The sequence below is a fragment of the Panthera leo genome, chromosome B2 (genome assembly GCF_018350215.1).
Source record: "Panthera leo isolate Ple1 chromosome B2, P.leo_Ple1_pat1.1, whole genome shotgun sequence".
Taxonomy (NCBI): Eukaryota; Metazoa; Chordata; class Mammalia; order Carnivora; family Felidae; genus Panthera; species Panthera leo.
This window is the reverse complement of record NC_056683.1, coordinates 116,583,045-116,655,133: the sequence shown is the minus strand read 5'-3', so window position 1 is coordinate 116,655,133 and position 72,089 is coordinate 116,583,045. Positions and strand designations below refer to the sequence as shown.

Sequence of the window (72,089 nt, the reverse complement as noted above, 5' to 3'; positions counted from 1 at the left end):
TTATAAATGTTACTGCATGACAAATAAGGAACTGCGGACCAGAAAGGTTAAGGGAATTATCCCAAGTCTTTGGTTAGTTAGTAGCAAAGCCGAGACTCCAGGTTTCCTGTCCAGTGTGCCTCTCAAAACTGTGCTGCCTCCCAGTTCTATGATAAATGAAGAAAGCCAGAAAGTAAATTGAGAAGATAATCTGTGGCAAAATGACCACAGAATAATTAAACATGACCAAATTGATTTAATCATTCAATTTACATTGCCAGTGTGAGTGCTTCCGTGCCGTTCCCTCCTCCCCCTCTGGCTTTCTATTCATCAGGGCTTTTAAAAAAGTCTCAGGATATTGACTTTACTAAATTTCTTAGACACACATAATTCTGCCTTAGTTCTGAGTTATGGCCAAGGAGAGGACACAGTTTTAGCTCACTTGTGAATGATGTTATTAGAAGCATGCTATTGTTTGGATCATAGATTAAGAAGGTAGGAACCTTCTGAGCTATTCATCTGACATCTTTTATTAATTTTAAATTAACCTAGAAATTAAACTGAGTCACTTTTATTAGGAAAAAAATTGGTTTGATAATTATCTGAATAGTCACTAGTCTGTGCTTTATTCTTAGGTCACGTCTTGAGTTGCTTGTATAACCTTCAGAAAGTCCATAAATCTCCCCCAGTCTTAAGATAAAAATTATGAAGCTTAATTTTATCCTGCTTTCTGCCACTTAGCACTGCCCAACAGTGCTCCTATGTGTAATGTTTTTCTTCTCATAAGATGATATGAAATAAGCAGAGAAAGCTGACAAAACTTGGTTGAGCCCATGTTTAACTGGGCTTTCTCCTCTTCTCGAAACCTAGGCCCCAGGTACTGTCCCTCCAAGACCTACTAAGGCACACTTGCAAGAACTGGGTCTGAAGGCTTAAAAAGAGTCCCATCTTGCCTATACTGCTGGGTATCAGTTATATAATCTTTCTAGAGAAACACTCAATACTCCACAGAGGCCTGGAAAATATGCAAACCCATAGGCCCAGAAATTCCACTTTTAGTTATCTACCACATACAACAATTTACTCATAATCAGAATCCACATCACAGCATCATTTAAAATAGTCTAAGAGCAAAAATTCCAACCACATCTGTACATGGTAAATCCAGCAGTAAGGGATTTGTTAAGGACAAGGAGACTTCCAGACCATGTGTATTTCATAGCCATCTAGCCATTAGTTCTTGGCTCATGGAAATGTCAATAAGAAGTTTACAGAATTTGGGGTCAGGTATATCTTCTTATAAAATAAATAACTCATGGGGGTGTAATGTACATTCATGATAACTATATGTTAATAGCACTGTATTGCAAATTGGAAAATTTCTAAGAGGGTAGATCTTAAAAGTCTTCATCTCACACAAAAATACTTTTTGTAACTATGTGCGTGATGGACGTTAATAGACTTACTGTATTGTCGTGATCATTTCACAATATATACAAATATTAACTCATGTTGTACACCCAAAACTACTGTTATATGTCACTTATACCTTAATAAAAGAAAGGTTACAAAATATATCTATTTTTAAGACAACAACAAAAACCATTATATTAACATCCTGAAATTTAACCAAGAGTATATCTGAGGCATGAAACTTTTGTGTAGATTTTACATTCTTCTTTGTGAACTTCCATATTCCACATTTCCCTAATTTTCTAAATGAATGGGACACATTTCCTAGTCTTACCTCTTTCTAAGTACTGACTCTGAGTTACCATTACATTTGGTTTCTATCTCATCTGGATTCCCGCCCCAGCCAGCTGCTGCTGCCATTACATCTGTCCTAGGCAATGGTGACCCATCCCTCTCTTTCCTGCTCTCGGTTTGACCTGTTTTGTTTGGGTTTGGCTTTGTTTTCTGTTGTTTCATCAATTTTCTGTTGGTAAAGTCAAGGGGAAGTCCTGACAAAAGTCATTTTCCTTTCCAGGAATCCTGGATCATCTTACTCCTCTCTGTGTGGGGAGTAATTAATAATTTATTCAAATCAAAACTTTGGAGTAACTGAAAAGAGGACATCTCAAATCATTTTTACTAATGCTATGTATGTCAGGGAACATTATGGCAGGGAACATTATGACCAGTCCCGTGAATGAACATAAACAATGACAAAGAGACTGGTGTGTATAATAATAAGACTTTCTCTTTCTTACATGATAAACATGTTCTCCCAAATGAGCAGGCATAAAGAACAAAATATGACCTTGCAATTGAAAGGAGAAGGAACAAAAAGCCTCTTAAGGGGCTAAGCATTTATTTTTAAGTTTTCTGTTTGGTAAGCTGAAATCTCATATGTAGTACTAAGCATTTAATGTCTTAGAGAAGGGCATGGTAGAGTTTTCTTGGAGGAAATTTTGTTTATCTGAATAGCTTCGGTTTTGTGTGGGTTCAGTTTCATGCAATCAGGTTTCACTTCCTGGAATAGATCATTATTTTTTTTTACCCCATGATGAAGTAGCTATGTGAGTTTATAACATAGCAGTTCGTTCGAGCTAGCTTAATGTAATTAGTTTATCAGGTGTTATCTCACCTGAGGTTTTTATGCAAAACTTCGTATTTTCCAGGAATGCCATCAATACCTACAAACATAAATATCCCATGTTGGCACAAAACTTTCTATGTAAATTTGTATATATTCAACTATGCTCCGCTGAGTTGCTGGACTCAAGAGCCATTATGGTCGAATTTCACAAGAACACCAGGCAAGAAATGTAAATACAGAGCTTATGGACTTATTTATGGGACACCTGTCTGCAACATGACAGTCTCAAATGGTGTTTTTGAATGGTTCTTTTCATGAATTTTGAATATGCTCAACTCTGTAATATAGCATCTATCATAAATCCAATGGTGGTTTGGGCTCATTTAATTCTAGGTCGTTTTCAAATGCTTTGGGTTTGGTAAAACTCAAACAAAACCTCCTCTACCTCCCCGCACCTGTTTGGAACTATTCACACTTTAAAGAGCAAATGAATCCTTCCGCGTATGCATGCCAAATTAGCAATCAAGTTGTCGGGGTGTTGTTTTATTTTCACTGTTTAATTTCTCAAGAAATTGCAGAACTGACTTTATGAACCACCGCTGCCGTTTCTCCTCCTCTCCTTCTTGTAAGTTGCTGGACAGACACACTCCTCAGTGAGAGGCAAAGCAAAACCCGAAGAGATTTGGACAACTTGGTTTATTTAAATGTGGATTCCATGAGGTGCTGAGTGGTTCTAAGTTTGGTAAAACCTGTTCTCTCACTCTTACGGTCAGCTCTTTTTTAGAGTCATCTGGACTTGATTTTCAGAAGGGAGAACCTGAAGGTTGAAATTCAGCTGTACAATTTAATGTCAGCCCAATACTTCGTGGGGATGTGCATGTGGGGTACCTGTGTGTGTGCACTTCTAGGTATGTACATGTGAGTATGTGTCTTTAAATAAAAAACAAACTATACATTAAACCTAGGGATTATTCCAATCAAGTTTTAAGGCTCCCACCTCACCTCCCCACACTGACTGTGGGTTTGCACTGGAAGGAATAGTGGAAAACTATTAGGAAATGGATCTAAATGTTCCAAAACTTTTTTTGGAATTATTTTTTTAAGGCAGCAATCTATGCAGAGAATCATTCCTTTCTGTAATTTCTTTGTCAAAACACCAATACCTTTGTTGGCCTAAGTTGCTTTAAAAAAATCATTCTTTCATCACTGCTTTCACGGGACTGTGTGTGTGTGTATATATATATATATATATATATATATATATATATATATATAGCAGTTATTCAATAAATTTTAGTAAAATCAATGTTTGGATAAATGAGTGACTAATGATTTTGTCTACAAAGATGTTTGAAACTTTCCACAATTAGTACAATTTTATATTCTCATATACAATTATGTGGTTTTATTTTAAAAATAAAATTCTTTTTTTTTTTTTTTAGTTTATTTTGAAAGAGAGAAAGCATGAGTTGGTGAGGAGCAGAGAGAGAGGGAAAGACAATCCCGACTCAGGGCTCGAATCCACGAACCATGAGGGCATGACCTGAGCCAAAGTCAGACGCTTAACCGACAGCCACCTAGGTACCCCTAAAAATAAAATTCTATTTAAATTTTTTTATGTTAAAATTTAAAAATATGCAAAATATTTGAAAAATTATATTTCTAAATGCTACAATTCATTGATTTTTCTTAACTTTTGTCATGGAAAAATCCTTTTTTGGTCCTTGGGCATTCTGTAATCATATTATTTACCCCAAATGTTAATATTTCATGATGTGTGCATTGGCTAGCTTCCAAAGCGGCCCTATATCATCCACACCCCTGGTATCTACACCCTTGTGTTGTCCCCTCCCATAGTGAATCCAGGCTGACCCTGTGTGACCAATGGAGTACAGAAGTGTGATAGTCAAGGTTGTGAAAGCCATTGTACCTTCCACCCTGATCTCTTGGATTGCTCATGCTAGAGGAAGCTGGCCACCATACTGTAGGGACACTAAAGCATACCTTGGGAGAGGCCCAAATGGAGAGGAACTGGGGCACCGGTTTGCCACACAAGTGAGGGAATCCCCTTGGAAGTGGATTCTCAATCCCCAGCCAAGCCTTCAATGACTGTCATTCCAACCAAAATCTGACTGTAACTACATGAAAGTCCTAAGCGAGAGCTAACAAACAGTTCCCTTTTTGAATTACTCAGAATTTGTAAGCATAACTTGTTATTTTATGGTATTCATTTTTGGAGTTATTCATTACACATAGTAAGTAAAGTGATACCCAACTGTATATGTATTCAGCAAATTTATAGATTCAACTCTCACTTTGAAGGATATGAAAATCCATAGTGATTCTAAGATCAAGTAGATACTTAGATCCTCCAACAATCTTCTATCAAATTTATCTTCTTAGGAAAGTTTCTCTGTTGAATGTATTCAATTCTGGGCCATTAAGTTCCCTGATGCCTTTGATATTATGTAATACTGAAAGCTGCAAAGCAGCCAGTTCCAAGCCCAATTATTCTACCTTTAAAAAAATTTTTTTTTAATATTTGTTCATTTTTTTTTTTTAGAGAGAGAGAGATAGAGCATGAGTGGGGGAGGAGCAGAGAGAGAGGGAGACACAGAATCTGAAGCAGGCCCCAAGGTCTGAGCTGTCAGCACAGATTCCAGTGTGGGGCTCAAACTCACAAACGGTGAGGTCATGACCTGAGCTGAAGTCAGACACTCAACCGAGCCACCCAGGTGCCTGGCAGTTTTTCTACGTTTTAACTGCTTTGGTGAATTTACTTGTTCTCCCTCTTGAAAAACATGCCCCTTTGCAATCAACATCTGCTGGTGCCCTCTGGGGGTGGTGAACCAGATCCGGTGAGTGAATCAATAAAGGGATTAGTGAATAGTGGTTGGAAAATATATGAACCAAAGAACAACTTTTGGTGCCTAATATGTGTCAGGTACCGTGTGAAATGTTTTCAGATTACGTTCCATGCTTCCATTTCCATTAGCTTGTATGTGTGTGGTGCATTTGGTGGCACTTCATTCACATGCATTTAATCTTCCCAAGAATCCATTGTACTCAGGAAGAAAGGAATCTCATGGACAAAGGGAGTTCGTTAGTATTGAGAATCTTCCTGGCATGATTTTCTTTTTAAAGTGATAATCAGCTTTTGGTTTGTGGAAAGAAAATCTGAGAACTATCCATTAACCAATAGCTTCAACTTCCCCAGAAGACAGAGGCCTCTTGCTCTCAAAGATCTTCATTCTTGAGAGGAAACTGATCATCACCAAAAAAGGAAAAAAAAAAAAAAAAAGAAAAGAAAAGAAAAAAAGAAAGAAAATTACTACAGAGCAGTGGCTTCTACAGAGAGATGCAAAACAAGATCATACGTGAGAGTCGTCAGATGGCTGCTTTAAAGGACAGGTAGCCAGAGATCTGAAAAAAGGGCCAAGATGAAAGGCAACCTGGGCAGAAGGAGCAGAGCACAGAGGCCACGAGGTGGGACAGAGCTTGGTGTATTTAAGAGGAGATGAAGGCCAGTGGGCAGGAAGAGAGTACACAGGGTGGTACAAGATGAGGTCAAGAGAGAGAGACCAGCCCAGTCGGGGAGGCCTTTGTGCAACAGCATAAGAAATCAGAATCTTCTTCTAAAAGCAACGGAGAAGCCAATGAGGATTTTAAACCAGTTATTTGACTTCTATTTCTAAAGGATCCTTCCTGCTGCTCTGTGAAAAATGGGGTACCCTCAGGGGCAAAAGTAAGAGCAGGCAGTTGTTAGGAGATGGGTACCGTGGGAGTGGGAGTGGGAGGGGTGAGGGAGGCCTGGCTGCAGAGGTGGTAACGCAGAGCGAGGGAAGCTGGTTTAGGCAAGGCGTGCTTTGGCTGATGGATGGCAGGCAGAGGTCTGTCACTCTTCTGGCTCGTACAGCACTGTTTCAACAGTCATTTTCATCTTCACCTGCCTATCCCTTATTATTTTAGAAAACAATAAAAACGGAAAAGTGAAAATGTCAGTGTCAATGATAAAAAGCATGGGTCTCTCAACGGTGATATCTGAAGACCAAGATGGCAATGTGAAAGCCACAAGTTTTAGTGTCCGCTGTTTTGTCAATGAAATCTAAAGCGGTTTACAGGGGGAACAGAAGAACATTAAAGACTGTGTGGAATAGGGGCACCTGGGTGGCTCAGTCGGTTAAGCATCTGACTTCGGCTCAGGTCATGATCTCGCGGTCCGTGAGTTCGAGCCCTGCGTCAGGCTCTGTGCTGACAGCTCAGAGCCTGGAGCCTGTTTCGGATTCTGTGTCTCCCTCTCTCTCTGACCCTCCCCCATTCATGCTCTGTCTCTCCCTGTCTCAAAAATAAATAAATATTAAAAAAAAAAAGACTGTGTGGAATAGATTACTGTATTGTTGAGAACTGTTTCTAAAGGAAAAGATACACTGAAAAAACTTTTTTTAACATCTTTAGTCTGGAAACCTTTGCATCATGTTCAGGTCTATTGTTCAACTTTTGCACAGTCTTGATATTCTTCAAGGTTTCATGCTTTCCAATGTATATAGTCCTTTAGCAAATATCACATTTTATTGAAAGACTATATATGTTTGAATGTAAATCAGTATGTATTATGGACTGCTATGTCCTGGGCACTTTTCTACGTGTCTTGGTTACAGACATGAACGAACGAGGTCAGTTACAGCACTTGCCTTTGTAGGGATTACAATCTAATGGGTATAAAAATAAGTACACAGGTAATCACAATGGAAAGACAAGAGCTATCATGGGCAATGGTCAGGGTACCACAGAAACACACAGGTAGAAGTACTAACTAAGAAGGTGGGTCACTTAGGGTAGGAGATAGTACTGCAGGCCCCCTGCAAGAGGTGACCTCCAGGCGGAGGCCCCAGTTTAAGTGGCAGCACTCCGGGGCTCAGTTGTAAGCACTGGCCACCTTGCTAAGGTGTCAGCCAGCCATTCATTCCACAGCCACACCTCAGGGTAGCATCTTTTCTTTCTCTAACATGGCACATGTGGGAAGTTTGGTAAAAAGATAAAAAATCATGTCTGTTTTGGGGCACCTGGGTGGCTCAGGTGGTTAAGTGTCTGACTTTGGCTCAAGTCATGATCTCGCGGTTTGTGAGCTCGAGCTCCGCGTCGGGCTCTGTGCTCACAGCTCAGAGCCTGGAGCCTGCTTTGGATTCTTTGTCTCCCTTGGTCTCTGCCCCTTCCCCACTGTGCGCGCGCTCTCTCTCTCTCTCTCTCTCTCTCTCAAAAATAAATAAACATTAAAAAACATTTTTTTTTTTAAATTGTGTCTGCTTCTTTAAAAAAAAGGACCTGGAAGAAAAAAGTTAATTGTTAAAGGCCAGTGATGGAAATGAAGATGAAGTTAGCTGATAAAAGAAATTAATGACTTTTAGCCAGAAAAACAGACATCTCTGATATATGGAGAAGCGGTATATTGGGGTTCACAATGGCTTTGCTCTGTGAGGCAATGGAAGTTTCCCTGTGGGTTCTATGTGGAAACAAGTCAAAGCAAATTGTAAAAGTAATTCAGAAAGTACCAGAAATAGTAAAAGTATGCTCACTGAGAAAGATAAATCATTATGTGTCTGAAGAAGTACATAGATGTTCACTTGTGTTTTTATTTTGTTTTGTGGGAAAAGCATATATTATGGTGGAATTCACAAATTTGGACACTCACAAAGGGTTCAGGACCCCTCTCTGGAAACATAGAGGTCTCTATCCCCTTTGGATGGATATGAGTTTTTCTCTAAAAGAGACTAATACAAACCCAACACTTGCATCTTGGGTCTTTCTTAACATCTGCTGAATAAATCCACCCATTTCTGCATTGCTGCTGGCCCTTCTCAAAGTTCCCCTTCCCTGCATATGATACTGCCCGAGTTAAGAAGCCAGAAGGATTGACTCTCACCTATTTCAAATATTATTTATATAACCAATTCAGTTTATTCAAGTAATAATGTATACACCCAGTGGGATCTGCTCTATAAATAGCTCCCAGTTCATCTTGGGTTTCACTTAAAAATTGCCCTTATTACTAGCTTATGAGGCAAAAGGTGAAGTGCTTTTGACAGATCTGATGATCATGGGAAACTTCCTTCTAGGGAGCTAGAGCCCATCTGCAAAGTAAGGAAATAGTGAATCCACTCACCTGGGTTCAAGCGTGAAACTGGGGCAAGTCCATGTTTCTGATATCCTCGCTTGTGTCCATAGCAGAAGTCTAAATTTTAGGTCAGTGGATTAAATACTACAAAGATCGTCATACTTTCTTGCCTCCATCTCTGTGAAAGCTCTCACTATGTATTCCATTCCTCTTTACCTCTTTTTTCAACCAAACAGTGAATATTTGGAAAATGTCTTTCTCTGGATAGCCACTTTCTAAGTTATTACATGAAAAGTCATAGAATAGGATCTTATAAGACTCTCCTATTAGTATTAGATCCACCAGAAAAAGGCATTGGGGAAAAAAAAACCTTACACTGACAACTCTTATAAGGCTGAAAAATGTTTAGCACAATGAAGACAATAGAACTGAGTTTTTTTTAGAAAACATATTTTTCTCATAAATCATTTGTAAATGACTGTGTAAATGCTTCTAAAGCAACTTGAAGCTTATTGTGACTTGCTAAAGTGCCAAAGTTTTGTATAAATCTGGCTCTGTCTTACCTGATATTAGATGCACCAGACGGCCTTTACAGCAATCTCAGCCCGAGTGTCAGCTTACTGACATGCTGTGTACTAAAAAAATGACAAAGCTAGTAAGGCATACAGATAAGCACTACCATGTGTTTTTCTTAAAATCATGCTTTAGTTATCGTCCCCACTGATTTTAATTTCGTTTAGGTGAGAGAGAAAAATGGCCAGCAAATAAAACACCCTCTCAGCATCGGGTGTGTACCCACCTCGTACCCATGGCACGGAGCATTTGTAGTCTCAGAACTACTGTCTCCATTCGATTTAGACTTGCTCTTGAACACCCTTCCCTGATCCCTTGGAAAACTGGCGCTTCTCTGTAGAACTTGCTAGCTGCTTTACAGACAGTATTCCGTATCTTCATTAAATTACAATTAGGTCATTTTTATTCCTTTTTTTTTTTTTTTGGAGTGCAGTTTATAAAAATGAAAGAATTTGGAACAGTTTTGCATACACCAAAGCACCTCAGATTATTTCTCAAGTGTTTTTGGTTGGGTAAAATCTCAAACGCATCTTGCCAAGTGCCCTTTTCTCCATGACTTCCAAATCCATGCAAATTCAGGGAAAATTTAATCCGTATGTTTCTGATTCATTCACTCTTAACTCATCATATTGTTGTTTTCAAAAAACAATTTTATATCCAAGAAACCCTAGGGGCAGTTTTTAATATAATCTGTTCTTAGTCAAATTTTTCCCCAGTTGGAAGATGGAAGTTGTGCATTTTCAAGTATTAAGCATTGAACTTTAACTTCCTCCCACCCCCATTTTAACTTCAAATTATTCACGTAAGAGGTAAGTTCCAGTCAGAATATGGAGAATGTGAAATGCCTGCACATTTCTGCCAGGAGCTGCCTTGCCAGGACCGAGGCTGACTCAGCCGGAGCCTGATGAACAAAGCCAAGTGTGCCCCTTAATCGCCCTCAGCGCTCTCAGGTCTCAGGCAAACTTCCCTCCGCTGAGTCACCGTTAAAAAAAGTTGCACTTGTGGATCTGAATCTGCCATTTTGCAAAAAGTACAGGCTGATGCACTTCTGAACTGTTTTGGAACAATGGAGTATCACACTTCGTAACCATTAGCTTTGAAAGGAGGTGGGGAGCCTGTCTATAGTTCCCTGCATCTACCATAATATTGTTTGTCTACTCTTTTATACATCATTTTAGGGTCATCAAATCACATTACAGAGGATTTCAGATTTCTTGCAAAAAGACAAAAATACGTAAAGATGCTGAACACATTAACAAGTAAATAACAAATACATGTTTATGCATTGGCTTCTAGTTGAAGCAATCTGGTTGGCATTTTCTCAAGGGAGTTATTTAAATTTTAAATGGAACAACATCTCATTTAGATTTCTGCAAATATGCTAGGGCACAGAAGTAATTTATATGTACATGAAACTCTTCACTGGAGCACCTGGGTACTTGACAATAATTAAAATACAAAGTAGACTTATTAACTTTCCTTTCAAACTTTCTACCCTTTGGCTTCTTCACCGGGAGGGAGAGGACATTTCTAAGGTAGATTGTCAAGTACGTAGAGGTCCTTTTTCCTACCTGCACAAAATGCCTGACTGCAATTTGCCGCTGAATCTCTTTCCGTTGCATCCTTCAAAAGTTATGTGTGGCTCTTCTCTTCTACATTCATTGTCTATTTTCAGAATGAGTGTTTTTATTTCTTAAACTTTCGGTCCCTTTTATTCCAGCTGCCAGAGACTGAACACTTATTTCACTTTAATGCTAGCGATATAATTAAGGAAACAGATGATAGAGAGCATAAAAATGATGGAAGGGGCTGTAAATCAGAAATTCCCCCAACATAGTTTCACCAATGGCCTGGGTGTGGATAATTCCCATATTTACGCCATTGGCCCCAGACCCCCCATCCTCACCTTCATCGTCACTGTCTTTGAGTACATGATTTAAAGCCATGGTTCTCCAAATGTGGTTACCAGAAATGCAAGGGCTGAGTCTGTCCCAGACCTACTGAATCAGAAACTCCTTCAATCTGTACTGCAACAAAGCCTTCAGGGGATTCCCACGCCCCCTGAAATTTGCCCTGGCCCCAAACGTAATGTGTTCACTCTGCCAGTTTGCTTCTTATTTCCAATTTTCTTTAACCTTACCCTTCTTTTAATTTTTTTAAATCAATTTATTTATTTTGAGAAAGACAGAAACAGCCCAAGTGGGAGAGGGGCAGAGAGAGGGGTGGACAGAGCATCCCAAATAGGGTCTGCTCTGTTAGCTCTGAGCCCAATGCAGCTCAAACTCACAAACCATGAGATCATGACCTGAGCAGAAATCAAGAGTCTGACACTCAACCAGCTGAGCCACCCAGGTGCCTCTAACCTCACTATTCTTATCAACAGCTTGGCAAACACCTTAGTTTGTTGTCAAAATCTGGAGGCCATTTTTCCTCTTCATCATTTTGCCTTCTTCCTCAGCGCCTCGCAAGAAGACTGGCCCATTTCGTCACCGAGGTGTTTTTAAACATCAGATCCTCCTCATTCACTCTAGGTCCACAGAAACTCAAGTCCCAAGCCTTTTCCAATAAGCCAACTGTTATCCTCTCCGTAGTGTTTCATGCCATACTACCATTAGAATAATTTTCCTTCGATGCTAGTTTTTACCTGTCTTGCTGCTGCTCAAAAACAGCACTATTTTATTTTGAACCCAAATCCAATTCTCTGCCTTGTCCTTTGTAGCCTCCAGGGATCAGCATTTCTCTGCTGCCTCGGGCTCATTCCTCCTTCTCTAACAAAGCAGTTCTCATTGGCTCACTTTCATTTCCTCCATATTTTCTGTTTCTCTTGGTTGGAATGCCCTCCCTCTCCTTCTATAGCCTCTTCCGATTGAAAACCCAATTCACATTCTCCGACTCAGGACTCTAACTTTATCCTTCAGTATTTATATTAACTCTGTGATCACTGTACTGAGTTTGCTTTAAGTCCTAGGTTTCTTTCTGAGGCTTTATTTCAAGTTGATACAATGTATCGACTCTATAGATTTTTTTTTCCCCACCTGTATCTTCCTAATGTCCTTCCACTCTGTAATGCCATCTCAGGCCAGATCTGTGGTCAACTGACTTAAAAGTAGGTCAAGTGACATACTGAGACTCTAGTGTCCACGTTTACAGTTACTAGTAGCCCTGGCTTAGGTTTATGTGAGAGAGTATGAAAATTACTGTCTGATTGGGGTTTGGATATACATAACTACTCGCCCATGCCAACTATTTTTTTATTCTGTGCTGTAACCGTTTAGAGGTGCTGTCCCTTATTGTGACTTTACCTTTCAAGACATAGTTTATTACCCAGTAAATCTGAAACAATGAAATCAGTGTGTACTTATACGTACATACATATATCTTCTCTTTAACATAGACCCAAACCTAAAGGAAACTCCATTAAGGCTATAAACAGAAAAAAAATTTACCTCAACTCTGATTGGTATTTCGGCTCCCTGAAATAGAGTCTTTTTGTTCCTGATATTTTTTTTTCTGATTTAGTGATATCCTATAGAGTATTTTAATTTCAAAAAGGCACTGAACAACAGATGTGGTAGAAGGCCATGAAAGGGAGAAATGGGTTAGAGAAAATCAGTCGAACTAAAAATACACAGCACCAGGCTTCCAGAGCAAAGCCGGCTATAATGGAAGGAACAGAAAGCATTAATGGGAACCAGTTTCATTTCATTCGGGCACTGAGAGCAAAGGAATTTTATTTTTTTTACTTCTTATGGATAATCAGACTACGTTAACACAGTATATTCATCTTTATAATTTCATTTAACATTATATGTGGAGTTCTATCATCAATAGCAATCTTCAGATTTTTTTTAAATATTTTATTTTTAAGTCGTCTCTACACCAAATGTAGGGCTCGAACTCACAAACGTGAATCAAGGGTCACATTTCATACTGAATGAGCCAGCCAGGCGCCCCTCAATCTTCAGCTTCTTATTATTAAATTGGTACACGTCCAGAATTTGTTATCTATGAACCCTAAATCTAAAAGCTCTGAAAACTATTTTTAAAACTCTTAAGGTGGTAGAATATTACCTGCCCTGAATCAATTTGGTGTCAAAACCTTACATAAACCAACATAAAATTATTTACGGTTTTTGTTTCTCCCACTTGGGGTGAATTTTCATACCTTTAGCTGTTCAAACAAAATGTGTGAATACAGAGTGAAGTCCCAGACTCCTCGGACGTATGATGCAACATATTATATGGATCCTATTATCTGTTTAAAATTTAAAATTTTCTGAATTTGGAAATGTATCTGGCCTGGAAGATTTAGGATCGTGGACCTGAACTCATTTTCTCCTCTGACTTTATCAGGAAGCAGTTCTAAATTATGTACTATTGTCTTGAAAATATCTATTTAATACCCTGAAGTTTCTGCATGTCTCTACCATGAAACAAATAGCTAAGCTGGGTTTCGAGAAAGAACGCTGAGTACAAGTTACACGAAGGGACTGAAAATACTTTAAAACATGATAAAACGCCAAGGGGCACAAGTCAGAATGCAGGAATGTGAAGAGATTTCCACATTTTATTCCTTAACTTCCATATGGATGTGCTGAATGAAAGGTATACACACGTACACCTACAATAGGTACATGTGCATATATTGTGTCAATCTAATGGCGAACTTGGCTATTGACTGGGTGTGTGTCTGTCATACTCTACTCTCACAAGAGATTATAGTTGTAGCTAAAATAAAAGATATTTATTGTTGTAGAAGCAGCTACCCACACATACATACAGTCTCCACACAATATACTTCACTGGCCCCCTAAGTTTTCTAGCGTAAGTATAGAAACCTAGTGCTTTTCGATATTTTATCCAGTGGAGTGGTTATCATGAAATTCGTGTTGGCTCCCCATGTGTGATGCCAGCTTCCCGAGAGGATCGGTTTGTTGTGACTACTACAGCGCTGAATAATTATGACAGAGTATGTATTGTACACAAAACTTGTCTTTTGGGTACATGTTGGGAAACATGTTGGAAAGCATAGGTCCTTTGCTCTGCACTGGGCTGTGACTCCCAGAGATCTCTCCCTGGATTTTTTTTTTTTTTTTTTTTTTTTTTTTTTTGCAGGGTTGGGGGAGTGGGGGAGAAAGGCTGGCTCACTGCTGTCACAAACAGGGCAAGGCTCAGGATTCAAATAGTCCAACATTTACTGAGGGTTCCCCGTGGGTAGCGGAGGGGCGAGCTGTTACAAAGTTACTAGCAGGCAGGAAGGTCTGTCCTCTACAAGAACTCACAATGGAAACAGAGATGCAGGGCAGCTGCCTACTAAAAGGATTATCAAAGTCCTATTAATACAAGAACATTGATAATATTATCAATAACCATCATGAGAGTCAAATTTTAAAACATTTCCATAAGAAAACTCCCGAACCCTGGGTTTGCTAAAGACGATCTTTTCCCCCTTTCCCAGAGCTGTGCTCTGATGTATGGGGTATGCATTACAGAATGTGATCAATAAGAGGTTATGAAGGTGCTGTACTAGCAAAAGGACTACAGAAACAAGTGAATTGCCATCTACACGTTGGAAGTCGGTGCCAATCAAAAGATGTGATGAAGTGTGGTAAGTGAAGGACTGGTTCTGGAGCCCTGGGGCACAGAGAGATACAGAGTTCTGGTACTGAATGCATCCTGGCAATTCGTGGAAACATTTCACTCTCTGTGTAAAGGCCTTTATTTTAGAGCATGAGGATCACTCTGCTTCCCAACCCCAAATCAGAATTTTTATATTGCTTTGCCGTGATGTGAAGGGTCTAACGATTTCTTTCCTCGGCAGGCGGAAGCTCCTGCGGGGGAAAGAGAGAACAGGCCATGCTTCACCACGAATGCCAGTAGCATCCTTCAGAGACAGTCTCAGGACCTCCCAACTGAAAATCCATGTTTCTAATTTAAGTATGAGCCCATAATTACTCATACAGCCAGGGAGAGTTTCAAATCCCTGCCCATTTGCCGTGCTGTCTAAAAACAATCAACTCATCTTTCAAACTCGACCAAACTACAAATGGAATGAGAGCTCGGTCGTCTAATAAGGTTGTTCATCCCGGCGCTCAGCAGCTTACGTGTGGCTCACAGATGGCTTCTGTCTCATTCTGTGTAATCCAATCATCCTGCACTACTGTGTCTCACACTTAGTCTTCAGGAGTAATTGGGAAGCTCGCAGCGACAATTGTCTCTCCTTCCAGATGTTGTCAATAGAAAGAGAGTGTCTGTCACCACCTCTCTGACTAGGATGTGTCCATGGCTCTCCAGACCAGAGTTGCTGCAAGCAAGGTAAAGAGGAATGACTTCTTCGCATTGGCTTTCAGTTACTGCCTAGCACGGGTGTAAGCAAATATGTTCTATAAATGGCCTCTCTGTCAGCAGGCAACTTGTTTCACTTTTGGCTGGGAACTATGCAGAAAACATTCTGCGGCAATGCTTGCGTCCTGTGGTAATGGTGGCAATCTAGAGACACCCTTGCCCAAGAGAAGATTCTAAAACATTCAGAGAATGGTTGTTGAGGAGAGACCGTTTCACCTTCTAGTATTAACCCCTGCACCTCTGCTATCGGTTTCTGAAATCATGACAGTTTGGCCTTACTCTGTTTTTGGCAGGGGATGGCTTTCATTTTTCCCACTTCTAAAAGATGTGCAAGATTTTAAAGGAAAAGTATTGAAACATTTTAAGCTGTAGGTTTGTTAGTTTCTTTTTCCCTTGAGGCTAGTGTTAATAGTTGTGTTTTATTTCAGTATAAAAATACCCCTTTAAAAAAATCAAAGCACCTAAAACAAGGAAATATGCAAAGCCTCAAAGCAGCTGTGTAAATTCACACAGGCTTTGGGCCTATAAAGATCTAGCCTTAAGGGAATGACACTCTGGAAAGTCAGATTTTTACTTAAAAATTAAATTATGTTTTATGAATTAGTGCTACATTCATTTTAGTAAAATATCAGCACTGTGTGTATTTCCTCAAGCTTTTTCTGCTCACTGCCATCATCACAACATACATCATCAGTTAGAAATGTTAAGTATGGCAACAGCTAAGAAAAATTTTCTAGGTCAGTGAAAATATTATCTCAGGGAAAATATTTTTTTAAAACTTATTTTTAAGAGCATTTCAAACTATTCATAATTTATATATAGTTTGGGGATTGAACAAGCAATAATAACTTTTACTGGAGAGAAAAAAATTAAAAGGTAATATCCTTTTCCTTAAGTAGCTTACATAAAGAATGGGGACTCTATATTTAGTGTGGGCTTACACACACACACACACACACACACACACACACACACAGTCCTTCCAGGGTAAATATTCAGGTAATTGCTACAGGTCTTCCTTTTTTATAATCCCAGAGCTTTAGGTGTTAGAATCCCAGCTATAGAACATTAGGCCAACAGTGAATACATTCAAAATAGGTGAGTTGTTGAAAATCTGGTCTCATGATACATGCCTGTAAGTTATGAGTTAACTTTCCTTAAGTCCTTGTTCATTGTCAATATCATCATCACAGGAACTATTCAAATGCTCATAAATTAATACTAATGGCAAAAGTGACCTTTATCCAAAGAGAATTTCAAGACTTAACAAACATTTATTGAGTGTATGCAATGTGCCAGCCATTGGGCTAATTAAATCCCCCCGTCTCTATACTTTAAATGAGAGAAAAGCTGACTCAAGGGAAAGAGCCATGGCCAAAGGCCATTTAATTAATTTGCTGTCTGGGGAACTAGCACAGGAACTGGGAAGAAAGCCCAGGTATGAGGACTGCTAAATTGTTGTTCAGAATACAATGTATTGTTATTCAGAACTCCGGTAGGATACACATTTCATAACTACACTGAACTAATGTAAAGTTACAATTGTAAAACAAACACTGAATTTAAAAATCTCAGGGACACACCACATTCCTGTGTGTGGTTATTGACATGACCTAGAGAATTTCATCCATGCAGACACTTTCAGAGGGAACCACTATCTGAAGGCAGGACTGTGCTCCGTGGTACTATAGGCTAGAGAGATGTATTTCATGATTGCTCTGGAATTGCCCAAAGAACTAAGAAGTAAGCTTTCATGTGGGGAGTAATAGGGCAAGGTATTATCTGTGGAGCACATATAGTACTTAATGCTAGGAGTTTTACACGTGTTCTGAATACAAAACCCCTATGAGATTTTACCTATATTTTATAGATGAGTAAAACCAAACACAGAGTAATTGGCCAATGTCATAGCCTTGCCAGTGAGAAACTGGAAAAGAAACCCTAGTGTCTCTCACCCTGAAGCCTACATGTTTTACGAATAGACTATGGTTCATACTGAAGTGAAATTTTGTTATTATTTTTACTGCTCTTCACTCATCATTATTCAAAATATATTTATTGCATACTTACCACAAACTAAGCAATAGCTTTGTGGCTGGAGAATTAAACATGATTAAATCCGTGTCTCTCTCCTGGAAAGTCTGGAGAAAAGGGAACCTCTATAAATAAGTATGCTACAAACAATGTGATCGGATCTGTAAGACATATACACAAGGCTATGGATGCAGAAGAAATAAGAAAGGATTGATTCTGTCCTACAGTAGGAGATGGAGTGGTAATAATGATACTTGAGCTAGACCTTGAAGAATACACATATATTTTCTCTGTAGTCAAGAGTAAAGCTCTTCTAGTTAATGGGAGCATTCTGCTTTGTAAAATCACATAAGGGCTCCCAGTTTTCAGAGAATAAATAGAGCAAGTTATTATAAACGGACTAGACCCAGAATTCCCATAGGGGACTTCTATACTCCAAAGATCATACATTCCTAATGCTACTTAAGATATTTCTGAGTAGAGGAAAAAAAAGAAAAGCCACAGATATTTTTATGAAGTAATAATTACATTGTCATCTAAACCTTATAAAGATAGCAAAAGAAATAAAGTACAGCTCAATCTTACTTATGGAAATAAAAGTGAAAAGCAAAATAACATACATTAAGACCAAATAATATTTATTCTGAAAATGTGAGGGTGGTTCAATATTGGGTAATCTACTAACATTATTTATCTTGTTTATAAAACTAAGTAGGAAATTGTAGAATCATCTTCATAGATGCTGCAATGGCCTTTGACAAAAGTTAACAATGATTCCTGATTAAAACATTGAATAAAATAGGAAGTGATTATTTCTTTAGTGATAATATATAACAACATACACACAAACACAAACATTGCAATCCTAAATCCAGTATATTTCTTTCTTTTAAAAAATTTTTTAAACATTTATTCATTTTTGAGAGACAGAGCATGAGTAAGGGAGGGGCAGAGAGAGAGAGGGAGACACAGAATCTGAAGCAAGCCCGAACTCATGGACTGCGAGATCATGACCTGAGCTGAAGTCATGTGCTTAACAGAATGAGCCACCCAGGCACCCCCAAGCCCGTATATTTCTTGATAGAGAATGTTAGAAGCATTCACAATAAGGCCAAGAACAAGGCAAGTATACTCACCAACTCCACCATTATTTGAAAATAAATTAGAGGTACTAGCCAATGCAATCAGACTACAATAAATAATGAAGCCATAAGAATTGGAGTAGAAGAGGGGCGCCTGGGTGGCTCAGTCGGTTAAGCGTATGACTTCAGCTCAGGTCATGTTCTCACGGTCCGTGAGTTCGAGCCCCACGTCAGGCTCTGTGCTGACAGCTCAGAGACTGAAGCCTGTTTCAGATTCTGTGTCTCCCTCTCTCTGACCCTCCCCCGTTCATGCTCTGTCTCTCTCTGTCTCAAAAATAAATAAAGGTTAAAAAAAAAATTTAAAAAAAAAGAATTGGAGTAGAAGAAGTGAAACTATATTTACAGGTGATATTATTGTGTATTTGGGCAATCCAAGAGAATCAATAAAAACACTAACATAATTTTAAAAAAAAGATTCTGGGGGCCCCTGGGTGGCTCAGTTGGTTGGGCCAATGACTTCGGCTCAGGTCATGATCTTGCAGTTTGTGAGTTCGAGCCCTGCATCGCGCTCTGTGCTGACAGCTCGGAGCCTGGAGCCTACTTCGGATTCTGTGTCTCCCCCTCTCTCTGCCCCTACCCTGCTCACACTCTGTGTCTCTCTGTCTCTCAATAATAAATAAGTGTTTAAAAAAGAAAAGATTCTGTAAAGTGATAGAATGTTAAATTAAAAATAAAACCCAGAAATCTTTATGTACAGAAACAATACCAGTTAGATGGTACCATAAGATAAATCTTTGGTAACATTAGTAGCAAAAGCAGGATTATTTTAAGAATAAATTTCGGGGTGCCCAGGTGGCTCAGTCGCTTAGGCGTCCAACTTCGGCTCAGGTCGTGATCTCGTGGCTCGTGAGTTCGAGTCCCGCGTCAGGCTCTGTGCTGACCGCTCAGAGTCTAGAGCCTGCTTCAGATTCTATGTCTCTGTCTCTCTCTCTCTGCCCCTCCCCTGCTCATGCTCTGTCTCTCCTGTCTGTCAAAAATAAATAAACATTAAAAAAATAAATAAATTTAAAAGGGGCACTTGGGTGGCTCAGTCAGTTAAGCATCTGATGTTGGCTCAGGTCACAATCTCACGGTTGGTGAGTTTGAGCCCCTTGTCAGGTTCTGTGCTGACAGCTCGGAGCCTGGAGCCCACTTCAGATTCTGTGTCTTCCTCTCTCTCTGCTTCTTCCCCGTTCATGCTCTGTCTCTTTCTCTCTCTCAAAAATAAAATAGACATTGCAACAGGAAGTGTGTAAAATGTGTTATGAGGAAAAATTAAAATACTTTTGAAAGATACAAAAGCAAATTTGAATGAATTTGGAAATTTTTTTGTTCTGGTTTTTGGATAGCAGGAGTAAACATCATTATAAAGCCATCATTTATTCCCATCTTAATAATAAATTTAATATTATCCCAATAAAAATAACATAAAGTTGTTTTATAGAGCTATTTAAGTAGATTTTGAAGTTTATTTAGAAACAAACATAAAACATAGTAATGAGACCTCTAACAAAGAACAATGAGGGGTGCCTATATTAAAACATACTATAAAGCTTCTATAATTAAAACAGTGTTACATTTATCTATGAATAGACAGAAAGACAGGGAAGTCAATGGAAGTGAATAGAAAGCTCACAAATAGACAAAAATGCATATAGAAATATAGTATAAAAAAGGCGAGTGTCTCACTGGCATGTCAGGCTGTGACAGAAAGCAAGGATGCATGAAGAAAATGATGACAATATGTAAAAAGAACACAGGAGGTATAGTGTAGGTGCTCAAATCGGTCAAATTTGGGACAATTTTAGCATCAACAAGAATCATGATTATTAATGTGTTGTAACATATGGAAAATAAAAAACACTACAAGTTACCAAAAATAGATTAATAAATGATATATACATAAGTTCAAGGTAAGAAGGGAGATCTCTAGGGGCACCTGGATGGCTCAGTTGGTTAGGCGTCTGACTTCGGCTCAGGTCATGATCCCAGGGTTTGTGAGTTCAAGCCCCACGTGGGGTTCTGTGCTGACAGCTCAGAGACTAGAGCCTGCTTCCAATTCTGTGTCTCCCTCTCTCTCCCCCGGTTTGTGCTCTGTCTCTCTCTCTCTCTCAAATATAAATAAACATTTAAAAAAATGTTTAAAAAGAAGGGAGAGCTCTATGAAAGAATGTGCACTAATATGTAGAAGAAAAAATAAAATGAGAAAATTACTATTTTACAACACCAATGTAAGTAATTGATTCAGACAAGGTATATCGCTGGATGCTAAAGCCAATAAATACAAAGTTTTAGGGGAACAGAACATTCACATAATCTCAAGCATCACTCCACAGATTACTTATTAGTGATAAAGGATAAAGACTACAATTAAAACAGAGACATCAGCAGGCATCATCTTTACCAAGTGATCAAACTGATGAGACAGAAATGTGTCTCCTCATGAGGTACAATGGAAATATACAATATTACATATGTAGAATTCTTCCCCAAAGATTCTAATCAGAAGGAAACCATCAGACCAATCTAGGGTATGGCACGGAAGAAGTATGACAACCAAATGTAATGTGAAAATGTATTTATTTGTTTGTTTTTAATCGTTCATTTATTTATTTTGAGAGAGAGAGAGAGAGAGCAAGTGTGCGTGGATATGCAAGCAGGGGAGTGCAGAGAGAGAGAGAGAGAGAGAGAGAGAGAGAGAGAGAGAGAGAGAAAATCCCAAGCAGACTCCATACTCAGCATGGAGCCGGACACGAGACTTGATCTTATGATCATGAGATCATACCCTGAGCTGAAATCAAGAATTGGACACTTAACCGACCAAGCCACCCAGGTGCCCCTAGAATGTGAAAATTTAATTGATTCTAAGTTTTGGGGACAACTGGAGAAATTTGAATATGAATTCTGTATAAATAATATTGTGTATCCATTAAACTTTCTAGTGTATGATAATAATTGTGTAATTATATAGGAAATGTCCTTACTGTTTTGAGAGTTCAGGGAAAAAAATACCTAAATTCACTGACAATTTTGTTTCCACTTTCTGTGCTTGAGAAATATGTTACAATTTTCACATTGCCTTTTTACGGTTTACCTGCTTGACTTTTTCTTGCAAAGGCTGTAGTTAAATTTTAAGTCATTTAAATGGGGCAAAACCTAACATAAAAAGATCTCTTTTGAAAGTATATATTTTATGTAAAATACAAAATATTCTGGTATAATGTAGTGTGAGATACATGTGCATAGATTAAGCTTAATCTACACTCCAGTAGCTGCTGGTTAGCATCTGGAGTATCCTTGTCAGGAGTATACAGTTGAAAAGATTCTCAGGCAGTTGAAAAGCTAGAGACATTGTCAATGAGCATAAGAAAGAAATTATAGTTTTTTACTGATGAAATGAGTATTGTTCAAAATAGGCAAAATTGAACAGGCCTCACTATCCTTACATGAATGAGATATCAGAATCTGGGAAGGTGAACCACCTGAATACCATCACAGAAGCACCCAAGATCTAGAGCCCATATTCTTGTGTTGCCCCCCGTCTCACAACTCTACCCGCACCCCACCACACCCCCAACACACACACACTTCATGAAGAAATCTGTCAACTGATCTGGCCAAGATGGCTGACCCTGCCTTGAGGATATCATTGTGACATCGTCAGAGTAAACCTGGCAAACACAAAGTATTTGTCAAAGTGCTGGGAGACAGAGAGTGCAAACTCCCTATGTTTTCAAAAACAGGTTGTATAAATGTTTTGGTGTTTGTCTGCTAATACATTTTTGTATATTTGGCGTGGGGTTAAGAATGACTATGGTTCTAGCATATGACATAGAAACCTGGTCTTTTCTCTTTCATTAGAAATATATAAAATACAGAAAAAGTAGAAGGAAATGGCATGATTTTAGCATCTAAAGACAAACACTCTTAAGACATTTATGTTTCCTATCAGATTTATAGTTTTTAGATACTGCATTAAGGGTATGGGAGAGAGATAGAAAGCCCCCACTTACTTCTCGTCTCTGGAAACTACAGGGGTTGACAAAAAGAACCTACAGCTCTGGATAGCAGTTTAACTTACATTTGTGAGAATAATGGATTGTGGGTGATTTCACTTTTTTTGTGCTTCATGCTTTTATGTTTTCCAAAATTTCCTCAATGACGATTCAGTTCACAGATTTGTGTATACTTTTATCTTTTGTACTGAATACTTTGGGGACTGAATTAATGACTGTGCATTATTTTAATAAAAGCTGGAATTTAGAAAATCAAAGAGGCAACTGGGGTCCTAGAGTATTTTAGACCCTTTTGAACTTTAGAAATTGGAGAAGAAAGAGTGGAGACCTGAACTGACCAAAAACTGTTAACCACTACCTGAAAACAGGAGAATCTGTCTCATCTTCTCCCACCTCCCGGAACCACCCTCATCCTCATAACCTACGCTATCATATTAGTTTTAATAGAGACAAGTATCTGAACTTGTTTTCTACATGTTTGTCTTACAAACAGTCTTAGTTTAACAGCAGCAAATAAGCCAGAAGCCTTCTCTTTCTGAGAAGTATTCTGGATACTGACCCTTACCTCAACCCTATTTGTGGGGTGACTTTTACATAGGTCACCATGCTTTGTGTGAGGCGAATTCTATCATTAGACATCCCTGGCGCTTTAGAAAAGTTCATTTGACTGAAAGACAGCCACCTATGGTCCAGTCAGCTGTCTACTAGCCCCTGTTAATAGCACTGTATCCACCCTGGAGGCCATATACCAGGTAGTGACTGGTTTATCTAACCAGGTTCTCTTTTTGTGTGTGAGAGAGTTCATTAATTGGGAGAAGACTTGAAAGAAGAAACAAAGAGAGAAACAGAGACCAGAAGAGGTTAGTCATCACGTGGAAGATTGTCTCAGTGTTGTTGGGTCTCCAGTGCCACCGTGTACTTAACTATTGAGTTGTGGCTCCTGAATGGTGGCTAAACAGCTAAATAGCTGCTGAGTCCATTTTCTAATTGATTCAGACATTATTCCAATAATCATCATTATGAAGCTTTTCTGTTCCCTTCAACTAGAGAAAGAGCCTAATGGACATATTGAAGTTTGAGATACAATTTAGAGTACTAATTCTACAAATAATATTTTTTTATCACTTGTAGCATCTGCCATTGCTGTAGATATGATGACTAGGTTGATGGTTTCTTTAGTTCTTATGAAGGGGATGGGGACACTATCTGCCCCATAGGATTTTATGTGCTCATAATTAGACTTGAAAATATCCTTCAAGATCAGAGATTCTTAACCAAGGATCCATGCATGGATTTTAGCAGTTCTGTGAAAACCCTGAAATTGCAAACAATGCCTTGTGTATTTGTGAGTATATCTATTTTTCTGCATAGTCCATACTTCGCATTAGACATTCAACAAAATAATGAGCCCCTAAGGGTTAAAAACACCATTGTTTTATTTTACACATAAAAACATTACTCAGAGTAACTTGCCTACAATCATACAAGATGTGATAGCTAGAAACTAGGTCTCTCTCTTTCATTACAAATTTATAAAATACAGAAAAAAAGGGGGAGAAATCACCAATGATTGCACCATGTAAAGACAGACACCTTTAAGACTTTTCTATTTCCTACCAGAATTTAGGTTCAGATCACACTTTTGAAAACTACATATTGATTTATTGCTTCCTATTACACTTGTACTAAATTCTACTCACACCAGCAGTCTAGAACAATTTCTTTTATGTTCACCAGAACAAGTAAATCTTCTAAAGATATATATATATGTGTGTGTTACATATATACGTATATATATATATATACACATATATACGTATATATGTAACACACACATATATACACATATATATGTATATATATCTTGCCTATAGGAGAACAATGGTATCTTACTGTTGTTTAAGTGTGCATTTCTTTATTATGAGTGAAGTAAAATATTATATTTGTTCATTCTAGTTGGAAATCTGTCTCTCATCCATCTTGTCCATTTTGCTCAGGAATCCAGTTTTCCCAGCTGTCCATCCAATTCCCATTTAGACATTCTACCTGAGGAGGAAACAATAGGAGAAACCTACCTTCTGTTTATCACATGCACTTGTTCCTGTGTCCTCAGTAGATCTTTGCATTGCAATCATCTGAGAGGTTTGTTAAAATGCAGATACCCAGGCTCTACCCAATATCTAGAGAATCTTAATATCTAGATATGGAGTATGGGGATTTTGCACTCTTCACATGCAAACACTTGGTATTTCTTAAGAATAATAAAATTTGAATAGCATTTAAAGGGCATGTGGGCTGACACTGAATATGAAGAGTGTGGACCATTATGATTCTCATTAACAACAGCCCTCTATCATTGTGAATCCTGGGTTATCTCCCTTCTGAGGTAGTCTTGCCCTCATAATCAGAACTGCAAAGTTTATGTTTTGACTTGGAGTTAATAAACTTGATATAAAATTGCAACTTTTCCACTGATCACCTTTGTGCATATCACTTCATTTCTCCCAACCTCTGTTTCTTCATTTGAAAAGAGGTGATTACAATCTTAGCTCAATTATAGTGCTTATTTTGAAGTATGAGATAATCTTTACAGGTATACTTTAAACGGTTGTGTAAATATTAGATATATTTACTTGTTCTAATTGTTTACTGTGTGATACTTTTGTTTGTCTCACTTCCTTTGTCATCCCAGGAAGTCTGAAATAGCTTTGGGCACAGTGTCAACACTCAATAACTATCTGGTGACTGATTATTATCTTATCGTTCAGCGAAGATTACTTTTATACGAGGTGGTGTTCCATGTGGCCTGGGCTCTGATCTGTCATAATGGTTACTCCTTAACACATGTGCAGGTTGAAAATCAGCCATGATTCTCTCACTCCTAAAACTGTAATGAGTGAGTCAACTCATATTCACTGAGAGCCCACCTGTGGCAGGAACCAGGCCAGCCACTGTGAATACCTTAGTGAGCATAAAGGACGTGTCCCAGTCCTCCTCTAGATAAAATGGGGTGTCATAGAACAGTTAGACCCCATATCTTTTAGCCAGTTGCTTGAAGAAATACCACAAAATATGTGGAAGTTATCCTTCTGGGGCTGTTATGAAATGGTACGAGAAAATTCAAAAGATGAATGAAGACTAGGATGAAAGGTGGCTACTGACTCCAGAAGGATGGAATGAATATGAACTTTTCCTTTTTGAATTATGCCCAGAGTTAGAAGGTGGAGGAAGGACGGTAAAAGTATCCTCCAGACTGAGAAGGCACTTTGAGACTGCCAAACGAAGCAAGCCACTCCATACCATTTTCACAGAGTTTTACTCAGGGCAACTTACTGACCGTGGGGATCAGGTGAGTAATGATCCACACGCTATGCAGCCAAGTCCAGACCTTAACCCACAGATTTTGTAGAGGAAAGGGTATAGTTATCTAAAGTGGGCAGATCCAACAAGTCTTCCCGCATTCTGGTCAGAGCATACATTAACCTCCAAGGCGCCTGGAACACATAGCCCCAGGGGAGGGCACCAACAAGATGCAGGACCAAAGATGGAGTCAGTATTGTTCACACTCCTGCACCCAGTCAAACCAGTTTGGAAACTGGAAAGAAGGTTGAATGAGTTATGTAGCTGGAGCACTCAGTCTGCACTAAAACTCTGAGATCTCAGAGACACAACCTGCATATAGTAGTTCTGGTTTGGGGGATTCTGAAATCTCAAACTAAAAGAATTTTATTCCTTTCTAGAAGGTATAGTCGTTCCTTAATTTCAACGCATTAAGAAAGGCTTTGTTGTTTAGGGCAGTAGAAGGAAAACTGGCATCACGATGCTTTTCATCAAAAAAGATGATTGTGAAGGTCACGTTTAGCAGACGGTTTTTTTGAAAGCAACTTATAAAGTATTTGCCGTATCCTAAATTTGCACATGTTCCAGACTTGTGCAGATATATTCTACTCTCAAAATAGTCCTGCAATTATGCACAAATAAAACAACATGGGAGTTTTTAATAAAGAAATTGCATTTATAATGATCTTGTATTTGCATATGATAAACCTCTAATCATTATAACACTGTGAAATATTAACAATAATGCTTTAACATCATCAAATATCCAGTCAAGTTCAAATAGCCAAATGTCATAAATGTCATATTTTTTTCACACTCTATTTGGTTCAGGATCCAAATATGTTTTTTTAAAGAGTAGTAAAGGGGCGCCTGGGGGCTAAGTTGGTTAAGTGTCCGACTTCTGCTCAGGTCATGATCTCGTAGTTCGTGAGTTCGAGCCCCTCATCAGGCTCTGTGCTGACAGCTCAGAGCCTGGAACCTGCTTCAGCTTCTGTGTCTCCCTCTCTCCTTCTGCCCCTTCTCCACTAGTGCTCTGCCTCTCTCTCTCTCCCAAAAATAAACATTAAAAAAATAAACTAACTAAATAAAAATTATTTAAATTTTAATATTAACATAGAAATAATAGTTTTGTGTTTGTATATTAGTATAGGGACCATATATTATTTTCTTTAATTTTTTTAAAATGTTTTATTTGTTTTTGAGACAGATGGAGACAGAACATGAGCAGGGGAGGGGCAGAGAGAGAGGGAGACACAGAATCCAAAGCAGGCTCCAGACTCTGAGCTGTCAGCACAGAGCCCGACACGGAGCTCGAGCTCACAAACCGCAAGATCATGACCTGAGCCAAAGTCGGATGCTCAACCGACCGAGCCACCCAAGTGCCCCAGGGACCATATGTTATTTATCTTATTTTGGATTAAATTGAAACAAAGCGATCATCTAGAAATATTTCAACTAGAGGCTATTAATGCTCAAATTAAAAGACAAACAACTTGATATTAATATATAGAATAAAGAGTAAAACAAACCCAAAGACACATGACCCTTAAGAAAATTATAAGGCTGCAGAAGCATCAATGTTGTTGCCTACCACATCAGCAGATTCTTACCTCAACATTTGGGAAAGAATCCAACCAACTTAAATGTGGACACATTATTTGGACCTTCGACTCAGGCAAAGTTTTCACATGTTCTCATAACTGCTAAATAATCTCTACAAATGAGGGCTTTTTACTACTTCCATATTGATTCTACCACTTGGAAGACACTACTAGCTGCCTACATTGTAGCAGACCCCACTCCCCTTTTTTCCTTCTTTGTTAATAATTGCTAATAATTTTTATTTTATTACAGCAGTAGGTGCCATTCCCCAGAGGCAAAGTCTCAGTGTTCTAAACCTACCATGGTAAACCCCTTTACTCTTTGCCTGTGCTCGTTCAGGAAGTGACCACATGACCCCAAGTGGTGGTTAATGAGAGAGACATAATGGGACATCTGATGGGGGTTTCTAGAAAATATTTTTATTCCCTAATAAAATAAAGAATAAAGAGAGCTATGAGAAGAAGGTCTCATCCTTTTCATTATTCCCTTATAAAGGATTGTGTCAGCTTACATGAAACCACAAAGCCATGCAGGTCTTAAAGAAAATTGAGGTGCTAAGGGTACAAACTTGCAGCTAATCGTGAGTCCTAGAACTCTAATGCACAGAACAGAGAGTATAGACAACAATAGTGTATTACAATCACCAACTTGCTGACAGACTAGATCTTAAATGTTCCAACCACAAAAAAGAAATGATAATTATGTGACATGATGAAATGCTAACTATAGCTGCAATGCCACTTATAGTACAATATACAAATGTATCAAATCAACATGTACAACTTAAATTTACAAATGTACCAAATATATTTCAGTTAAAAATAATAAAATCCAAAAATAAATGAATAAATAAAAGAATGGGGATAGGAGGAGATTAAGGATCATGAGGGAGGGGAGATTAGGCAACAAGGAGTGGGCGATACTGAAGAGCAAAAAGGGAGGAGAATGATGGGCAGAGGGAGAAGAGACTTGGGCTAGGGGAAGTCGACAGGGAAAGAGTAGGGGGGAAATGCTAGGCATGGTATGAGTGTGGGCGGGCAGAGGGCATGGGACCCTGAAGGTGCTAGAACCCTTAAGTACTGATTTCTTGTGGTTCTCTTAGGCCAGACAATCCACCCATTTGTAGGTAGTTGAAAGAAGGAAATTCTTGGTAAGCCCATAAAGTTGGTCCAGTTAGCAAATTGGTTGTGGTGTGCTGGGCGCTCTCTTCTCTTCTTGTCTCTAGCAGAGGGCTCCTCTGTGCCCAGGCCAATTAAAAGATTTGGTAGATTTGGTGAATTGGTGATTCAGAGAATATGAATAATGCTCAAGTGTTATACGAGTTGACCAAACAAGAAGACTTTTAAAAAGATTCAAAAGGGAAAAAGATAAACTAGAAAATTTCCATGTGAAATGCTGACATTTTTATTATATTCACAAGAATATATTTCAAAAGATTAATAGGGAGGTTCAGACATTTTCAATTGTTTATTGGCTTTTTAAATGTTTATTCATGTGAACTGCCTATTTATATTCTTTGTCCATTTTTCTCTTGGTTTGTTTGTCTTTTTTTTTAATTTGTGTGTGTTTATGTATTATGGGTATCATTTTTTTGCTCTTAATATATATTGCAGATATTTTCTTCCATTTTATTTCTTGGCATTTAAGCCTTTAGTCCATTTCCAGTTTATTTTGGTGTCTGGTACGAGACTGGGATCTAATGGGATTTTTCTGTCTAGAAGTTAGACAATTTTCACAACACTGTTGAATAATCCATCTGGTCCCCATTAATCTGCAGTGCTTCCTTGGTAAGTCTCATATGTGGTAGAGGCCATTTCAGGCCCCTCTCTGGTGTTTAGTCAATTGCTCTGTAAATTCTTGCACACAGGCTTAATTATTATTGTGCGATTATGTACTTTTTTGTTCACACTTTTCAAATTTTCTTAGCTGTTCTCATATTTTGACTATTATGATAGCTGAGATTTAAAATCATTTTGTCAGGGGCTTCTGGGTGGCTCAATCGGTTAAGCCTCCGACTTCAGCTCAGGTCATGATCTCACGGCTTATAAGTTTAAGCCCCGCATGGGGCTCTGTGCTGACAGCTCAGAGCCTGGAGCCTGCTTCGGATTCTGTGTCTCCCTCAATCTCTGCCCCTCCTCCGCTCTCGCTCTCTCTCTCTCTCTCTCAAAAATAAACATTAAAAAATTAAAAAAATAAAATCATTTTGTCAAATGAAACTATGAATGTTGGCATGAAGGAAGTATGTTATGGTAGATGGAAGGTAAATGCTATGGATTTTTTTGTACTGCATTAATCCTTGGGGCAAATGTGGACCATGTCAGCCTTTCCAGTCCGAAAAACTTTCATTGTGGACTTTGAAGTCCTTCCCACCCATGGGTCTCCAAGCAAAACAAAGGTAGCCAACACTATCTAGTGGTCATTCATCGTCTTTTGTTTGTCAGACTCGTTACCGACAACCGTGTGAAAAAGCCCAGGCTCTTGGACCTCACGCCTCTGTTCTCCGCAGGTTGTTTTGCAGAATCTCCTTATATGTGTCATTCTCTTCTACACTGTGTACTACGCGGTTCTGGGCATGTGCTGCATGATGCTCAAGTAAGTAGTGCGTTTCCTTCGAACAGAATGAAAAAGCTGAGATTGAATATGAAAGGAGTTTATATTTAATTCTCGACATGTCTTTATGGAAGAGAGGATACAACTTAAATATGGTGTATTTTCATGCCATTCTTAAGCAAAAATAAGCAAATGTGCCGTCTTCCAAAATGATCAAAGCACAATCTTGAAATGATGTGGATAGATAGGGCCAGACAGGACTGTCCCCCTTACTTCTTTGGAAGATGGTCATGGAAAGAAAATGAAGCTATTACTCCCTGGGCTGGTATTGAATCAGAGCAGTTTGAATGAGAAGGGAATTTAGAGATAATCTACATCAAATTTAAATATTCTGATATATACTGAAATATCTCTTGGACTCAAGTCAGGAGACCTAAATTCTGGCCCAGGTTCTTACTAACTTTCTGAAACATCTTAACTAAGCCATAGAACTTCTCTTATTTTAATTGTCTTCATTTGTCAAGTGGAAGTAATTGATCAAAAGAAGGTTATTATGAGGACAAAGTAAAACGTGTATTTTTAATGCTATTTCTATGTAAGTGGGAGGCAATTTTTTCAGGTAATTTTTTTAGTCTCGCTGTGATTTAATTTTGTCTCTACAGATTTAGGTTGCCAATACATTGACTGCCTTGAAATACATTACGTAGATTGACAAATAATTTCTAAGAAGCTGAGTGTTTATACAATTTAATTTTATTGTGCAAGCAAGGAGTTAGGACCCTTTGATTTCAATATGCAAATGAGTACCCAAAAATAATTATACCAACTTCTGCAATGGGAATAATGCTATTCAGCACGCTTGCAGGCAAACCCACCGAGGAAGCATCTGCTGCTCTAACAGGGTCTCAGCTGTTGCTGGGACTGGAGATGGTGAGGCCATGCCTGGAGCAGGCAGGAGCTGAGAACCTTTAGGGCTCTCTGAGCCTCATTTCAAGGATTTGTAGTTAATGTGAGTCAGAGGACAGGAATTTTAAGTTCTTGGGCCTTAAAGCTCCAGGAGGCGGCTAACTGATTGACCAGCTGCACACAACTACAAACAGGCACAGTAGACGGGGTATATTTATAGACTCCAATTTTACAACAGGAAGAGGTCTCAGAGATTAACCTTTTCAGTTTACAGATGAGACACTGACGTTTGGCTCCAAATGGAACTGACTTGCCCAGATTCACAGTTTCACAGCACCATCAGGATTAGAACCCGGGTCTTGTTTGTTTCCATGCCTATGCTTTTGACACAGAATTAGATTCTCCTCCCATATTTGATGTCAAAGACCGCCAAGATTACAGCGAAGACCCAAAATACATTGAAGTCCACTTGGTGGACAAAGTGGACTTAATTGGACAAATAAGACAATATGGATAAAAAGATTATTTGGTTGCCATGCAGGTCAGCCAGCTTCTAAATGTCCCACACATGGTAAAGCTAATGCATTATGTTGTATGTGAAGAGCGATATTCAAGGCCTTGATGTACGAAGCTGTGAACTGCCTCCTCCAGGGTAAACTATTTTCATTTGTAACATCTTCAGGGTGTATGAGTTGGATGTCCTGGCACCATTTGATTTCAAAACGAACCCCTCATGGCTCAACACAAATTATAAAGGTAATTGGTTTTAATTTCCAATCTTTGTCAATTAGTGAATCAAATGCCTCCAAAAATCAAAAATAGTTGTTGTTTCATAAAAATTTATAAAATATCAGGCTTTCCTCTCAGCCATCTGTATCTTATATCTGACTTAAGAAATTAATGTAGAAAAAATGCAATCACAAATTTTAAAGTGGCTATTCCTTAAAGATGGGATAGGATGGAATGGTGGAATAATTGAAAAGAATTACTATATGAATTTCTATTTGGTAATTTTATAGGTAAATTTTTTGTGCATTAAATATTTTTCAAAGGAAAGGAAGAATGATTTAATATGTTGATGTAAAAATGCTCATGAGATGTGGCATGGAAAATGAAGACAATAGTGTTTGTGTAGTGTAATTATTCATTTTTGTAGAACAGAGTAAAATACATGGTGTCAGTGGTAAGAAATCTGGAGAATTATGCAACAAACTGTTATCTCCCAGCTGGGATGACAGAGGACTTTCATTTTCTGCTTTGTACATTTCTGCTTAGTTTGATTTTTCTTCCCAAGATAGGAAAAAAAAGGGGGGGGGGATGATATGAAAGAGTATACTAAGGAAAAATTTATCTTTTTAAATTAATCATTTTTGCTGAAAAAGTAATTATTAATTAATACCTGCTATACTCGTCACCCGTATATATGTTAATAATAACAGCTATTTATATTGAATATATGTCAAACATACTTATTTGGTGGGTATTCAAGGTAAGTTTGTCTCATCTTTAGAAAAAGAAGATTTTAATGTTATTTCCATTATAAAATAATACACATAAATTAATGAAAGCTTATAAAATACCTACAAGTAGCAAGGAGAAAAACAGAAATTCAATCACAAACTTACATTCAAAATATAATCATTCTTAACATTCTGCTAAATTTCTTCCTACTTTTTTTTTTTTAAGTGAATTGTGGATTCTTTAAACATTACAATTCTTTAGAAAACCACTGGACGTGGTTTGTTTGGAACAAATATGCAAATATACAAAAATTGCCTGAAGCCAAAGAAACCCGATTTTGAATATGACTTGTACAGGAAACTTGGTCAGTTAAAATTACTGCATTCAAGAAGAAAAGCTTTAGAACAACTTCCTCAAATGGGTAACCTTGTTTGGTGCTATTATGGATTCAAGTTTGGATAGACAAAGAATAAGTTAGGAAAAAGAGGCTTTCATTCTAATGAGACACAAGAGGTCTAACATTCTATTTTAACCTTCTCTTTATGCACTTCCCTATTGAACACAGAATTCACTTGTTTTCTATCAAAACTGTCCACAGTTGATATCGTCACAGTAAAGAGTTAAGTAGGGGCTGTGTATGTGTTTTGGGGAGGGGATTTAAAACTCAACCGTTACTATTTAATTCTTGCCTTTGGGTCAGTCAATGAAAGATAGGAATGACACAGCTTATTGGAAAGGCTGTGTTTTTACATAGCTGAGATTAGTGAAAATCCCCAGGATGCCTGGCACAGTTTATATCGCTCTTTCCCCTCACAAAACACTAACATTTGTACAAAGATATCAATAAAACCTTAGCCTATTAGATCTTTAATTTTGGGCTTGGGGAGATAACTACCATAACTCTTCAAAGTTGTTACTTTGAGAATTTAGACTAATCTCAGAGATAAAGTGTAAGAGTAATCTCAGAGCCTTGGGCATGTATCTAGGGTCAAGTTTCTTGTCTGTTTCAATGATTTTGTCACCCAGGAGAGTCGGTTTAGCAAGGACACTGGAAAGTTTAAGTCTAGTTAAAACATTTTGATTACTAATAGCTTTCCTTTACATAGCAGAGAATAGGTTGCAAATTGCTTTCATTTTAAGTTAACATCCTCCCAACATTTTTTTTTTTTTTGAGGTAGATAAGATAGCACTCCATTTCCCAATTATAGAGAAAGACTGACCCAGAGGTTAAAATTGTGCTCAAGGTTTTATAACTCCTAAGCTATGAGGCAAGACTGTCACATTGGTATCCTGACTTTAAATTGTGTACTGCTTCTTTTACACCATGCTTTCTTTCATTTCATAAACAAAGCATAAGCCTTTTTTTTATCAACATATGCAAATATAGCTTGTTCAAGACAAAAATCAATGTCTCCAAGCAGCTGCAAATTAACCTATAAAATCTGTAAATGCTGATAACGGAGGCATCTCTATTTCCCTATAATAATCTGGGGGCTCTGTGAGCCACTGACAGAGGCAGCTGTGGAAATGTGGTAGAAAGACGTGGAGTCACTATGACACAGCAATGCACTTCCTTCCACAACCTTGATTGTAGGGAATAGGACATACTGAACTGAACCTCATTCCCGTGTGATAAAAAGGAGCTGGTGTGAATTCTCCATTCAACTTCTGAAACCTGTTAAGTTAAATTAAATAAAATCAAAGAGGAATAAGCGGAAGGCCTTTAAAAAGGATGGCAATTGGGACCTGCTTACTTGGTTGGTGTTTTGCTTGCCCATGAAACAATCACTGGCTCATTGGTTAATAAATGACTTCTGCACGATAGCATATCATGTGATTATTTAACCCTTTGTTTTGAAAAAGAGAGAGTTTGCCTGTCTGGATTCATTGATTCCTGAATTATAAGAATGTATAATCAATTGCTGTGTTTTGTTTTGTCTTGTTTTGTTTTCAAAAATAGAAAGGTAATTTTTATGGAAAGTGATACCATTGCAAAGGGACTTTGACATGTGTCACGTATATTTGTCACATGCATTTGATGGATCTCTCCTTTGAAACCACTTTAAAGATCCATACCAAAGACAAAAGGCAAAGGTTGACCCTTCACACATTCAAGGCTCTTAGAGATTTGTGGTCCTGACCTATAAATAATGAGCTCTTTATACATGTTCAGGGAAAGCACTCCAAGACAATTGGGTGGATTTAGAAGAGTGCCTCCATCCACATGAGCCATTTATGAGGCTTCCTTTCATCCATGGTTATCAGTTATGTGTCCCAAATGACTATCTGGGCATGCCATTTTATTATAAAGACACAAAGGAATTCATTTCCAAGTTAGGCAATGATTGGTACCAAAGAAATGTTATAAATCAATGAACTCTTATGTTTCTTTTTTTCATTTCCTAAAACTGAGAACTGAATTTCTCATTAGTTTCTAATATATCTTAAATGGAGATTCGCAATCCAACTGTAGATCAGCAGGTATTGATTCCATTGTAACCTTCCTTTATTGTATTTTACCTTTTAAAATGGTAAGCACAAAGAAGTACAAAAGAGATACTGTTATTTTTCTATTAAGTCTGAGGATTATTAAGAAATAGAATATGTTAACAAGTTCTTATCCAAAGTTGAGGATTGTTAAAAGATGGGATATTTTAAAAATTCTTGCCAAAATGTCTTCACAGACATTGTTGTAATGGTCCTATTACTAACTGTGTTTCAGAGTTGTTAGTTTCTCTAGTTCCAAATAATTATATTCTCCATTCCATTTGCAGTCCTTTTAATCTCAACACAGGTTACCTACTTGGTGTGTGGATTGCTTTTTGTTCTGGTTGTAGAAGAATGGGTCTGGGATTATGCTATTTCAGTAACCATTCTTCATGTTGCCATCACTTCAACTGGTAAGCAAGATAAAATAAAGGAAACAAAGTATGTTAAATCTGATGTTGTACCTAAATTGATTCATAAGAGTAGAACTTTGTTATATGCATATTGCCCTCTGATGGCTAACTAATAAAACTGGCTAGAGTTCTTTATTCCTTCCCACACTACTCCTCCCCACCAAGTTCTCTTACCACTTCCTGGGGAAGATTTTGATTGGCTACACCTTCTAATTCAAAATGGTACTGAAATGTAGATAGATGTGTCCTATTCTCCTCTCATATTCAACTTGCCAACAACTTGTACAGGCTTTGCCTCTGTTTGGAATACTTTTGCTCCAAAACCCTCCCTTGAGGCAGAAATTGACCAAATCCTGGGACCTGGGACCTAAGGAAACTCATACTGGTAGGCTGGCAAACTTCCCAACAGTAGTTAATTTACCAAGAATACTAGGTTCTTAAACTAAAGGGTTTTATTTCTACCTGTGATCTTTGGAGTCAAAAGAAAATGGATTAAATTCCAATCCTACCTTTTTAAGAAGTGTATGGTCTTAAGGAAAGTCACAACATCATTCACATTAGTTGTCTCCTGTGTAGATGGGGGAGACCCAGTGACATGTCAATGAGAATGAGAAATTTTCTGACTAGTGTCTAAGCATATATTTATTCAGTAAATGACAGTTCAAACATTCTTTCCTCTAGCCATTCAAAATGTACTCTTCTATTGTAACTTTTCTCCCTTCCTGTCTTCCATTGAAAAAAAAATACTAGTCAAGGTATGTGTGGTAATCAACCACAAGTTATAATTCAAAGTTATTATTTATTAGCAACTTAAATCACTCTTATATTTTCAGTGCTGTGGTCTATTAATGGTTTAATCAGTCTCCATCTTAAACAATTTCCAAATGAATTGCTACATCCCAGCATCACTATTATTAGAGAATGCTGGTATATCAATATCCTAGTCTCCTGGCACACACCCTCCCTTAGTAACTTTTGGAACCCCTGAACCCCATAACTCAAATTCTCTGTCTTACTTTGGGGACTAAGTTCAAATGGAAGACAGTCATAGGATATTTGCAAAAGGTCTCTGGAGCATAGGGTGGCTCAATCTTCAAGGCTGAGATAGGCAACAGGTTCTAGACCCAGAAAAGTTACAAGTTAATTGTCTGACACATGGCACAAAGAAAGTGCTTAACAAATATTGCTGAGTAGAATTGAGCTCAGAGCGAAGTGGCTCAGAACTCCAGGGTAAGTCAGGTTTTAAGGATGGTCTTAGGATCATCTCTGTTGCATAACACTCGAATCAACTCATAATCAAATCAACACTCAATCAATTCAAAACATCATTCCTAGATGAGGAGTTTCAGGTATCTGATTTCACAAATGACTTTCTAGACTATGAATTAAATACAGCTTTGGGGATACCCAATTTTATGAATGTGGATAAAACTTCTCTTTGTTATGTGGATATGATCTGACCAAACAAGTATTTCTTCGTTGACTAAAAAGAAAAATAACATATATTTTAAAAATGAACAACATCCTTTTTTTCTTTCTTTTGCAGTTATGTTGGAATTCCCCTTGACATCACATTGGTGGGCTGCTTTAGGTATATACATATGACACCATATGTTATACACATGTGTGTATGTATTAGGTACAACATAAATATTTATATATACAGTGGGAGCATCAAAATATTTTTTGTGTGGGTCAGGTAATTGGACCAGAAGACTGCTCAGAGTCTCCATCTTTCTAAAATTACATAGAGTAAAACACTGGATATAGATTTATGACATATTCTTTTGGTTCTCTTTCAATATGAATGACATTGCTGTTTTCATAGTAGCATTATTTCATCTATTTTTTTTCTTCCCACAAATCGAACAACTGAATTAATCAATTGTGTATCTAGTAAGAAAATTAGCCAATTTACAGTGGACTTTTCTAAAGCTTTTCCTTTAGCTTAAGCCATGTATGGACCACAAAAATTTTTACCTTTCCTCTTTTCAGTAAGTTTGGCAATAGTTTTAACTAAATATTGTCATGCTTAATAGTGGAAAATAGAAATGCAGCATTTTACTACATTGTTTTCCCCAAAGCCAAGTTATCTGTTTATAGTATCAGTATTATTTATATTACTCATTAGCTCCCTTCACTAGAATTTAATTTTCCACTTCCCTTACATCTCCATAAGCCTTAGTGTGTACTCTTCTCTAATATTGTTCAGTACATACAGAACACACATGAGAAAGTACTGAAATTTTATTTTGCATGAGGCTTTCAAAAAATGCACATTTTTAATAAATCAGAAAGAAATTCCTGAAAGACATGCTATAATTAGAAATGCTCTTATCTCTCCATGAAAAACAAGAACTTATCTCTTGGATTTTATTCGCAATACCACAAAATTTACTTTATTTAAAGCCCTAGGCATTTCAGTCACATAGCAAATGCCACCTGATGGCAGAGGAAGTCTGTTGGTGAACTGGAATGGCCAACAGAATTGCTACAATAGTTGGGTCACTATTTCAGTTTTAAGAACTAGGGTTGGTTTACTCAGAGAATGGTGGCCAAATGACGTTTGAGGTAACCTTCTTCTGTTTGCGTTGAGTTAAAAAATTTAGATATAAATGAAATGTGGCTACACAGCTTGGAAATTCTATCTCATGGTCCGCACTAGATGTGTGTCTGAGTGAGGAAGTTGTCCAGTCCTGCTGAGCCTCTGATCCCCTAAGGGCTCTCACCTCTGGGAACTTTACCTTTCATGGGAGTTATGCTGTTACCGGCATCCAAGGAATCACAGATTTATGGAAGCCCTATTAGGCTGGATTAATATTAAAACAAGACAAAACAAAACACAAGAATCGCTGGGCCAATGAAATCAGAGCTAAAGGCATTTTCGTATAACCGAATAGCGCAGGTAGGTAGACTTCTGTTTTCAAAATCTCTTCTAGGCTAAGAAATATTTTCCAAGTTAGAAGAGAGCATATCTTCCATTTATAATTAGAGAGGAAATACCTTATAAAATATTTTTAAATAACAACAACACAAACAAATGGCAGGTCTGAAGAGCTACAAGAATTGAGAATCGTGAAATCCCTGGCATGTGCTTTGACTTCATTGTCTTTGAATTTCTGAGTTTTAAGAGCTCCTTACTATTAATTTGACACAACCACGCATCTATTCCCTGAAGGAAGTTTTGAATTTCAACAATTTATCAGCACAGAATATATACCTACTGTCTCTTAGCTGAATCTATAAACTACCCTATTTCAAATGCTATGTCAGTTTCAGGAACATTATTTTAGTCATGACAATTGTTCTTATTCATAATCTCACCAATGAATTATTCATTATTGGTAGTTAACCAAAACTTCCCTTTCATTACTTGCAGGATCCGGCTTAATTTCAATGATATGTGGAGGCCAGGCTTTCGCATACTGTTTGTTCAAAGACAACTTTATCTATCCAGATCTGGATGAGTTTTAACAAAACAGCTGAATTAATTCACCTCAGACTTTCTGTATTATTACATACATTGTGTCAGAGCTAAATTGTAGTTTTTTGGTTCACACCTTATATTCAAGGTTGAATGTATTCTAGATACTTTATAACTATGAAAAGAAAAGGAGAAGTTAATGGCGAGCAGAAGAATACTAGTAAGGTATTCATGAGCAGAATGTTGCAAATCCATAAAATGCAGTATTTTACCAAAGAGTGTTTCATAGGACACTAGTTTCAAAATATGTTAATAGTGCCATGCAAGGGAAAAAAGTTGCATGTTTAAGTATATTTGTAGAATCTTGGGTTTATGTAAAATATGTTTATTTTAGGACTTCTCAGAATCTTTAACATACTATTGAGAACAAGACGTGTCTAAGTAGTAGTATACATTATGCACTGTTTCTCAGACATATTTGATTAGGGACACACTTTATTTCTGAGACACAGAGAGAGAGACAGAGCACAAGTGGGGGAGGGGGAGAGAAAGAGGGAGACACAGAATCTGAAGCAGGCTCCAGGCTCTGAGCTGTCAGCACAGAGCCCAATGGGGGGCTTGAGCCCATGAACCGTGAGATCATGACCTGAGCCGAAGTTGGAGGCTTAACTGACTGAGTCACCCAGGCACCCTGGGGACACACTAGAAAATGCTGATGTATCGTGTGGGTGTGGAAATTATAATATAGAAGAGAGTGGAGTTAAAACTACTACAAATCCCTATAAGCTGAATTAAATTCTATTACTGTCCCACAGTATTTGTTTTTGTGATAGAGCATTTCTTGTAAAATTATTGCCTTTTAAAAAATATCGGTGTCCATTTCTTTCCTTAGACTATGTTCTTTTAATATAGTGCTCCTCAAAATTTTGCATGCATTTGAATCACCTGGAAATCTTATCACAATGCAGATTTTGGTTTGGAAGGGCTGCGATGGAGCCTAAAATTCTGTATTTCTAAAAATTCCGAGAAATGTTGGTTCATGGGCCACAGTTTGAATAGTAAGGTACAAGTGGTTGGGACCAGATATTTTTAGAGGTTATATAGCTCTGTACTGCCAGTCCTATGTTGTTGTTTTTTTATATCATTGTTATGCAATGTTTGTTGAATTGGATTAATACTGAGACTACTTAAATTTATATAATTGTCTTAAATATTTACCACTTTTAAATGTAGATTAAAGTCTCTTTTGATATAAAATAAGTGCATACCATGGTTACAGCTAAAATATAAATATAGGGAAAAGGATAGGAAAGTAACATATACCACTTGCCCTCCATCCACGTATTCCCACACACAAACATTTTGGGCAACAATTAGAAACTAAGTTAAACCAGCTCTAGAATTGTTTCCTAGATGACTCTTTTTTACTCTAAAAATCTAATTCTTCCATAAAGGTTTGCATTTAACCACTAAGAAATGTCATGCTAATTATATGTATTCATACATACACAAAAACTACACTGTGTTGATCTGTTACTGGTTAGATAATTCAAGCTTCTCATGCACATACAAGCACAAAAGTATTCCTACTTTCTTCCTTGCTTCTTTCTCACATTTACTTATTTCCACGAACTTTTGCCTTCCATCCTTTTTTCTCAATCTTTCCATTAATTTCCTCCAAAATATTTAGTCATGGAATTAGCAAAATATGTAATTCATCTAAATCAGTCAAAGGATTATGAATTCCAATTATTAATAAAGATTTTTCTTTCACCTTTAAAGGAAGGCAGCATAAGGTAGCTATGAACAGGGCAGCATTATGATCTTTGATTCTCCAAATAAAACCCTACTGAAGCACCCAGAAAAGAGTGTATAGTTATATATATAACAAAACTCAATCCTGCTCTATGCAATATACAAATCTCAAACAAACTGTGAATTACTAATGACAAAGTCTGCCCCTATAGAAACTCACACATGGAAGAAATTTACAGAAACATTAAAGCTGCCTAAATAAATTTGATAATTAAAAAAAGATTTGGTTGATTAAGTACCTTTTAATATATTGAGAATTAAGTTACACTAGTAAATTAGAGTAACAATCTCTCCAGACTCAGAAGACCATAATATCTTATCATTCTGTAGTGTAGCTTAATTAGCATGTTTATTTCTAGGATTAGGAATCCATCTGCTCAGGTAATTACTATTGTGTGAATCCTCTTTATTTTTTTTCTCCTGATCACAAGAATAATCTGTGATTTTCTTCTCTTACTCATTAAAATGATTATCATTATCTATTTGATGACACCACTTGACACACAAAAATTAAAAATACAATTACAGTACATATTTTAGCTTAAAATATTATATATCAGATATATCAACTAAATAGTTACTTTAACTTTTATTGCTTTGAATTGCATATAAACTGAAAGACCAAGAATTGTGCCCACTTAATGTACTTTTCCAGTGTCCCTTACAGAATCATAAGAAGATGGAACCCTATTCAGTATTTGGATGCATATTTTTTCAGGCAGGACTGAAATTATGTACACATTTAAAAAAAAAAAACACTAATATTTTTACGTCATGACCTTTCCATAAATGGCCTTTATTTATTTTTTTCAGGTTTTGTTTTGGTTTTGGTTTTTTTTTGAGAGCAAAAGCGTGAGCGTGGGTGGGGCAGAGGGAGAAGGAGAGAGACAATCTTAAGCAGTCTCCACACCCAGCATAGAGCCCTACATGGGGCCCAATCTCACAAACTGTGAGATCATGCCCTGAGCTGAAATCAAGTGTCCAACTGAGCCACCCAGGAGGCCCTCCATAAATGTCCTCTTAAGTTATTATACCATTGTGACATAATGCAAATCAATTTGCATATTTGCATATTCCTTTAATAATGTTTTACTTAAAATAATTTTTTTCCCAAATGAATGAACAATATCTTTACTTTTACTGACAATGATCTCAAAAAAAAAATTATATATATATATATATATATATATAGACAGACTACTTTCATAGCTCTAGTGTAAAGATTAGACACCTATATAAAATTTAATGGGCTTTATTAAGCCAATGTACCACAGTTGCTGAATTGATCATTTCAAAAGCTGTTTGGTATCACTGTAACATTTTAGGGATTATTCTACAGAAATGTGAACAAATAGGAGTGCCTTGGGTGGCTTAGTCGGTTAAGTGTCTGACTTCAGCTCAGGTCATGATCTCTCGGTTCGTGAGTTTGAGCCCCACATCGGGCTCTGTGCTGACAGCTCAGAGCCTGGAGCCTGCTTCGGATTCTGTGGCTCCCTCTCTCTCTCTCTGCCCCTCCCCCACTCATGCTCTGTCTCTTTCTGTCTCAAAAATAAATAAATGTTAAAAAAAAAAAGAACTTTTTTTTAAAAAAAGAAAGAAATATGAACATATACACTATGAGATAGAGAATTTTATGGCAAACATCCTGAGGAAAAACAAAGGCATTTCCTAAAGCTGTTGTTCCATAAACTTCAGAAACCTGAATACTAGGTAAATAAATCTATAACAACAGCATCTGTAGATATAATTGTGGTAAAAATCTCTGAAAAGGGAGGGAATACAAATTTAGTTCATATGAAAACAATGTAATTCATCTACAGAAATTTTCTACTGCAGAAAATGGCCACATAAAAGATGTAAAAATTTGAGAATGTTTCACATTTTTAATAGAGGACAATAAAGTTAAAACTTTCCCAAGTGTTATGCCTTACTTACCTTAGCGGTTTCTTTTAGATTTTCTTTTAGAAAATCCATTTAGGATCCATTTAGATACTGGTAGTTCAGTAACAGGAGGACCAAATCATCTTTAAAAACAGAGTTAATAATTGGGGTGCCTGGGTGGCTCAGTTGGTTAAGCGTCAAACTCAATTTCGGCTCAGGTCATGATCTCCTGGTTCAGGAGATCAAGCCCTGCTTCCGACTCTGCACTGAGAGTGCAGAGCCTGCTTGGGATTCTCTCTCTCTTCCACTCTCCCTGCTCCTCCCCTGCTCATGCTCTTTCTCACTCTCTTTCAAAATAAATAAAGAAACATTGAAAAAAATAAAAAGTTAATTACCAACTGACTCTCTTCGTGATGAAGAATATTCACTCTCTCCCACATGCCCAATAATTCAAACAGGGAGGAATTAAAAATATTACCCCAATAATTATCTTAAATGAACCCTGCACAAAGTATCAGTTTGTTAATTTAGCCAGTATTTTCAAAGCTGGCATCATAGTTATTTAAAACTGAGCCCATATCGCTTACTATTTCTGTATATCTCTTATATATTAACACTCATAAAAATCATCAGAGTAATATATTATTCATCACTCAAAATAGGAAAATATAAAAGGTTTGAAGAAGAAAATAAAGATAATTCATAATCTCGATACAGTATTTGTGTGTTTGTATGTGAGTTATGTGTGTGAAAACACAAGTGAATAAAAACTTATATAGTCATTTCTTTATTATTGTTGCTTAAGTCCCTTGTCATTCTTTCTCATATTATGTAAATAGATAGACTTCACTTGCATTCACAGATATTTCTTTAAAATGGGCCACGTGGGGCGCCTGGATCAGTTAAGCATTTGACTTCGGCTCAGGTCATGATCTCACAGTTCATGCATTCAAGCCCCACATAGGGCTCTGTGCTGACAACTCGGAGTCTGGAGCCTGCTTCGGATTCTGTGTGTGTGTGTGTGTCTCTCTCTCTGCTCTCCCCACACTCATACTCTGTCTCTCTGCCTCTCTCTCAAAAAAGTCAATAAACATTTAAAAATTAAAAAAAAAAAAAAAGACCACTAGCAGTGAAATTATTTGGTCATATGGTATGAATGTCTTTGAATTATTGAAAAAGATTTCCAAATTGCTTTTCAGAAAGCTTGAACCTATTCATTCTTCCACTAAAAGTCTGAAAGTCCCTATTTTACTCTACTCCTCCAACATAAAAATCGTCATTTTTACGCTATTAATATGCATGATATATTTACAATGCATATAACTCCTCAGTTATTACAACAAAATGATTTATATAATTGAGACCTAAATTAAGACTGTCTAATTTAGAGAATTTAATTTCATCCTATTTCTGGAGTAGCCCTTTAACAACAAACATAGATCAAGTGCCTACCGCGTACAGGACACCAGTTGCCCAGCCATCGATCCTTTCATTTAACCAGTCAACAAATGTTTTGCTACGTTCTGGAGCGATCACGCTTGGCACTAGAAATGTTCAAATGCATCACAGGTAAAGCAACCTACTTTGCACTTGTTGTATCTTTGACTGTTGTTAGGTAGATGATAGGACATAAAAGGAGAAGAGATTTAAGCTATTTGATGGCAGGGATATGGTTTGTCCGATGTCATAGAGCCAGCTCGTAGAACAGTGTTTGGACGATGGCAGGCATATCATGTGCACATAAATATTTGTTAAATGAGGAGAAAAAACAAGTTCCTTTTTCCTTGCTTAGAAGCAGTCGACTACAGTCCGTCAAATTAGTTGCATGTTGGAAGACTCTGGGAACGTGTCAAACACTGGCACACCTGGGGAGGGATTGATTGTTGTACTGACCCAGCCAAAGTCTTTAGTGTCAAAGGGAAAATACATGTACAGATTGCCCTTGGAGAAAGAAAATATCCAGTAGCAAGGAAATAAAGTGTTTAAGCTGAACATAATTGGACACATTGTACCTTCACCAATGTTAGAACAGACTCAGAACAAACATTTTCAGCTCCCAAGGTATTGGTGAGTAACGTTTATTTTACACAAGATTTTGGGGGAAGATGGAGAAGAGGGTTGTTTTGCACTCATCACAGCACACTTAACTCATCTCCTTGTTAGACATCCTGGCTCTCTTCCCTACCTGCTGCCAATGACCAGGTCTCTATTTTCTTCCTCACCTTGTCTCCCCAAAGGCTCTAAAAATGTTCTGTATGTTCCAAGCCAATCAGGTTCTGAACACAGCTAATATATATCACAATAAATTCCGTATTGTTACTTAAAGAACAACTGTTCTTTGTTCTCCTGACATGTCCCTACAAATTATTACCTAAACTATCCCAACTGACTTTGCAGAATATTCACCTCATCAAAAGACATCTAATCTCTTCTCAGGGCCAAATTTTGCCTCTGGAAAGGAAATGCTCCATGTATGTCTTAGAGTTGTTCTGCCTAACAAATTTCTGCAGTGACAAACATTTCCATTTCCATGTTCTATGAACATTTCTAGATCTGCGCTGCCCTGTACAGTAGCCACTAGATACATATGGCTATTGCTATATTCATAGCAATTTAAGAATTGAATTGTTGATTTAATTTTAATTATTTTAAAAGTAAACTAGTGGTTGCTGTACTGGGCAATGTAGATGTAGAGGCTCACCTTCCCATTTACAAAGTAAAAATAGGACCATCTGCAGATACTATATCTCCCAGTCACGTTGAGTTTTAGGCTACTATGAAGGGTAGAAAGACCCATTCACAAAAAGAACATTAAAGATAAAAGACACGCTTCCCTCCATGGTCATCACTGGATTGGATACCCTCGATTCTTTGAAAATCAGCTGTTTGACTGCCCTGGGAAACCAGAGGATTTAAAGGCCATCAGTTGCATAGTAACAGATGGAGATGTACAAACTGGACACTGTCTTGGTGTGGGGGGAGATTTTGTTCTCTGCCATGGCCTGGCATGAACACACCAGCACCTGAACAGTCTTGAAGTGGCTTGTGAAACAGCCATTTTCCACCGTATACTACATTCTTTGAGGACTGTCAAAGGAGCAACGCCTAAGCAGGAATAGGAATGGAGCCCAGTCCGGTTTCCTGAAACTCAGGATGAACCAAAGGAAAAAGTGTATAGAAAACCCAGAGATTGTCATCCAGGCCAGTAGGCACAAAGACCGTGTGTACATTGTTCAGTAATGTATAATGTATTGGTCTCTTTATTTTCTTTCATATTAAAAATGTAACTTCTATCCTGGAGCTATGAATGAAATTTATTTTTTATTCTTTCATGTCTCATATCAACAATTGTTAAATGTGGAACTCAGCTGGCCATGCTTTTTTAAAAAAAATCACAGAAATTTATAATCTGGAAACCTAGTTTCTCTTTCCCTTCCCTTTAAAGTCCTCTTGATGTAGGGGCACCTGGGTGGCTCAGTTAAACGTCTGATTCTTGATTTTGGCTTGGGTCATGGTTTCACGATTCGTGAGTTTGAGCCCCGCATCAGGCTCTGCAGCGTCCTTGTGGAGGCTGCTTGGAATTCTCTCTCTCTCCCTCTCCCTCTCTCTCTCTCTCTCCCTGCCCCTCCCCCCATCTCAGAATAAACAAAAAAATAAAATTTTAAAGTCCTCTTGATCTTGCCCTGGATAACTAATACCATGTTTCAGATTGTGAGGAGCACTTCAGTGGTAGTGTATTACAAACTATCAGCTTCCATTTGGATTAATGGAGTCAAGGAAAAAGCTGCATAGGAATTGGATGAGGGGGTGAGTATCCTATTATGTAACTGTATGTACCTATTATGGCTTTCACCACTGTGTATCATTCTGTATCTCAAATGGCTTGAGAACCTAAGTTAGCTTTGAGAACAATGTAGGTTTTAACTGGTGGTTTCCAGAAGAGAATGTCAAATATATTTGATCTCATTGTAACAACTACCCTCTTGGCTTTCTCCAAAAATGTTTTATAACATTTTCTTAATTTGCTGCTCTTCATTTTCTTTAGAGTTGATATTTTCAGTCTTTTGCTGGACACTGAAAATAATTTTAGCAAATTATGACTTATATGTGACCTATCAAGTTGGATTTGCAATTTATTTTCTAGCAATTCAAAATAGTCAGCAAGTCTTCTAATGAGGGTGCCAGCGGTACCTGGTTGTAAATTATAGGCATCCCTTTCTCAGATACTGCTATAATAAGAGGACTAAGAAGCTATAGAATGAGGGCTGGCATTAGGCAGAACAATTAGTATTTGGTGCCTTTAAAAACTTCTCAAAAACGCTGAGCTTTTTCTGATTACCAAAGTTTGGTACAATATGTTAAGCACTGCAAACAACATATCATTGTTGTTGGTGCACTTGACACAGGTACTTGTTTATAGACAGATACAAAGACCAAAGTGGCGTTTCTGACCTTTCTGTTATCCTTCCATTGTGGAATTGTTATATGTATTTGATCCAGTGAGTTGACCACTGCTCTCCTCTTCTTTATCCCATCCTTCTGTACCAAGTTTTTGGGCGAGATTATTCCTTTGCAAGATTATTGCCTGCTTCAGGTCTTGGCAAATGCCAGGAAGTTTTGTGCCAAAGCCAGTAGATCTCAGCCACCAGGAAAACTTCCAGTCATAAAGGAAGATATTAGCATCAAGAGCGGGGCTTCGAACCAGCTGTCTTTGACAGTCCAGGTTGACAAAGATCGTGGAAAGATTTGACACAAATCCAATTGTCTTTCAGATCAATGCCTTCACTTTACCTAGAATGGGAAGTCATCCTAAGTGTTTCTTCAGGTATAAGGCCTCCTGAAGGCCTTGGCTTGCCTCTCTGTCTCAGTACCATGAAAGAGATCATCTAACTCCCCCCTTCAGATCACCCTAGGTCTTAGCCCTGGGTATTATTTGAAGTGAAGTAATGACCCCAAGAATTGAGTGAAAAGCTTTTCATTTTTAGGAGCCACAAGCTCCATTAGAACCATTGAAAGAATATAGCAAGGTTGTGGGAAACAAGATAAACATACAAAAATTTACAGTATCTCTCTCCAACAGCCAAGTAGAAAATATCTCAAAGATCTTATTTAAAATAGCAATAAAATCTTAAGTTATCAGGAATAAAACTAAAGAATTATGTGTGGAAAACTTGTAAAACTATGTTGAAGCACATTAAAAAGGCACTGAATAGTTGAACAGGTATCCATGAACTGGGAGATGTAATATCATAAAGAAGTCAATTTTCTCCAAGTTAATTTCTAAAACCAAGGTTTTTTTTTTCAAACAATATTCCCAGTGAGATTTTCAATGAAATTGACCAAACTGATTCTAAAATTCACATAAAAGAGCAGAAGTCCAAGAATCACCTAGATAATTTTGAAAGGAAGTTCAAGAAAAGCAATTGCTGGGCAGGGGAGGAGCCAAGATGGCAGAACAGCATGGAAGTTTTTTGTGTCTCGCGTCCATGAAATACAGGCAGCCCAACACGAAACCATCCTACACATCTAGAAAACTGACTGGAGGATTAACACAATCATCTGCACAACCTGAATCACAGAATCCAGCAGGTACGCAGCACGGAGAAGTGAACTCGGGGAGCGAGAAGGTGCAGGAAGGGAGGTGCTTTTGTGAGCGGAGAGAGGATGGAGATGGGGTAGGGGGAGAATACGGGAAAATCACCCCTCCCCAAAAGCAGCTGGAGAGAAAGTAGAAAATTGGAAACAGCTGCAGGGACTAAACTAAAAAGGGAGAAAGGAAAAAGGAGAAAGTTTAAATTCCATTAAGACTGTAAACAAGGGGAGCGCAGTCTGCAACTCCGAAGCTCAATACCTGGCGGTGCTCTGGTGGGAAAGGCGAATCCCCAGGAACAGAGTAGGGTCCGGGAGGTTCTCGGGCCACATGGAGAAAGCGGTTCCACTGCAGGAAGGAAATTTGGTAGAGACTGTTGAAGCCACCTGGTCTCAGCCGACCCCAGGGGACGGCCACACTCGCTGGTGCTGGAACAGGGTCGTTGAGGGTGGGGCCTGGTGCCAGATGTGTGTTGTGATTTTCCATAATCCCTGAAGCGCTGCTTCTACACTATCTAGTGAACTTTTTCTGGGACAGGCTGGCACCTGGCCGCAGTCTCAGGGCACCCGCAGCAACAGGGTCCAGCAAGCGTTCCTGGGTGCAGCCGACATTCGGCCATTGCTCATACGGCCATTGCTCGGTGAGACCCTCCCACAGAGGGGCGTAATGGGTCAAAGCCGCAGTCTGTCAGAAGTAAGGGGCCGGGGAAAACAGCCGCATCTGAGACAAAACTCGAGAGAGAGGTACTGCCTGGGGCCTGGTCACGGAGAGTGAAAGAGCGGGGAGTGGACGAAAGCTGAAGACAGAGGACCGATGCGCGATTGCTGATCCGGGAGAAGAGACTGGGAGAGCTGGGTGGCGCCATTCTAACCAGTCCCGCGCATGCGCATCAGCACCTAGGAGCGCTGCAACAATACACCCCAATAGGCTAGCAGCGCCATCTAGTGGAGAGCAGAACTGTTACACTGAGCCCCGCCCAACTGGGCCAACTTTGCTCTTCAAGAACACAAGCCTCGGGGCGCCTGGGTGGCTTGGTCGGTTAAGCGTCTGACTTCGGCTCAGGTCATGATCTCACGGTCCGTGAGTTTGAGCCCCGCGTCGGGCTCTGTGCTGACAGCTCAGAGCCTGGAGCCTGTTTCAGATTCTGTGTCTCCCTCTCTCTCTGCTCCTCACCTGTTCATGCTCTGTCTCTCTCTGTCTCAAAAATAAATAAACGTTAAAAAAAAAAAAAAAAAAAAAAAAAAACACAAGCCTCACCACCGGCTTAGTTTATGGACTATAAAGAGCTACATAGACTGACTTCTAGGGGAAAACGAAACAATTTCAGTCCTACTTCAATCTATTAGCAGATTCATCTATTCAATTTTTTTGCTTTTTTTTCTTATTCCTTTTTCTCTTTTACAATTCTTTTTCTTGAATACAGAAAGAAAATAATTTTGTTTTCAATTTTTATTAAAAATATCTCTTTAATTTTTATTACTATATTTTTTACTTCTGTGTAAATTTTTTCAAATTTAACTTTACTTCCATCATTTTATTTTAGCCTACTTCAGTGTACTCACCTTTTCAAACAATTTCCTTTTTTCTTTCTATTTTTGTCTCTTTTTTATTTCTTTTTATTGAATGCAGAAAGAGAAAAACTTCATTTTTACTTTCAATCTCTTTTTAAAATATTTTTATTTAATTCTTTCTACTATATTATTTACTTTTATGTAAATTTTTTCAAATTGTATCTTACTCCCATCATTTTATTTTAGTCTATTACAGTATATTCACTTTTTCAAATTTTGAAACGATTTCTTTTTTCTTTTTTCTTTCTTTTTTTTTTTAAATTTTTTTTTCAACGTTTTTTATTTATTTTTGGGACAGAGAGAGACAGAGCATGAACGAGGGAGGGGCAGAGAGAGAGGGAGACACAGAATCGGAAACAGGCTCCAGGCTCTGAGCCATCAGCCCAGAGCCTGATGCGGGGCTCGAACTCACAGACCGCGAGATCGTGACCTGGCTGAAGTCGGACTCTTAACCGACTGCGCCACCCAGGAGCCCCTTTCTTTCTTTTTTTAATCTTTTATCTTTTTCATTTCTTTTCTTTTTTCTTAAATACAGAAAATGAAAAAACTCAATTATTTTTAATTTTTATTAAAAATATTTTTCTTTAATTTTTCTACTATATTATTTACTTTTTTGAATATTTTTCCAAATTCTATTTTACCCCCATCATTTCATTTTAGTCTACATCAATGTATTCATTCTTTCACATTTTCAAACGACTTCCTCCCCCCCCCCCCCTTTTTTTTTCTCTAATCTGTCAAACCACTTTCAACACCCAGACCAAAATACACCTAGGATCTAGCATCATCTATTCGATTTTTGGGTGTGTGTGTTTTTAATTTTTAATTTTAAGATTTTTTTAATCTTAATTTTTTTAATTTCAACTTTTCTACCTCATTAATTCCTTTTCTCCATTTAAAATGACAAAACAAAAGAATTCACCCTAAAAGAAAGAGCATGAAGAAATGACAGCCAGGGATTTAACCAACACAGATACAAGAAAGATGTCTGAACCAGAATTTAGAATCATGATAATAAGAATACTAGCTGGAGTCAAAAATAGATTAGAATCCCTTTCTGCAGAGATAAAAGAAGTAAAAAATAGAATGAAATTAAAAATGCTCTAACTGAGCTGCAATCATGGATGGATGCAGCGGTGGCAAGGATGGACGAGGCAGAACAGAGAATCAGCGATATAGAGGACAAACTTATAGAGAATAATGAAGCAGAAAAAAAGAGGGAGATTAAGGCAAAAGAGCATGATTTAAGAATTAGAGAAATCAATGACTCATTAAAAAGGAACAACATCAGAATCACAGGGGTCCCAGAGGAGGAAGAGAGAGAAATAGGGGTAGAAGGGTTATGTGAGCAAATCATAGCAGAATTTTCCTAACCTGGGGAAAGACACAGACATCAAAATCCAGGAAGCACAGAGGACTCCCATTAGACTCAACAAAAACCGACCATCAACAAGGCATATCATAGTCAAATTCACAAAATACTCAGGCAAGGAGAGAATCATGAAAGCAGCAAGGGAAAAAAAGTCCTTAACCTACAAGGGAACACAGATCAGGTTTGCAGCAGACCTATCCACAGAAACTTGGCAGGCCAGAAAAGGGGCAGGATATATTCAGTGTGCTGAATCAGAAAAATATGCAGCCAAGAATTCTTTATCCAGAAAAGCTGTCCTTCAAAATAGAAAGAGAGATTAAAAAATTTCCCAGACAAACAAAAATTAAAGGGGTTTGTGACCACTAAACCAGCCCTGCAAGAAATTTTAAGGGGGACTCTCTGAGGGGAGAAAAGATGAAAATTTATATATATATATATATATATATATATATATATATATATATATATATATATATACCAAAAGCAACAAAAGATTAGAAAGGACCAGAGAACACCACCAGAAACTCCAACTCTACAAGCATCATAATGGCAATAAATTCATATCTTTCAGTACTCACTCTAAATGTCAATGGACTCAGTGCTCCAATCAAAAGACATAGGGTAACAGAATGGATAAGAAAACAAGATCCATCTATATGCTATTTACAAGAGACCCCCTTTAGACCTAAAGACACCTTCAGGGGCACCTGGGTGGCTCAGTCAGTAAGCATCCAACTTCAGCTCAGGTCATGATCTCATGGTTCGTGAGTTCAAGCCCTGCATCAGTCTCTGTGCTAACAGCTCAGAGCCTGGAGTCTGCTTCAGATTCTGTGTCTCCCTCTCTCTCTGCTCCTCCCCCACTCACACTCTGTCTCTCAAAAATAAATAAACATTTTTTAAAAATTAAAAAAAAAAAACACCTTCAGATTTAAAATAAGGGGATGGAGAACCATCTATCATGCTAATGGTCAAGAAAAGAAAGCCGGAGTAGCCCTACTTATATCAGACAATCTAGACTTTAAAATAAAGATTGTATCAAGAGATGCAGAAGGGCATTATATCATAATCAAGGGGTCTATAGACCAAGAAGACCTAACAATTGTAAACATTTATGTGCCAAATGTGGAAGAACCCAAATATATAAATCAATTAATCACAAACATAAAGAAACTCATCAATAGTAAATACCATAATAGTAAGAGACTTCAACACCCCACTCACAACAATGGACAGATCATCTAATCAAAAAATCAACAAGGAAACAATGGCTTTGAATGACACACTGAACCAGATAGACTTAACAGATATATTCAGAACATTTCATCCTAAAGCAGCAGAATATACATTCTTCTCCAGCGCACATGGAACATTCTCCAGAATAGATATACTTGGACACAAATCAGCCCTAAGTAAGTACAAAAAGATCAAGATCATACCATGCATATTTTCAGAACACAACGCTATGAAACTCGAAATCAACCACAAGAAAAAATTTGGAAAGGTAACAAATACTTGGAGACTACAGAACATCCTACTAAAGAATGAATGGGCTAACCAAGCAGTTAAAGAGGAAATTAAAAAGTATGTGGAAGTCAATGAAAATGATAACACCACAACCCAAAACCTCTGGGACGCAGCAAAGGTGATCATAAGAGGAAAGTATATAGCAATCCAGGCCTTCCTAAAGAAGGAAGAAAGATCTCAGATACACAACCTAACCTTACACCTTAAGGAGCTGGAAAAAGAACAGCAAATAAAACCCCAAACCAGCAGAAGACAGGAAATAACAAAGATTAGAGCAGAAATTAATGCTATCGAAACCAAAAAATAGTAGAACAGATCAATGAAACCAGAAGCTGGTTCTTTGAAACAATTAACAAAATTGATAAACCACTAGCCAGTTTGATCAAAAAGAAAAAAGAAAGGACCCAAATAAATAAAGTCAAGAATGAAAGAAGATAGATCACAACCAACACAACAGAAATAAAAACAATAATAACAGAATATTATGAGCAATTATATGCCAATAAAATGGGTAATCTGGAAGAAATGAACAAATCCCTAGAAACATATACACTACCAAAACTGAAACAGGAAGAAATAGGAAATTTGAACAGACCCATAACCAGTAAGGAAATCTAATTAGTAATCAAAAATCTGCCAAAAAACAAGAGTCCAGGGCCAGATGGCTTTCCAGGGGAATTCTACCAAACATTTAAGGAAGAGTTAACACCTATTCTCTTGAAGGTGTTCCAAAAAATAGAAATGGAAGGAAAACTTCCAAACTCTTTCTATGAAGCCAGCATTACCTTGATTTCAAAACCAGACAGAGGCCCGACAAAATATGAGAACTATAGACCGATTTCCCTGATGAACATGGATGCAAAAATCCTCAACAAGATATTAGCCAACCGGCTCCAACAACATTAAAAAAATTATTAACCACAACCAAGTGAGATTTATGCCTGGGATGCAGGGCTGGTTCAATATCCACAAAACAATTAACGTGATTCATCACATCAATAAAAGAAAGGACAAGAACCATATGATCCTCTCAATACATGCAGAGAAAGCATTTGACAACATACAGCATCCTTTCTTCATAAAAACCCTCAAGAAAGTAGGGATAGAAGGAATATACCTTGAGATCATAAAAGTCATATATGAACAACCCAACGCTAATATCATCCTCAATGGGGAAACACTGAGAGCTTCTCCCCTAAGGTCAGGAAGAAGACAGGGATGTCCACTCTTGCTACTGTTATTCAACATAGTATTGTAAGTCTTAGCCTCAGCAATCAGACAACACACACACACACACACACACACACACACACACACACACAAAGGCATCCAAATTGGCCAGGAGGAGATCAAACTTTCACTCTTTGCAGATGACATGATACTTTTGAGAAAACCCAAAAGATTCCACCAAAAAACTGCTAGAACTGATCCATGAATTCAGCCAAGTTGCAGGATATAAAATCAATGCACAGATATCAGTTGTATTCCTATATACCAATAATGAAGCAGCAGAAAGAGAAATCAAGGAATCGATCCCATTTACAGTTGCACCAAAAACCATAAAATACCTAGGAATAAATCTAACCAAAGAGGTGAAAAATCTATACACTGAAAACCATAGAAAGCTTATGAAAGAAATTGAAGAAGACCCCCCCCCCCCAAAATGGAAAAATATTCCATGCTCCTGGATACGAAGAACAAATATTGTTAAAATGTCAATACTGGGGCGCCTGGGTGGCTCAGTCGGTAAAGCGGCCGACTTCGGCTCAGGTCATGATCTCGCGGTCCGTGACTTCGAGCCCCGTGTCGGGCTCTGTGCTGACAGCTCAGAGCCTGGAGCCTGTTTCAGATGCTGTGTCTCCCTCTCTCTGACCCTCCCCCGTTCATGCTCTGTCTCTCTCTGTCTCAAAAATAAATAAACGTTAAAAAAAAAATTAAAAAAAATCTTAATCCTATAAAAAAAATAAAATAAAATAAAATGTCAATAGTACCCAAAGCAATCTACATATTCAATGCAATATCTATCGAAATAACACCAGCATTCTTCACAGAGCTAGAACATACAATCCTAAAATTTGTGTGGAACCAGGAAAGACCTTGAATAGCCAAAGCAATCTGGAAAAAGAAAACCAAAGCAGGAGGCATCACAATCCCAGACTTTAAGCTATACTACAAAGCTGTAATCATCAAGACAGTATGGTACTGGTACAAGAACAGACACTCAGATCAATGGAACAGAATAGAGAACCCAGAAATGGACCTACAAACGTATGGCCAACTAATCTTTGACCAAGCAGGAAAGAATATCCAATGGTATAAAGACAGTCTCTTCAGCAAATGGTGCTGGGAAAACTGGACAGCGACATGCAGAAGAATGAACCTGGACCAATTTTTTACACCATACACAAAAATAAACTCAAAATGGATGAAAGACCTCAATGTAAGACAGGAAGCCATCAAAATCCTTGAGGAGAAAGCAGGCAAAAACCTCTTTGATCTTGGCTGCAGCAGCTTCTTAACACATCTCTGGAGGCAAGGGAAACAAAAGCAAAAATGAACTACTGGGACCTCATCAAAATAAAAAGCTTCTGCACAGTGAAGGAAACAATCAGCAAAACTAAAAGGCAACCGACAGAATGGGAGAAGATATTTGCAAATGACATATCAGATAAATGGTTAGTATCCAAAATCTATAAAGAATTTATCCAACTCAACACCCATAAAACAAATAATCCAGTGAAGAAATGGGCAAAAGACATGAATAGACACTTCTCTGAGGAAGACATCCAGATGGCCAACCGACACATGATAAAACGCTCAACATCACTCATCATCAGGGAAATACAAATCAAAACCACAATGAGATACCACCTTACACCTGTCAGAATGGCACACATTAACAACTCAGGCAACAACAGATGTTGGCGAGGATGCGGAGAAAGAGGATCTCTTTCGCATTGTTGGTGGCAATGCAAGCTGGTGAAGCCACTCTGGAAAACAGTATGGAGGTTCCTCAAAAAACAAAAAATAGAACTACCCTACGACCCAGCAATTGAACTAGTAGGCATTTATCCACGGGATAAGGTGTGCTGTTTCAAAGGGACACATGCAACCCCATGTTTATAGCAGCACTATCAACAAAGTATGGAAAGAGCCCAAATGTCCATCGATGGATGAATGGATAAAGAAAATGTGGTGTATACACACACACACACACACACACACACACCGGAATATTCCTCAGCCATCAAAAAGAATGAAATCTTGCCATTTGCAACTACATGGATGGAACTGGAGGGTATTATGCTAAGTGAAATTAGTCAGTCAGAGAAAGACAAAAATCGTATGACTTCAATCGTATGAGGACTTTAAGAGACAAAACAGACGAACATAAGGGAAGGGAAACAAAAATAATATAAAAACAGGGAGGGGGACAAAACAGAAGAGACTCTTAAATATGGAGAACAAACTGAGGGTTACTGGAGGGGTTGTGAGGGGGGGGATGGGCTAAATGGGTAAAGGGCATTAAGGAATCTACTCCTGAAATCATTGTTTCACTATATGCTAACTAATTTGGATGTAAATTTAAAAAAATAAAAAATTAAATTTAAAAAAACTTAATTGGAGGCTTAGAAAATAAAACACATTTGAAAGGAGCTTGAAAAAAAAAGAAAAGGAATTGCTACACCTGATATCAAAATTTGCTATTAGGTTGTAGTAATCAAAACTGTCATTTTGGGTTTGGAACACTTAAATAGATCAATGAGACAAAATAAATTATGTATAAACCCAAGCAAGTTCTGGACTTACTGTAGAAGAGAAATAAACGATAAATTAGTGGAAGAAATACATACCATTCCATGCTTGATTTTCCATATAGAAAAATACATAAACTAGGCTTCTTCTTTAAATCATAAAAAAATCCAAGTGAGTTAGATACCTAAAGTTTCAAAAAATTAAATAATACTTTATAATAAGAAGAAAAATCAAGACCAAAAAGAACAAAGGCATCACAACCAAAGTTAAAAGATAAAAAAATACATTGTGAAGTTACTTGCATATAAATACAAAGGAATACTATACTGAATATAGAAAGCATTTGTACATTTGAGGAAGAAAATACAAGTAACTCAACAGAAAAACGAACAGAGAATATAAGCTGGAAATCAAGAAAAAGAAAAGAAAGCCAATATACCTTTGAGAAGATGTCCAACCACATTAGAAATCAAGAAAAATTAATTTGAAAGTTACAAAACATAACTTTTTACTAAATGAATAAGTGCCTAAAATAAAAAATTGACACAATCAAGGTATATTTGCAATTTTACTTGACGTGGCCAAATGGAACATCAAAGTCAATTAGCACTTCCATTAGCAATACGTAAGAGTGACTGTGCCCCCACATCCTGGCCAACACTTATTCCTCTCCATTTTCCTGTTAATTGTACCCCAGGGAGAATGACGCTGAGGGCCTGCACAAGACATCACACATGTTTAATTGAAGTTCTTTAATGACTAAATTTATAAGGTTGATGAAAATAGGATTTTCAAATGGAAATACTTGGTGACTGGACATATGAACCTAAGTCTCAGGCAGTCCATTTCAAAGAGCATTTCTAATGTTCGCTGTGAATCTAAAGTTAATAATGACTGATCAAACTATTATAATAAAAAGACAATTTGCAGAGGTCTGTCAAAATTTGAAAACTTACTAATGTTATAAACTCACTGAAGATTCTAATCCTTAGGAATTTCCGTTCCAAGTGTAGCTTCAAAATATATTATGGCACAAAAGGGATAGATTATATATCATATTGTTTAAGATAAACATAGGTGAAATTCATTATCATCATTATGTGATTTTTTTTTTTTTTTTTTGCTGTGAGGACAAATGTGCTGTTGACCAATGTACTTGGTGTTATGAAGTCAGGCCTTAACATATTACAATTTTTACAGGATGTATTTGTATAAATGAAATATGATGTTTAAAGACTTGGGTATGTTTTTTATCATTTATAAAATCCAAACTGAATCCGATTTGATAATTTTATGAAAGCTTAAATTAAAATGTTCATTTTCCTTTTCTCTGCTCCTATTTATACAGTAAAAAGAGCTAGAGGTGTCTGGATGGCTCATTAAGTGGCCGACTCTTGATCTTGGCTCAGGTCATGATCTCATGGTTTGTGGGTTTGAGCCCTGCATCAGGCTCTGTGCTGACAATGCAGAGCCTGCTTGGGATTCTGTTTCTCCCTCTTTCTGCCCCTCCTCAGCTCTCTCTCTCTCTGTCTCAAAATAAATAAATAAACTTAAAAATAAAGAAAAAGTTGGATAAGTGGTGCAAAGTTTTGGCTTTGTCATTTGGACTGAAATGTGAATTCATTTTCATGGTTATCAACTGATACTTTTCCTACAAATGAGTCCTCCTGGTCACAAAGAAAATTGTCCTTTATTGACTTACATGTTTGAAAAGTCTAATACTATGCTGGCTTTAGGTAAGGTTTAAAATCGTAGCTCAAGATTTACTTTATTGTTCTCTGTTTTCTAATCTGCTTCCTTGTAGATGCTCCATTCTTGGCACATTCCATCTCATGTTTCCTATTTGGTTGCTTCTCTTCCTTGTTCGACACAATGGGGAAAAAGCAAGGATGTTTCTTTCCCAGAAGTCTCTGGTCTTCTTGGTTCACATGGAGTCCTGAGCCAATCACTGTGACCAGAATAATGGGATGTGTTGTTGGCATAAGACAATCTGAGCTCACCTTTGTCTGGAGAGTAGGGGATGTCAGCTTCTCTTGAAACCCATGAGCTACTTGATGGAAATTGAATACAAGAATGCAGATTGGTTTCTGTAAATAAGAAGTATAAACATCAAATGTGCAGCCTACCTATCAAAGGGAGCTACAGTTTCATTGTAAATATAAGAGAAACATAAATGAAACAATGAATGGACTATATGGTATCCTATAAAACAATACTACACATTGGTAATACTTGTTTAATTACAAAATGCACAATAATAGAGTAACAGAAGGAAGTACCAAAAAACACACAAAGTTCTACTCTGGTTTTGATTGATCAGAAAATGCCCCAAATATTTATCAAACACCCACTCTGTGCCAGGACCTGTGCTAGACTCTGTCACTTACTCATAAAGTTATTGCCTTCTCTGACCTTAAGACTGAGATAACACCCACACTACCTTGCACTTAGAATCAAAGAAACTAATATAGGTAAAAGTGTCAACTGTTATATCTCTACTATATATCATAAAATCAGTAAATTTTACAATCATAAGCTTCGATGCCTTTACTTATGCTCTTTCTTTCACCTGGAATATTTACTCCTTAGTTCAACAAAATCCTATTTCTCATTCAAAACCTAACTAAGAGATACTTTCTATGAGATCTTCTTAAGTATCTATCTCTTTCCCAACGGAGGCAGATTCAATTTACCCATTCTGCATTACACTTTACTCTTACCCATGTAATAATTATCATATGGCTAGCGATGTGCTATTTGTAAAGCATATCCAAGTTCATCAACTGAACTGATTTCATAACTCCTTGGAAGGAAATATTATAATGGATCTCATTTTGTGCTAGAGAGCTGAAAATCACTACCAAACCTTCAGAGATCACATAGTCCCAATGCTCCACTGTTATACGTTACTGAGCATTGAAAATGAAGGAAAACATTCCAATTTTTTATGAAGCAAGTATAACATTAACAATTAACCCTGAGAGGGACAGTACAGGAAGAGAAAATTGTAACCTAATAAGACTTATGAATATTGATACAAAAGTTGTAAATATTAGCAAAAAGAATTCAATGCCACATTAAAAAAATTCAACACAACCAAGTAAAACTTATCTCGAGAATATAAGGTTATTTCAAATTAGAGAATTTATTAGTAGAATATGCCGTTTAAAAATGTTTAAGAAGAAAAATTGTATCATTATCTCCAAAGTTATTAGAAAAAAGAGCTCTTGAAAAACATCATCTTTTCCTGAGAAAAATAGTCAAAGTATAGGAATTCATAAATACTTTCTTAAGATGACAAAATATACATTCCTTACTCCCAAAGCCAGCATCTTACTTAATGGGAAACACTAAAGAAGAGGAACAAAATAAACACTTCCATCAACACTGTGCCAGCATTGTTAGTCAAGCAATTAGATGAAAATAATCAGAAGCATAAGAATTGGAGAAGAAATAAAATTATCTCTATTGGCAGATGTTATGATCTTATACCAGAAAACCCTAAACACCTAATGATAAACTCAGATAATCAAAGAACTTAGTAATGTAGCAGGCTATAAAATTAACATATAGAAATCAATAACAATTATTTATAAAAATGATAATCGGCTAGAGAACACATTGTTAGAGAAAATCTCATTCACATTAACAACAAGAAGATAAAGCACATTGGAATAGATATAACAATACATGTTCAAAACCTGCATGAGCAAAACTTTAAACACTCCTGAAAAACACAAATGTAAACTTAAACAAGTGAAAAACATTCCTATTCTTGGATAGGAAAGCTAACCATCATGGAAATGTCAGTCTCCTATGCAAATTTATAAATTGAGCTCAATCTCAATAAAATACATCAGTAAACTTCATGTATAAACAGAACCATGCAAGATATTAAACTAATTAGTGACCGGAATTGCTTCAGATTTGCTTTCCCACTCCCCCAGAAACACAGGTGAGTAATTCTGAAATTACTTTTTATATATTCTATTGTTTGAATATATATATATACATATATGTATATATGTATATATACGTATATATATACGTATATATATATATATGGAAAGCCAGATTTCTCCCTGTTATAGAAGATAATAATAAACATAGAAAGGAAATGATAGAATAAACCCTGATGTGTGGTACTGGAACTGTAGATATCAGTGTGAACTCATGGGGACATGAAGAGACAGATATAAATTGATACAGCTATGTATGTGTCTGTATATGCATATGTCATATAAATGCACATTGTATGTATATCTGATATACATATCCTAGCATGCACGTGTGTGTGTGTGTGTGTGTGTGTGTGTGTGTGTGTGTGTATCTCCCAGATCTGTCCTCTAAGATGACTAGAAGCAATAAAACTATAATAGCAATGAGGACACTTAGCACTGGATTTTGTTTTCTAAATACCATTCTTCACTAAAGAAAAGAATATTCCTTGGGAAAATGGTTGATTAAGGACTGGATCAGGGAAAGAACAGATAAGTCTGAAATATTTTGTAGTGCCAAAATGTAAGAAAGTAACCAAAAGAGGATGGGGACATCAAAAAGACACAGGAGCTGGGGCGCCTGGGTGGCTCAGCTGGTTAAGCATCTGACTTTGGCTCAGGTCATGATCTCACAGCTTGTGAGTTCGAGCCTCACGTTGGGCTCTGTGCTGACAGCTCGGAGCCTGGAGCCTGCTTCGGATTCTGTGTCTTCTTCTCTCTCTGCCCCTCCCCCACTCATGCTGTCTCTCTCTCAAAAATAAATAAACATTAAAAAAAAATTTTTTAAATAAAAAAGACACAGGAGCCAAACTGAAGGGGCTCTCACTGTCAAAATCCAGGACAATATGACTATCAAAATAAAGATAGTAAATTTAAGGATTATACACTATTAACAAAATAAGATTTCATGAGTAAAATCAACAAATGAACAAGCGAGAAACTGGGAAAAAGGGTAAACTCTTCCTACAGGAGAAAACCACCTCATAAATCTAGAAAGATTGATGGAATTTTTAATTGTCATTTTCCAGCCATTATAATAATAATTGATTCATGTAGTTTAAGGAGTAATAGATATTCCCACAAGATCTTTAATTGCAAAGGGTAAAATATCACAGTAGAGAAAACTGGCAGATACCACATTAGACAAATGATCCCAGTTAACACTGCTAGTAATGGGACTAATCAACAGCATGTACCTTCTTTATGATGCACTAGGAAGAACCCAGCATCATTTCTGTGACATTCCTGCCACAAATGAATAATCTGGATCTAATCTTAAGGATTATATTTTAAGGGTACACGAGACAACCCCAAAGTTCAGGTACATGCTACAAAATAACGGGGCTGTAGTTTTCAAAAATGCCAGTTTCATAACATTCAAAGAAACACTCAAAAAATTTCCAGGTTAAAGGAGATTTAAAAGACATGATGTGGGCAATTTGTCAGAAAAAGAAACAAAAGGGATATAAATTGAAAAGGGACAAGTGAAATTGTTACTATTTCTGGAGACATGATTGTATATCTAGAAAACCCTAAAGATTTCACACAAAAAAATGTTAGAACTAATTAGTGAATTCAGTAAAGTTGCAAGGTACAAAACCCTGTTGTATTTTTAGACACTAATAATAAACCATCAGAAAGAAAAAATTAAGAAAAAAATTTCCTTTATAATTGTATCAAAAAGGGTAAAATACCTGGGGTGTTTGGGTGGCTCAGTCTGGTAAGCATCCAACTCTTGGTTTTGGCTCAGGTCATGATCTCACGGTTAATGAGATGGAATCCTGGGTCAGGCTGCACTGGCAGTGCGGAGCCTGCTTGGGATCCTCTCTGTCCTTCTTTGTCTGCCTTTCCCCTGCTCATGCTTTTTCTCTCTCAAAATAAATAAATGAACTTAAGAAAAAAAAAAAAGCAAAAATACCTAGGAATAAACTTAACCAAGTTGGTGAAAGACCTGTACATGGAAAGACCAGTAGACAATGATGAAAGAATTTGAAGAACACATACATAAATGGAAAGACATACCATTCTTATAATTTGAAAGAATTAATATTATTAAAATGTCGGTATTACCCAAAGAAATCTACAGATTCAATGTAATTCCTATCAAAATTCCAATTGTATTTTCAGAGAAATATAACAACGTAAATTTTTATGGAACCACAGATCTGATATCCAAAGCAATCCTGAGAAAAAAGAACAAAGCATCACGCTCTCCAGTTTAAAACTATACTAAAAAGCTGTAGTAATTTAAACAGTATTGTATTGGCATAAAAATAGACACATAGATTCATGGAACAGAATAGAGAGCCCAGAAATAAACCCATGCATATACGGTCAGTTAATGTACAACAAAGGAGCCAAGAATACACAACAGGAAAAGGACTGTCTCTTTAACAAATGCTTTTGGGAAAACTGGACAGCCACACACGAAAGAATGAAACTGGACCACTATCTTACACTATACACAAAAATTAACTCAAAATGGGTTAAAGACTTGAATGTAAGACCTAAAACCTTAAAACTCCTAGAAGAAAACATAGGTGGTAATCTCATTGACATTGGTCTTAGTGATATTTTGTTGGATCTAACTCCAGAAGCAATGGCAACAAAAGTGAGAATAAACAAATGGACTACATCAAACTAAAAAGCTTCTTCACGGAAAAGGAAACCATTTACAAAATAAAAAGGCAACCTACTGAATGGGAAAAGATATCTGTAAATCACATATTCAACAAAGGGTTAATAACCAAACTATATGAAGAACTCATACAATTCAATATTAAAACAACAACAACAACAACAACAACACTCTGTTTTAAAAAAAAAATGGGAAGAGGATTTGGACAGACATTTTTCCAAAGAAGACATAGAGACAGCCAAGAAACACATGAAAAAATGCTCAATATCGGGGCGCCTGGGTGGCTCAGTCGGTTGAGCCGCCGACTTCGGCTCAGGTCACGATCTCACGGTCTGTGAGTTCGAGCCCCGCGTCGGGCTCTGTGCTGACAGCTCAGAGCCTGGAGCCTGTTTCGGATTCTGTGTCTCCCTCTCTCTGACCCTCCCCCATTCATGCTCTGTCTCTCTCTGTCTCAAAAATAAATAAATGTTAAAAAAAAAATTAAAAAAAAAAAAGCTCAATATCACGAATCATTAGGGAAATGCAAATCAAAACCACCGTGAGACATCACCTCACACCTAGAATGGCTATTATCAAAAAGACAAGAAGTAAAAAGTGTTGGCAAGGTTGTGGAGAAAAGGGAACTTTTGCATATTGTGTCATATACGAATGTAAATTAATGTGGCCACTATGTAAAACAGTATGGAGGCTCCTCAAAAAATTAAAAATAGAAATAACATATGGTCCAGCAATATCTACTTCTGGAGTATTTATCTGAAAAAAAAATAAAATACTAATTTGAGAAATGTATGCACTCTGTGTTTATTGCAGCATCATTTGCAATAGCCAAGCAATCCAAGTGTCCATTGGCAGATAAATGAGGAAAGACATGGTAGACGTATACAATAAAATATTACTCAACTATAAAAAAGAATGAGATCTTTCCATGTACGACAGGATGGATGGACTTGAGGTTACTATGCTAAGTTAAATAAGTCAAAGAAAGACAAATACTGTATGACTTCACTTATATCTAGAATCTAGAAAACAAGACAAATGAGCAAACAAAACAAAACCTATACATACAGAGAACAGATTGGTTGTTGCTAGAAGGGAGGAGAGTTGAGGGGTGAAGGAGATCAAGAGGTACAAACTTCCAGTTATAAAATAAGTCATGGAGATGTAATGTACAACATGGAACTATAGTCAATGATATTGTATCACAGGGGCACCTGAGTGGCTCAGTCAGTTAAGTGTCCGACTTCAGCTCAGGCCATGATCTCACAGTTTGTGAGTTCGAGCCCCATGTCTGGCTCTGTGCTGACAGCTTGGAGCCTGGAGTCTGTTTAGAATTCTGTGTCTCCCTCGCTCCCTGCCCCTCCCCCACTCACGCTTTGTCCCTGTCTTTCTCTCCCTCAAGCATAAATAATAAACATCTAAATAATAATAATAATAATATTGTAAATAATACACATTAAAAAATAATAATATTGAAAGTTTCTAAGTAAATAAATCTTAACAGATCTCATCACAAGTAAAAATGTTGCAAATGTGTGTGGTGACAGATGAGAGAGTTAATGTGGTGAACATCTCACAATATATACAAATGTTGAATCACTATGTTGTACACGCGAAACTACTATCATGTTACATTTCAAAAATATTTTATTTTTTTTAAATAAATAAAAGACATGATATAGGATTTTCTTTTGCTATCAAGGACATTATTGGGACAATTAACAAAATCTCAATAAAGTCTATACAGTACACAATACTATTGTTTCAATGTTAATTTCCTGATTTTGATCATTGTGCCATAATTAAAGAAGTCCTTGTTTGAAAACAAACAAATGAAACAAAAGAACTTCTTGTTTCTAGAAAATATTCACTGAATAATTTATGGGAAAGAGGACATTGTATCTGCCACTTATTCTTAAATGTTTCAGGAAAAAAATTGATATGTATGGTGTGTGCATACTCAAGTATGCACAGAGATTGAGAAAAAAAAATAAAGCAACTAGAAACTGTTAACTTTTGGGGAATCTAGATGAAGGGTATATGGAAATGCATTGTACTATTTTTGCAGCTTTTCTGTGAATCTGATATGTTAAAATAGAGAAAAATATGGGGCACCTGGCTGGCTCAGTTAGTGGAGCGTGTGACTCTTGATCTCAAGGCTGTGAATTCGAGCCCCACGTTGGGTGTAAAGATCACTTAAAAATTAAATCTTAAAAAAATATACAGAAAAATAAAAAAAGGAAAGAGAGATGGAGAATCAGAATTTAAGTGACTTGTCTAAGGTCACGCAAAAGCAGCAGAGAGGTTGTCTGGGGCTCAGACTCTTGCACTTTCCACCATACTTGTCTCTGTGTCTCTGGGATGTTATTTCTGTACTGTAGTGTCACGTTTGGGAGAGGGAATGATCTGGGCTAGCAGCTGGATTAATTCCTAGAGAACTTGCTTGAACACCCTGTGAGTCATACTGGGATTCTAAGGCATCTGGCACAGGGGGCAGGAGTGTGGCCAGTGCCAGAGACAGTCTTGGAAGCATACTTTGGCCACAAGAGCATGTCTAGCTGTTCAAAATACAATGTCTAATGCAAGTATTCCATTTCGAGTATTGATCATTATTGGCAAGTCACTCCTTAGTGTTTTCATTAGTCCTATTTGGTCCTACGAGGCAACTCAAGAGTTCTAATTGTTCTTTCTTATAATTTAGGTACGCGGAAATCATTCTCTAATATTTGAAGATATGCCTATATTTTGTCTTTCTGAACACATAAATGCACCCATCTTTTCTTCCTGTCTTTCTCTTACCATGAGATTCCTCCTCCCATCTGTGTTCTGCATTTCATCTCTACCCACCAGCACTGAGCTCCCAGTCACTTTTCAGCCTATTGCAATCATCATCCTACTGGAACTATTCTCGTGACGCCTAAGACCTTCTCCAGTAGTACAATCAAGAGACAGTTTTAGCAACGATTTTGCTTAAGCCCTGCATGGCATTGCACTGGCACAGCTGACCACTTCCTCGCACTTGGCTGACTTTCCTTCCCCCTCCCTGGCAGCTCCTTTTAGCCTCTTGGTGGGCTCCTCTTCCTCCATTCCTTGCTTAAGATTTGCTTTCCTCAGGGTCCTGCCCTAAACCTTCTTCCCATTCCATACGTTCTCACTCTGAGATTTTATTCATTCCCTTCACTTTGTTTAACACTTAACAAGAATAAGCTAGTAAGTCATAAATCTCTCTGTCTCTACCAAATTACTTTCTGGGGTTCTGGATCTATTTATGCACCTGTTTGCTAGAGCACCTGTTTGCTAGGTTTTTCCAAGAGAAAACCTTACTGGTCCTCAAACTCAGCACTTGTAGGATAGAAGTCTCCTGTGTTCCTTCACAAGCCAGGAATCTGGGTTTCTTTTTGGAATTCTCTCTCTTCTTGTCATATCCTCCACATATCCACTCATCACCAGGCCCTGTCAAGCATGTGATCTAAATATCTCAGGTCATTCTCGTAGGTCTACGTCCACCACCATTATGGCTCTTGCCTTGATGCCTGCAATAGCCTCCAATATTACTCCTTCTCGTCTGTCCCCCACATTCTGGCCCAGAGTAACTCTTCTAAATTCAAATAGATTTCCATCCTAGACCTACTAGGGTGGCTCTGCCTGCACAAGAGATTGGCATGGACATACCTCTCTAGGAACAGCAAGGCTCCTCAAGAGTTTAAACCTCATTTCCTTCCATTTTTCCATGGCATTCTATGATAAAATTCCTCTAGTTTTCCAAAGTTACCCTACTCTCTCACTTCTGTGTCTTTAAAAATTGCTGTTCCTTCTACCATAATGATTCTCCACATGCCATGTCTCTTGTCTTTACCCTACCTCTTCCTCTGCAACAATACAGGCTTATCCTTTGCCTGGGTAACACTGCTTGGTCTTAACTTGAATGTTATAACTTCCTTATGTCAGACTACTGACAGTACCTCTTCTATGCATGCACACAGCACCCTAGTCTTTCCTCATCAAAGCATTTGTCACAGTACATTAGAATTGGCTACTTTCATTACTATCCTATACCCTGTGAGGGCAGGAAGAAGTCTCTTATTTAGCACTGTGTCCTAGAGTCCAGCACAGTAGCTACTCTAAAATACATGCCAATACATACTTACTCATTCAAAACTACATGTTTTTTTTAAAAAACATTGATTTATATATACATTCTGGACTCACAAAGAAAAGCTTGTTTAATTTTCTTTTTTTTTAAATTTTAATGTTTATTTTTGAGAGAGACAGACAGAGTGTGAGCTGGGGAGGAGCAGAGAGAGGGAGACACAGAATCCAAAGCAGGCTCCAGGCTCTGAGCAGTCAGCACAGAGCCTGACGTGGGGCTTGAACCCACGAAGCACGAGATCATGACCTGAGCCGAAGTCAGACACTTAACCAACTGAGCCACCCAGACACCCCAGCTTATTTATTTTCTAAGGGAGTAGTTTTTAATCTGCTTCTTGGAACACTGGGGATATCATGGAGATGCTTAGGGGTTATGCCAGTGGGAGGACAGGCAAAGTGGAGTGGCCAGCCCAAGTTTCTACTGCTTTGTGTACTAAAGGATTTTGCTCTGTTTTCTAAAGCTTTCATATATTCCAACACGGCAAGTTCCCACATAGCTGAATCTTCATCTGGGATACATGAATGGTGTATTAGTTTCCTATTGTCACTGTAACAAATTACCATAAACAGTGGTTTAACACAACACAAATTCATTGGGGATATCAAAAGTCTGAGGCAAGCCTCATTGGGCTAAAGTCAATGATGAGGGTGCTGTCATGTTGGGAACTACTGTTCTGCTTACCATAGATAGGCTTCCTCCTAACATGTGCATACATCTACATTTTCTTGAAAGCACATCAGAAAGACAGAAGTCCACGTTTTTCCAAAATGACCAAAAAGGGTCACGAACCCTGCTAAAACATAAACCATATCCCCAGTATATTTAATTTTAAAGGGTCTATTTTAACAACTTTTTTACATACACGTTTTCAGGACCATATCCAAATGCATAAAATACCAACAAAGTAAATTAGTGCAAACTTTTTGGGAAGGTAGTTCAGCAAAAGACATTTAAGTAAAAAACACACATAGACTAATTCAGAAATTCTACTGCTAGGACTTTTCCTTACAGACATAATTGCAAAAACAAAAAAAAAAAAACTGCAAAAGAAGATCAGTTATATGACTTAAGAGTTCATTTATAGACTGGAACATGACACAGTTATTATAGAGAATGAGGGTGATGTATAGGTGTGTGAGGAGAAAGACATTCAAGATAAAATATTAAGTGATAAAAGTACAAGATAGGGTTTAAAGTCTGATCTCTCTGTGTAGTTTTAGAAAGGACTGTATATAGGCTGTTTCCCAAACCAATTTGGGGGCAGGACACATGAGAAACTATTAATGGAGTGGGGGGCGGCAGAGGCAAGGAAAGATTATTTTATGCTTCTCTACCATCTACATTTTCTATTGTGAGTAGATACGACTTTTATTTATTTACTTTTTAAATATTTATTTTTATTTTTATTTTTTTTTAATGTTTATTTATTTTTGAGACAGAGAGAGACAGAGCATGAATGGGGGAGGGTCAGAGAGAGAGGGAGACACAGAATCTGAAACAGGCTCCAGGCTCTGAGCCGTCAGCACAGAGCCCGACGCGGGGCTCAAACTCACGGACCGTGAGATCATGACCTGAGCTGAAGTCGGACGCTTAACCGACTGAGCCACCCAGGCGCCCCATTAAATATTTATTTTTAGAGAGAGAGCATGTTAGTGCGAGCAGGTGCAAGTGGGAGAGGGGCACAGAGAGAGGGAGAGAGAGAATCCCAAGCAGCCTCTCCACTATCAGCACAGAGCCCAACATGAGACTCCATCTCACCAATCATGAGATCCCATGACCGGAGCCGAAACCGAGAGTCAGATGCTTAATCGACTGAGCCACCCAAGCGCCCTATACTACTTTATTTTATAAAAGAAGGTCAGACGCAGTTCACAGGGTTCTAAGCACTTTACACAGATCATTTTATTTAATTCTCAAGCCTGTATGAGAGAGAAACATTATTATACCCACTTGCAGATGAGCAAATTCAGGCCTATGAAGGTTAAGCTAATGTTCAATGTCACACAAATTGAGGTCTATTGGACCTTCAACCAGTACTCTCAACTGTTGCTGCTCTTTTGTTTTCTTGCTTCTATTCTTTCATGTTAAACTAAAAATCCTAATAAATATTGTCACACATGTTTTAATACTGGTAAAAATGTTCTCACTTGTCAAAACCAAAAGCATCCTTTCCCTGAACATGTTGTAAATCCAAACAGAAATTACTATATCACAAAGACCCCAAATTTTTGAGGCTTAATGTGTTCAAGATGTGAAGAATATTTTTAAATTTTTAATGAGGAGTATTACTCAAAATGACAGCACAGATAAACATTCATAAGGAGAACAATAAAAAGAAATAAAGGGGAGGGGTAATGTAAACAGGGAGAAGAAGAGAAGGAATGAGAAGAAAATTTATGAGATTGTGCTAACTCTGGTGATTTACGGCTTTAAGAAAATGCTTTACAAAAGTAGTCTAGGCTATCATTTCTGACAGCTGTAATTTTTTTCCATTATTGGCACTAAAGAAATACTCTATTTCCATTACAGATAGGCTGAGGTTGGGGTATTTTTCAATGAGCGGATGATACCACTAAGTCACATCTAGCATGCTCTGTTGCAATTGCTTCCCACATACTTTTTCTTTTTTAGGGAAAATAATAACAAAAATAAATAAGCAACTCATTGCCACTCCAAATTTGTATATAATCTAAAACTAATTTGCCCAAACCTTTTCCAGGTGAAAACTGTAATGAGTCCTTGTCAACTTTATTCAGCGTTTCGTGAAGGTTCTGATGTGAGCCCGTGATTCTGAGATCATTTTACATGCATCGTTCCTTTCCGATTCCTTTTACCCTAGCTGGATCTCTCAGGTTAATTTGCTTGCATTGTTGCTTTCAAAATGCTCCCAGTGTGGTTTTAGGGGTGGTTATCAGGTAGTTCTCTTGAATCCCTCGGTTAAATTAATGTGGTTAAGTTAATGGATTCTGATTTAATAACTGTTGACCAGTCTCTAGTCCAAGGCTAATTACTAAACTGTCTGTGGAAATACTGCAAATGGAGACCCATAAACATTTAAACATTAAAACCAAGCTATCAAACTGTTAAACACAATATGTTTATTCCCTATCTTGACAAAAATATCTTAACAATGAAGTTCTTTAAAATACGTAAAACATGGGGGTGCCTGGGTGGCTGGGTAGGTTAAGTGTCTGACTTCTACTCAGGTCATGATCTCAAGGCTCCTGAGTTCCAGCCCCGCGTCGGGCTGTCTGATTATGTGTCTCCCTCTCTCTCTGCCCCTCCCCCACTCACACTCTGTCTCTCTCTCTCTCTCAAAAATAAACATTAAAAAAATTTTAATATGTAAAACATGACTTTTATACAATAAAGGGGAGCAAACTTTCAAGAAAATGTAATTTTATTATTGTACAAGTTTGGATACTTTGTTGACTGCTGGTGATGTTTGAGTAACAAAATGAAGACACTTGATTATTCATAAATTATTATATAAGTATTCTATATAATTTACTTGTTGCTTTCATCGCAGGAAAAAATACTTATGGTTATTAAAATTAGGATTTTATCATAATTTGTGTTCTATTAACAGTAATGTCATATCAGGTCACTGTACTCTGACACCATTTTTAATCAAATTTCTCAGCTGAGTAATAGCATATAAAATTATTAATGAAATGTGCAATCTATATGTTTGGGAATGAAATGCAAATTTTACAAAATTTAAATATTATTAAAGAAACTTTTATGAAGTATTTTATTTTTATCATAGAAGTATCTCAGTGAAGTAGTGATATTTACTATCTCATAAAATTGCAGGCATGTCATTTGATTTGTTCAAGTTGTTTACCTAATAAAAATAATTTTAGCTCATTTACATTGTTTTGTTCAATAATTAAATCTGTCTTTAATAAAGGATTTATAATGTCCTGTTTGCAAATTTTATGTGGGTCATCTTCAATATAAAGCTCATTTTTGTTGTTTCCAGTTTTTAAAAACTTAAGCAAGCTGTCTCTTTGAACATTTTTTGTTTCTTCGTGCTTTTCAGCTTTTCCCCCTGAGCTCTACTTTTGTATTTTATATTTCTACTATGATCTCAGCATGAACTCATTCTCACTAACCTAAAGGATTAAGAAATAAAATGCAATTATATTCAAAGTGAACTTAATTTCAATGTATTTTCATTAAAAGTGTAAAATAAAATTTTATCTGTTTTCAAAAATGTTATGTTCTAAAATATTTAGAACATTTAGAAATATTTATTTATGTATTTATTTATTTATATAAAAATTAAAATGCAGAACAAACCATAACATTGATACACATTTTAGTGTAAATTATTTAAATGAATCTGAAGTGATTTATATTTGGGAAAATTAATAAACTCTCATTAAACACTTTCACAAAAACAATTTTTTTTTATGTAATTCCAGCATTTAATATCCATCTAGTCATCAGTTAGAAAATTTAGGGGCACCTGGGTGGATCAGTCGGTTAAGTGTCTGACTTCAGCTCAGGTCATGATCTCGCCATCTGTGAGTTTGAGCCTCGCATCAAGCTCCGTGCTGAGCTCAGAGCCTGGAGCCTGCTTCGGATTCTGTGTCTCCCTCTCTCTCTGCCCCTCCCCTACTTATGCTCTGTCTGTCTCTGTCTCAGAAAAATGAATAAATGTTTAAAAAAATTTTTTTTAATTAAAAAAAGTTTAGATTATGTTTTACTCATAAGTAGATGTAGATGTATACACTCACAAATATAAGAGTGATACAAACTGTTTAACATCACAAAATGTTACCTTGGTGCCGTGTGCAACAATGAATTGCAGATAAACGTAACGAACGTGGAAGACCAGGAAAGGAATAACACGGAGTTTTCATACCACTTCTTTCATCTGAGAGGAAG

General features: G+C 37.4%; 1 protein-coding gene across 1 annotated transcript; it reads left to right on the top strand.

Annotated features, from left to right (window-relative positions):
• Positions 1-22,149: 22,149 nt before the first annotated feature.
• TMEM244 (transmembrane protein 244) lies at positions 22,150-38,951 on the top strand. The gene is made up of 7 exons (XM_042940417.1): positions 22,150-22,176; positions 23,394-23,471; positions 30,167-30,252; positions 31,799-31,872; positions 35,352-35,477; positions 37,024-37,068; positions 38,857-38,951. Exons 1-7 carry the CDS (start codon positions 22,150-22,152, stop codon positions 38,949-38,951), a joined length of 531 nt encoding a protein of 176 aa, XP_042796351.1.
• The last annotated feature ends 33,138 nt before the right edge of the window (positions 38,952-72,089 follow it).

What these genes read in the sequence shown, in the direction of transcription:
- TMEM244 (XM_042940417.1), top strand. Translation starts at nt 22,150, where the DNA reads ATGAATGAGATATCAGAATCTGGGAAG. An exon ending in AGATATCAGAATCTGGGAAG is followed by an intron (nt 22,177 to 23,393) that starts GTGAACCACCTG and finishes TTTGACTGAAAG; the next exon opens with ACAGCCACCTATGGTCCAGT. An exon ending in TGTTGCCATCACTTCAACTG is followed by an intron (nt 35,478 to 37,023) that starts GTAAGCAAGATA and finishes TTTCTTTTGCAG; the next exon opens with TTATGTTGGAATTCCCCTTG.